General features: G+C 45.9%; 4 protein-coding genes and 4 pseudogenes across 5 annotated transcripts; 3 read left to right on the forward strand and 5 right to left on the reverse strand.

Annotated features, from left to right (window-relative positions):
- Window positions 1–9,768: 9,768 nt before the first annotated feature.
- On the forward strand, window positions 9,769–14,126 carry LOC146177366 (uncharacterized; annotated as a pseudogene).
- A 669-nt stretch (window positions 14,127–14,795) lies between these two features.
- On the reverse strand, window positions 14,796–18,028 carry LOC146177367 (uncharacterized; annotated as a pseudogene). The gene is made up of 6 exons (XR_014701024.1): window positions 17,830–18,028; window positions 17,652–17,768; window positions 16,887–16,970; window positions 16,628–16,708; window positions 16,351–16,431; window positions 14,796–16,004 (listed from the first exon to the last, which is right to left on the reverse strand). The product of XR_014701024.1 is annotated as an uncharacterized LOC146177367 (transcript).
- A 9,027-nt stretch (window positions 18,029–27,055) lies between these two features.
- On the forward strand, window positions 27,056–28,481 carry LOC146177368 (uncharacterized). Its single transcript, XM_084581535.1, has one exon. It carries the CDS (start codon window positions 27,056–27,058, stop codon window positions 28,130–28,132), a length of 1,077 nt encoding a protein of 358 aa, XP_084437661.1. The 3' UTR covers window positions 28,133–28,481.
- A 231-nt stretch (window positions 28,482–28,712) lies between these two features.
- Window positions 28,713–30,366, reverse strand: LOC146177369 (uncharacterized; annotated as a pseudogene).
- LOC146177370 (uncharacterized) lies at window positions 30,281–31,936 on the reverse strand (annotated as a pseudogene).
- Window positions 31,937–37,256: 5,320 nt separating this feature from the next.
- On the forward strand, window positions 37,257–38,872 carry LOC146177371 (uncharacterized). The gene is made up of 2 exons (XM_084581537.1): window positions 37,257–37,346; window positions 38,297–38,872. Exons 1-2 carry the CDS (start codon window positions 37,257–37,259, stop codon window positions 38,870–38,872), a joined length of 666 nt encoding a protein of 221 aa, XP_084437663.1.
- A 206-nt stretch (window positions 38,873–39,078) lies between these two features.
- Window positions 39,079–41,407, reverse strand: LOC146177372 (uncharacterized). Its single transcript, XM_084580434.1, has 2 exons — window positions 41,138–41,407; window positions 39,079–41,077 (listed from the first exon to the last, which is right to left on the reverse strand). The coding sequence occupies exons 1-2, from the start codon at window positions 41,350–41,352 to the stop codon at window positions 40,381–40,383; spliced, it is 912 nt and encodes a 303-aa protein (XP_084436560.1). The 5' UTR covers window positions 41,353–41,407; the 3' UTR covers window positions 39,079–40,380.
- A 531-nt stretch (window positions 41,408–41,938) lies between these two features.
- On the reverse strand, window positions 41,939–43,741 carry LOC146177373 (uncharacterized). The gene is made up of 3 exons (XM_084581538.1): window positions 43,510–43,741; window positions 42,805–42,904; window positions 41,939–42,119 (listed from the first exon to the last, which is right to left on the reverse strand). Exons 1-3 carry the CDS (start codon window positions 43,739–43,741, stop codon window positions 41,939–41,941), a joined length of 513 nt encoding a protein of 170 aa, XP_084437664.1.
- Between the last annotated feature and the right edge of the window lie 17,207 nt (window positions 43,742–60,948).

Consider the following 60,948-nt stretch of genomic DNA (forward strand, 5'->3'; position numbering starts at 1 on the left):
AAATTTAAGGCATTTGACAAGAGTCACTTATTACTGAATTCATTATTTAAAACTATTTGGTCAGTAGCATTTTTAACCTCAAAATAAAGAGCACAGTCATCAGCATGCATATTAACCTTAGCAGGAATGTGTTGTAGAATAACGTTAATATAGAAAAGAAATAAAAGGCGTCCAAGCACCGAGCCCCAAGAAAGCCGGAGTCAACCAAAACTTCATTGGACCCGAATACAGTAGCCGACGGGTAATTCGGACTCCAATAATTCGGACTTCAGTGAGGCACCGTCAGTCACCCCATAGAAGCGCATACATATTCGCGACGGATATAAGTCCGAAAGTTCGATTTTTCGGACTAATTTCAGTCCCCTGCAGGCCAAAATCTGCCATCTTATCGGCTTTTCGCTGGCGCAACAATCGCCATCTTGGATTGAGGTGGATTGGCTCTGCAGTTGGATTGGCTTGACATGGTTTCGGTGCACCATTTTTGCCAGGAGAGGCCCCTGCAATCTCTGCCACTTCGAGGTGGCAGTCGGATTGTCATCGCCGTCAACCTGCTTTTGTCGCCAACGCTGACGCGGGCAGCTATCTCTTTGTGCTTTGTCTCATACGTCCGCCGTGTTGTCACACGAGTTTCTCCGACCGCGTCAACCGAGTGGCGCGCCGTCAATCCTTTGGCCGTTTTGTGATTGCGTCCGGCGGTTCCACCGCTCTGAACGAAAAGTGCCTCATTTTTGCGTGTTTGACGAGCGGTGTGGTGCGCACTCGGGCTGTGGACATGGCCCCGCCGGTGCTGCCGGGTCTGTCAAAGAAGCGTGGGAGCTATTCTACCATGACCCTTGAGAAAAAGGCAGCGATCATAAAGCTAGTGCTGAGTGGGCGAACGCAAGCTGACGTGGCCAAGGAGTTCGCACTGTCGAAGCAAACTATTTCGGATTACGTGAAAAATAAGAAGATTTTCCTTCTTATTTTTCCTCTGGGATTTTCCAAATTGGAGAAGGCCTTGCTACTCTGGCTTAAAGCTGCTTTAGCGAAAAACCTTCCAGTGTCGGGCGACACGTTGAAGGAAAAGGCAGAGACCCTGGCTGTGAAAATGAGAATTGAAAAATTCAAGTTCACGGACGGATGGCTCCGCGGTTTCAAGAAGAGACACGGTGTGTCTTTTAAGAAGATGTGCGGGGAGAGCGGAGCCGCCAACCCAGCCACGGTAGCAGACTACCGTCAGACGAAGTTGAAGCCCTTGTTGAGCCAGTACAGCCCGGAGGACACCTTCAACTGTGACGAGACCGGCCTCTTCTTTAAGATGTTGCCTGACCGCCCCCTCTCTTTTTCGGGTGACTCCTGTTCAGGGGGCCGCCACAGCAAGGAAAGGATAACAGTAATGGTAGGTGCAAATGCCACTGGCACTGAGAAGCTGCCACTTCTTGTGATAGGCAAATCCAAAAATCCTAGGTGTTTTAAGGGCGCGAAGAACCTTCCCGTGTGGTACTGCAGCAACTCCAAGGCATGGATCACTCATGCTTTGTTTGAAGATTACGTGCGTCGACTCGACCGAAGTTTCGAGCGGCAGGGGCGACAAGTTATTATTTTTGTTGATAACTGCGCGGCTCACGGCACCTTCGATAACCTGAAAGCCATTCGGCTCGAATACCTGCCACCAAACACCACCAGCGTGCTCCAACCAATGGACCAGGGGGTGATCAAAAACCTTAGTGTGCATTATCGGACCCGTCTTCTGCGGCGCACAGTCCTTTGTTTTGACAACGGGAAAAAGTACGCCACGGATCTTTTTGCGGCGGTTAGCATGCTGGCTGACGCGTGGAAGGCAGTGAGAGCGGAAACAATTGCTAATTGCTTCAGGCACGCTGGATTCTCCGCCGATGAAGTCGATGACGTAGAAGACTGCAACGATTCTGAGGATTTGACTGCAGACAGTGGCGAAGACCTCATCGTTGACCTTCGCGGGAACGGAATGGACATTCCAACGGGCTCCACGTTCCGCGAGTTTGTTGAAGTGGACGACGGCCTCGATATGTGTGCGGACCTCACGGACGACGAACTTGTACACCAGGTTCTTCAACCTGAAGACGAGTCGGACTCTGACGACGACTTGGGCGGCCTACCACAGCCATCGCTTACACAAATTACGAACACTGTGAACTTGCTGTCTAGCGTGTACAGCGAAACGACAACTTTGGCGCAAATACAAGCGCACATCGTCGCCAGCAAAAGAAATTTGCCGCAAGGTGAAATCGGCGACTTTTTTAAGCCGATTTCCTCTGAATAAAGTGATTTTTTGTGCTTCACGGATTTTTCGGACTGTTCGATTATTCGGACCATTTTTCGGGTCCCTTCAAGTCCGAAAAAACGATCGGTGACTGTAGTAGAGGCAGAATTGAAGTAATGATATTATTGAAATTCACACAGGCAAACCAAACTCACCCACCTAACTGCATTGGTACACAGTATGTAATCACATAGAAAAGTGTTCTATAGCTGCACATAGTGCAACCTTTTCAGCATTCTTTATAAAAAGAAATGTATAGTTGGTGTAAGAAGTCTAAAGTCACACAACACTCAATGATGTCATATTTACCTCCACAGGTGACAGCCAGATGTCATTGCAGTTTGTATTTTACGTTGCCCAAAGCACCATTTCGGGCATAGTATTAGAGGTTTGCAAAGCCTTGTACCACGTTCTCGCACCAGAGGTCGTGAAGGTAAATAATTTTCACATTTATTTTCAGCTAAGGCTCTGATGTACAGCTGCTTGAGGTGCGCAAGTTCATCGCACAGCGTAAGGAATTGTAATGGCCCTGTAAGTTGTGCGATAGCCATACATACCTTTACAGGGCATGGTTTGCGTGATAAAGCAAACAGTAATTAAATCTCTGTTGCAGCTATGTGCGTCTGTGTCATTTCATAAACAGAACATAATTTAGGCAAGCGTCCTTTGCATGCTTATATTTTTGCCCATGACAGGCTACTTTATTGACAGATGTTAGGGTGGGCAGATAAAAAGATTAAGTGGCCAGCCCTACCATACTGAAAAGTGATCTTAAATTACCTGCACAAGTACGCACTGAGGTGAACGTAATGTGTGTACAGCATGGTAGGTCCACGGAATCTTCAGTGTGCAATGTGCACATTTTTTTCTGTCAGAGTACTGCTTGACTGATTTTTCTAAAAAATTACAAGTCTTCTTTTAGCCTCCCACAGTCGAAAAACACATAAGCATGCCGTATTTTGAACCTATGAATTGGCTGCACTCAAATTAGGTTGGACACCAAATTTGACCATATCTAATTCTACACAGTGCTGTTTAGTGTGTCCAGAGGGTAAGTTCCGGGCATGCAAACAGACGCTTTCTCCACACACTTTCTGCAGACACTTCTTCTGCACGTGAGGCTAATAACTGTTATACACTAATAAAGATATTTCTGTTCCAGACTCCGGAAACACACGAGGAATGGAAAAAAGTGGCTCGTGGCTTCGAAGACTTCTGGTAATTCCCAAATTGCATTGGTGCTCTGGATGGCAAGCATGTTGTCATACGACAACCACCTAAAAGTGGAGCTCAGTTCCGCAACTACAAGGGCACTTTCAGCATTGTGCTGATGGCCCTTGTTGATGCGGAGCTAAACTTCATCTTTGCAGATGTAGGCAAAAATGGATGGGTTAATGACAGCGGGGTATGGTTAGCTGCAGACCTTCGCAAGAAGATTGAACACAATGTGGAATTTCTACCACCACCCACAGTTCTCCCACACTCGTCTACTCCAGCACCATACGTGATTGTGGGAGATGAAGGCTTCGGCCTAAAGCCATATTTAATGAGGCCGTACCCTGCTGCACAGCTGCAGCATGAGAAGCTAATTTTCAACTACAGGTAGCAACCTTCTGTACTAAAGATCAGTTTTCATTTCTTGTATACATTTTTATTTTTCTTCTTCAGGGTGTGTTGAAGAATTTAATTGCAGCATGAAATTGCAAAGGCAGGAAGCTAACAACTATGTGAAGCTGCACTGTTATGGGGAAATTTCAGAAAACTATGACGCATTTTAGGCACATCAAGATCTATGTGCAGGTTTGATAAAATTTTTTCCACCCAAATGTACTTTTACCTTCCTACCGCAATGATATAAGATGGGGAAGTCTTAACAGCCCTTGCTCACTCATCTGTTAAGCACAGCTGTGCAGCCACATCTTTTGCTACCATGTTCTTGCTTCTATTAAAGGGTACACAGCAATCCCTTTCACAAGCTGAGATAAGTATTATGCTATTAATTTATTTTTTACAGACTGTCTAGAGCCAGACGTACAGCAGAGAATGCTTTTGGCACAATTGCCAACTCGTGGGAAATGTACAGGGCGCCATTACGGCACAGCCCCACAAGATCGAAGTACCTTGTACTAGCCACAATTGTCCTCCACAACTTCCTACGACTAAGGAGAGGAACTCGGCAGCTCTACATGCCTCCTGAGAGCTTAGATGTTGAAGACATATTGACTGGTAAGGCATTGTTTTTACTATTACAAACATGTTTGGTCAAGAGAAGCAGCATGCCCATTAAGTGCTACATGACGTCCTACTCTGTGCAGGGGGGGGGGGATTGGTAAATAAATATAGAAGAAGGGTTCGAAAAGATTGTTGTCATTGAATATGGTTGTAGCATTTAGCCCTTTATTGTAAATGTATCAAGCTGGCACTGAAACAGAGGTTATAGCAAATAAAAGCAACTGCAAATAAAAGAAAATTGGAAACTTCAGAGAAAATTTAAGGAAAGCGAATTAGCAGAAAAGGAAAACTATGGTACAACTGTCAGGGGGGGGGGGGTAAAGTGGTCTCTAGGGCGGAAATGACCCTCGACAAAATGACTCATTATAGAGACAAAAAAATAAACACAAGGCTGCATCCAGCGTGCCAGGAAACTTCCGGTGTGCTCGCAAGCTTCACACAGTGCACAAATTGTGTGTTAACCACTGCCACCAAAATTGACTTGCAAATTCTTTAAATACCAATGGATAGTCAAGATTTGGATGCTTATATCATGGTAATACGTTGGTTCACAGTATTCTAACATCTATCTTTTCTTTGTAATATCCAGAAACATGATTTGCCTTTATGAAGGCGACGCAGGCAACTTGATTGCTGCTGCATGTGCCATTATGTATATTCAAACAGTGGTAGAATGACAGAGCAATAAGGGCTGCTGCACTTGGCACATATATAAAGCGTGCTGTCAGCAGGTAGAGAAAATATTCAGGCTTTGCAATCAGCTGGAGCCTTTGCAATCAGCAATCAGCCTTTGTGCCTTTGATCTTTAGTGGTTGAAACATGCATTATAACGTAAAGCCACATAATCTGTTTGAATATTACTGTTACGCATGCCCATGCATCATAGACTACTAGTATGACTGCAACAAAAATGGAGTGTGCGTACTGGTTTTCACATTGTTTCAGTCATTTCCTTTCTCATGTTTGAATACTAATAAATTTTGCATTCTATATTTCATAATCAGTGCATTTCCAATCGCAGGTGTCTTTACACAGCTGCAAACCATGGAAAACATACTCTCATTATTTAAGGGTGCACATGTAGCCGTACGAAGAGGCAATAAGGAAATTATTGGCTTTTACCGTCTAGTGTAGAAAAGGTCATCAAAATAATTAATTTACAAGACCATGCTAATCGGTGCAGACAATAAAAGAGCCTATGTCATTAGAACACTCTTTGCTTATTTAAAAAGCCATAATAAACACACCTTTCCTGGGTGCATGGGAGCTTTAGTTGCCTGCAAGCAAAGAAGTAAATAAAACCTAACACGTGAAGCTTTGCAGAATTGTGCCTTGGCTGAGATTTGAAATTCACTGGCTACAGGTTCTATCTGAGCGGTTGCTCAAAGGTGGCTTCACAGGCTCCCCAGCAAGATCTACGAATGCAGGTAGTGATGCTGCTGCATTTAAAAATATGTAGTACTTCTGAGCAGGTGATGGGACGTGTGGAGACCTTATATGTGGTTCAGCAGGTTGAGTAGATGTTATTAATCTGCAAGAAACTTAGCATGCACTATTGAGCTCGAGTTATGAACTGATGTACTCCATAAATATCTGAAACCCAATCTCCATATTATTCCTCGTGAGACATTTCTGGTGCTGGTGAATACGTATTGTAACCCAGATGCATACAGAACAATAATATAAGTGACCATTCAGTAAAAGGCTTCACTGCTTTCTACAGGTGATGTTTGAAGGGGAACATGGCGAGAGACAGACAGCAGAGCAAGTGCCATGCAGCCACTTAAGAAGACTGGGAGCAATTCTTGCAAAACTGCTCAGAAAGTCAGAAAAGACTTCAAAGAATATTTTAACAAAGAGGGACAAGTCAGCTGGCAGTCGACTTGTGTGGCTAAGTATGTCTTGTATGTTTTCAAACATTTATTATAGATCAATGACACTCACGTCGATAGTGGTCCCATGAAGGGACATGCTGTACTTCACTAGCGACTGATACGTCTGAAGCATTACCAGCTGCCTTTGAGGCCCCGCTGGTATTTGTCGTAAGGTGTGGGCTAAGAGTGTGCCAAAAGCATGCACTCATCCCTTGCGGCCAGGCTCTGGCTCCTTTCAAGGACGCCCACAGCTGAATTTAGCAGCTGTTTCCGCTGCTCTGCCTCATTGTCTTCATTCTTTCTTTTTCCCCCAGCCCTCGATAGACTTGGAAGCCTGGTTGCTGTTTCCTCGTCTTGAGTGGCCTCTCCTTCTGAGGTGCCTCCATTTGGATCAGCGTGACGCCTTGGTGTGACAGCCTCATCGGTCTCCAAAGGGTGCTGTGGGCTCAGCTCTAGCTGGCTATCCACATGCTGAAATAAAAGCAAAGTTTTAAAACAGGGTCTTTCCTTCATGCATGTTTCCTGCCCACTTAAATATACAGCAGTTCAGGTTGCATATCATTCCTACTTAATGTTTACAGAGTAATGAGTGGCTTCCAGATTTACATTTAAGGAAACACAGGTCCAATGAAACGCTTAATATTTTGAACGTCGTATGGGTAAACATATCTACATTTATTTTAACCTCGCATCAGTAGGTGAAAAGAACATACAGTTGAACCTCGCTACAACGAAACTGACGGGGCGCGCGAAAAATTTCGTTAAAGCGAAATTTCGTTGAGGCGAAAACAGCCCAAAAACACTGTGAGGTTGGACCACAGAGTGCCAAAACATCATTTATTTCCAAAGAAGTCGGTCAGCTTCTTCTGCTTCTTTTTTTTTTGCCACGAGTGCAGTGGCGCGACTTTCGCACTCGGTGAACAGTTGCATCGCGACGTCGTCATCGTGAGCACCGAAAAACCTGCGGATCACATCAAAAGCGTCTGATGAGGCGGACTCGCCACACAGCACTTTAGCGACGATTTCATGCCTGGCCTTAAAACGGGTCAGCCACCCTGAGCTGGCTTTGAAATCATTGATGCCCAGCATACAGGCATAGCCAAGTGCCTTTTGCTGCAGCATGTTTCCGCTGACCGGCATCTTCTTTGCGCGCACGTCGAGGAACCACGTGTAGAGAGCCTTCTCAAGGTCCTCGTGAGCCGCTTGCGTCAGCTTTTTCCGCTTCGCGGATGTCCCCGAAGAAAGAGCTTGCGCTATCGCGTCTTTCGACTTCAAGATCGTTGACAGCGTGCTCTGTGAGATGCCGAAATCCGCTGCAACATTTCCCTTTTTCCTGCCGCTGGATGCCGCGCTGATAATCCGTGCCTTCTCTTCAAGCGAGAGGAACTTCCGCTTTCTAGATGAAGTCGCCATGCTCGCATTCATTACAGCGCACTAGCAGCACAAGCACCAGTGAAAAAAACTAGGGCAAACGCGCTGCTGTTGCCAGGCTGCTGCGTCCTTTGGCAACGGATTGGTTGCGGCTCTGGATTGGAAGAAAACGGGAGCTTGCCCCCGCGCCTTGTCGCAAGGCAGCCAGCCCGATTGTCATCAACACCAAGCTATGGCGGTGATCATGTGCGTTTCAGTGAGTGGATTAGTTGGGTCCAGCGAATGTTTAGCGAAACAAAGCAGCGTGGGCCTATGGAAGTACATAGATGGGCGGAGATATGCTTGTTTTATTGTAAGATATATTTTTAAATCGAGCTTCGCATAGCAAAAATTTCGTTGAAGCGGAAACGCGCCCCAAAAATGATTCGTTGTGATGAGAAATTTGTTCCATTACTTTGTATAGCAAGCTGACGGGGAATTGGAAATATTTCGTTGAAGCGAAAATTTCGTTGAAGCGACGTTCGTTGTAGCGGGGTTCGACTGTATCAGCATTCATTGAGGCCACGAACACCATGTAAAATTCTAGCAATATAATGGCCGTAATAAATGAAACTTGCATCTTAACCACAAACAGTCTGCTATACTGCATTCAAGTAAAGAAAAAAATGTGCTAAATGATTCAGCATTAAAGTATAATTATGAACAGTTTATGGATCTCTCTTTTATTCTTCATGTAAATAAAAACAGTTTGCGCGATGAAGGTTTGTGCAAAACATTTTTGCACAACTAGACAAAGAAGGTTAATAAAAAACATAGAAAGTTGAGAAAATATATGTGGTGTATCTTCATAAACCATGACTGGCAAGTGAGGCAACGCTTCATATATGCCTGTCTCCATCCTGTTTCTGCCCATATGTCTACATGCTTTTTTTTCGATTTTTGTTCACTGCCAGCAGCACTGCCCTGTACACAATGTATTAAAAATACTTCTCCCCAACAACCATAAAAATGTAAAAACTTGCCTCAATTTCCTCTTCCGTTTGCATAGTAGACGTGCTCGGTTGTGTCAGGCATCCACTTGTTAAAAACAAAAGCCGTCTAAAGTGTACCCAGCGCGGCTCGTACACGTCGTCAATGCCCGATCCTGAACGCATTTCAATTTTGCGCTTTTCACAAGTGAACATTGTTCGCATGTTAGCGAACTTTGTGCGTACTTGTGCAGCTGAAAAAGAAGTAAAAATAATGTAGCATAAATTCGGTGCAACGTACCTGGGCGACGAAAATGCTGAATCTGTTGGAATATTTCATTTTTCTAGTAGGACTCGATCGCTGGGCTAACTGCATATCATAATTAGGCTGAACAAAGTTGAAGACATGTATAACAGCGGTAACGTTATGCAAAGTGAATACATCAGCACTAGGAGCATACTCAACAGGACAGAAACGGCAACACCGTATGACAGGGTAGAAAAATACCTACCGGTAAACTTGTCTCCAAACGCTGCTGCTATCTCACTGTATGCAAGCTCTTCTAATTCTCTTCGGTGGTAGTGCCGGTGCCGTACATCCTAGATTATGCGGCGTTCTTCTATCAGCGATATTAGGTCGGCCTCTTCTTCCAGCGTGAAAAGCGCCGGCTGTGGCATCGTTGTGACAAAGCTCAGGAAACGAGATAGCCCTCGCCAAACGCACAGTGAAATTGCCTGCACGTTCGCACGTGCACAGGTACATGTGCACATGTACGGTAGTGTCGATGCCCATAGAGAACTGTATCTGTGTTTTACTTGCTGCTCGTGCATTTTTTAATACAATTTGGGCCGGAGCTTGGTTCGGTCGGCGGCTGCTTTCGCTCGGTCGCCGATTTGGCAAAGACGCGTCGGCCAACGGGTCTCATCGGTGTCCTCAGTCGGCGACACTGTCACACAATGACGATCTTCAATCGTCGGAGGCGTCGCCGTCGTCGTCGGTGTAATATGACTAGCTCGTCTGGCAACGACGCCGTCAGCCGATTCGTCGACCGATAATCGGCGTCGCTGTCGCGTCGGCCTAGTGTAAACGGGCCTTAAGTGTTCGCGAACCTATAGCAACAAACCGCGTGAAAATGGACCATTGCAGAAAGTGAGCGCCACCTGCCGGGAAAGCTGAAAAGCTTCGCCGGCAGTTTTGGTTGGAAAGCGCGTCTCAAACCAACATGTGCAAGACAGCGTTCAGCAGTTCGCATGCCTGTGTTTCATTGTTTTAGTGTTGTTTCTTGGCCGGAAACGTGGGCGTGCTGACGTAAGACGATGATTGAGGAGGACAACATTCCAATTCCTTTCTTGGAAACAGGGTGGAGCGAGGATTTTTCGTGTTGTAGTATAAACGACTGTTCGTGGCAATACTTGCACTCCACTACATCTACTGTTCGCCAAGCTCATCATGGCTGGTCTTTCAAGGAGGAAGGCCATGTAAGGAACTTGAAGATAAATCTTGAAACTGCCGACAAAGAACTGGGTTTGGTGAGAGCAGCGTGCGCACCGTCTATGAAGTCAGGTGTCTATGTGACAACGGCATGGTTCATCGTTGCCACGGGCCGCATCGTTGGAGAACACTGTGAATGTGTTGCTAGGCGAGACTTTTTAATATATATTTGTGTGTGTGTGTGTGTGTAGTGAAAAACACCAAATGAATGAATGAAATGAATGTTTTAGTGGATGTGCGCCTATGCGCGGGCAATGGAACAGTAATAAATCAGACGTTCATGTTTATACTTCGATAGGACTGTACTTTCCTCTGTCTATGCTCAACGCCTTGGGGCACAGTGCATACTTTACTGATTAGTAAATAACGAGCTGTACTATTTCAGCCACGGTTCGCCTAGGTATGGGAGAGCGTATCACGTACTAAAGGGCCGTTTCCTTGTGGCTTATTAGAATGCGCGGATACATGGGAAGCTGCGCTCTACCGTGCTCCAGCTGCTGAGATAGCGCACGGCTGTGTGCGCACATACGTGTGGTTTTCACTGAATATGTACGTGCATAGTCGGCAGAACTTTTTAGGACCCAACGGCGCCGTTCTGATGGCTGGACGCACATTACTGGCTGCATCAATGGGATCACATATTTTGCGTTATGCCATCGCGGCCCGTAGTTCGTAAAAATCTCGCAGTTGCTAGACGCGTGCATAGCTTGGCTAGAAAACACAGATATTTCAAACATAGTAGTGCAGTAATGAAAAATCTTTCAAATCTTTTTTTTTTGCTTTCTTTCAGACGCAGCGAAACCTGCCAGCATGTAGCTGAGCTGCTTTTCAGTGCTGCTGCGAAGGCAGAGGGTGCACCATCTTGCACGGATATACTCTGCAAGTGGATAGTCCCTCCTGAAGGTATATCCAGGGGTGTGAAACTCCCTATACCTCCCAGCGGCCACGAATTACAGACACTAGCGCCAAACTCCCCATTATAGGATTATAGCGGGAGGGGGCGCGTAAAAAATGGACTTAATGAGGGGAGGCCGTATAGCGGACTGGTCCAAAAAAACGGTGCGCTGAAGGGGGTGTCGGTAGGTTGCTTCCAGCAGCGCGGGTCGCGCGCTCGCGTGCGCCCGCGCCCGGGAAAACGCTCTTCCCGTGGATTTTCTACCGTATCATCGTTCTGCCGCGGCACGACCGGCTCGCGGCAGGAACAGTGTGATGGAAAGAAAAACCACAAGCATAGCGCTCTCGAGGGCGCAGGCGCTCGCGAGCGAGCGTACCCGACCGCAGTATAGAAATAGCACAGAGAACAGCAGATATCGTTTCCCATTTTTATTAAGTGCACGTGAAACAGAAAATGAAAAGATGTGACAAGGTATCCCTCACACACACGCACTTTACATAGCTAACGGTTTACAGTAGTGTTATGTGTTCTGCGCTAACATTGTAATCTTGCATGCTTGCATTATCACTACAAAAGAATTCAGTTTGCCAGCACTGCTTCTGTCAGCATGTGTACAGTTGATATGAAATTAAATAAATGATGCACATATTCATCCTACGCATTCCATACCATCAAAGCAATGTAGAAACATGAGCAAATACCTGCGTTCTAGTTACCTAGTTTGGTATTTGATGCAAGTAATCACATGTCACTTTGCTATACATAACCAAAATGCATGATTAAAAATTTACACTACCCTTCCTGGAAGAACCGTCTTCTTCGAAACGCACGTCTCTCCACAGTACATGAAGGTAACAAGTTCAACAACACCAAACACAGCGGATATCGCCGACTGCAATGGCCAGCACAATCAGCAGACGAGATGGGTCCACGGAACTGGAGGTGCACGCAGACAAGTCTCTCGTCTCACGAAGGGGCGAAGAGCCAGCAGGAATGAGATGCACAGAGTAAAAGAACCGCGACGAAAAATCGCGACTTTGGCCGATAAGCCAACACGCAGAGAATTCACAGCGCTAGGCTACGCCGACGACCGACGCAGACGACTGTTCTAATTCAAAACGAGCGGAGTCGTAACGGCTACAGCGGTTCACGCGAGGACGGAGCAAGCCACGCAGCGCAGTCGGCGGCGCTGTCAGTGCGAGGGGAAAATTTAGGCGCGAGGGAGAAGTCCTCCTCCCAGCTTTTCTTTCCTCCTTTCGCCCCCGCTTGGGAGAATTAGACGGGACGGAAGTGGCCCTGACTTTCCGCGGCCTGGTATATCACCCACTTTAACTCGCCTTACTGCACACTAAAAGCCAGGTGTTTCAACAAGGTGCATACTTATAAAATGCATAATGCATTCATGTTATGGTGAAGGTATATTTTACTGGCAGATGGGCAGCCAGACCAAAGAGTAGCTCAGCAGAATGTGTTCTTGTTGGCATAATGTGGGGTTGAAGACCGGTTTAAGTTTCCTACAATAGACAGAAGGGGGGGGGGGGCTCATGCCCATTCAAAAATCAATGGGTGACAGTATTGAATATCGAATCCCGGGCCATATTTAAAAAGGTGAATGCTCAAATCCATAGACCATTGCTACGGTACACACTGTTTCGCAAGTTTATATGTTCTGTGTCCTTCACAAAATGTACAGCCAAAAAGAGCCCCACACAGTTGGTCACATATTTGCTTACCCAGTCATGCCATTTATTTATTACACATTCACACACTACAGCTGATAATAGTACACACAAAATACACTCAGTTTCTCATATGTTGAACAGCCATGCTTGTGCGAGTTTATTCGATTCCACAACTGATGTAGACTATTCTTCGTTTACTTTCAGCAAAAAAGCCAGTCCAAAGGAAGCCTTTGGATGAAGTGAAATTCCAGAAATACTGCATCAATAAGCCTACCCGTGAGAAGCGGAGACATGATTACAATCCCTGCTCCAGTACACCACTTCCTGGTGCCGAGGAGACTGAGTCACTCACAGAAAAACTTGCAACCTCCTGTCCAGACCTGCAAGCACTTCGATATGTGTGCCGCACAAATCAAGGCAACAAAAAGGCACCATGTAAGAAAAAGCCTGTAGAAGACAGCGACGACCTCTGGAGTGAGCCTGCAACAACTGAGGTGCAGCAGTACATGCAGAAACTTAATCCGCTAAGCCAAAAAGAGAGGGATCAGATTTGCAGCAAAACAGTCGGCCAAGCAGCCAACAAGAAGTAGCATGCAGCACGGGTTGGTCGGTTAACGGCATCACTGTTTAAAAGGATCTGCTGTTATACCAAGCCCGACAGCTTGCTAAAAACAATACTGTACTCTTGTAACAGGGCCATGTCTAAAGCAATCTGATATGGTAGACAGCACGAAGCAGATGCCGTAGAGGCTTATGTAAAGCTGCTGCGTGCTGCAGATTTGAGTGTAGCAGTCCAAGAAACTGGCCTTCATGTTCATAGTCAGTACCCTTTCCTAGCTGCTTGGCCTGACAGGATAGTTGTAATAGATGGAGAAGAAGACCTACTTGAGGTTAAGTGCCCCTTCTCCAAAATAGGGATGACGTGTGAGGACGCCTGCCAAGACAGAACCTTTTGCTACAGGCTGACTGAAGAAGGTGCGGTGCTGAAGCAGAATCATGCTTATTTTTACCAAATTCAAGGCCAGATGGCAATCCCAGGCCATAAATGGTGCGACTTAGTCATTTGGACTGAGGGAAACGCACCAGCAGATCTTTCACACCTCCATGTAGAGAGGATAAATTTCAACAAAAAATTCTGGACAGAGGAAGTGCTGCCGGGACTCCTGCACTTCTGCAAGCACACACTTATACCGGAGATCCTGACAAGGAGAGTTAAAAGGCTTGGGAAGCTTTACACGACCGGCACATATGTCTTGCATAGCAAGTTCAGAGAGGGGTTTTATGTGTGCACGTCCCTTGAAGGACTGCGTATGAAAATAAAGCTGGTGTAAGATGCTCTATCATCACCTGCAGTCAATTTCATCCAAGGCAGAAGAATCTACCAGAAACTATCAGTTTTGTCAGTCCTCCACTCCAAAAAATTGTAGCGATGCCTGTATTCTTTGCTATTTTGTTTTTATTTTCACTACTGAATTCATGCTTTCATTTTTCGTGGTGTCTGCAATCGTGAAAGATACCTCATACTGGCATGATTGCTGGTACGAATGATGCTCATGTGTTGTTTCCCAACTGCCAGTTGTTCATGTTATCTATTGCTAATCTGTGAACATATAGTTGCACAGTATTTATTTTATTTCACTTTATATCAATCTGCTTGTGATGGATCATACTTTTCACATATTATGCTATCAAAGGAGACTTGCTCTATTGTAAATGAACCGGCCATTTGTGTTCTGCTGAAAAGAGTGAAATAGCTTGTAACTTTTTAAGGCCTTCTTGCCTTGTGAGGGCCATGACCAGGATATGTCACCGTACAGTGTGCACCGAACTGATTATAGAATAAAAAAAAAATGGCACTCTAACTTGAGCCACTGGCTTGCAAGACAGACACACTTCCATTTCAATACAACACTGACATTTGCAGCTGTGTAAAGGTTGCACAGTTGTACTGAAAACACATGATACAATTGATTCAAAGTTGGGGCAAAGGCCCATTCACAAATCCAAGCAGCCATAGGGCACTAAACAATCAAACCTAGGCATAAATACTTTAATATAATCGCATGTAAGGATGCAAAATTTGCTTCAAACACAGGAATTGTAGAAAGAACATAAAAAATTCTAAACTGCTCTCTTTTTAGCAAACAGACTACAAACCCTGCACATGTCACTCGACATCTTTAATCAGAGGCAACCAAAAGTTGCTCAAGAGGCAGCAAACTTCAAAAACTTGCTCAGCAATATCTATCATTGAGATTGGAAATAGCCTGTCCAATATATGAAAGCTTTTGACTTTTGAAATGGCTCTTTCCACAAGCACCCTTGCAGAAGCAATGCGCCCCGTTTCGTCAACTGATTTTGTGTGCAGCTCCCAAAATGGAGGCCGATAAACTGTAATGCCTGGTGGCAAGTAAGGGAAAGTGAAGCCTTTATCCAACATTATGGCATCACCTATCTCCAGCTGGTCGAGAAGACCACTGTTTTCTAGTATGTATTTGTCCGAGCTTGAACCACCCCAGAGGCGAGACACATGTATGATGTATCCATCCGGTGTGCAGCTAATCAGCACCTTGTAGGTGTTATAGTGCTTGTATGGAGAGAAAGTTTGGCGTTGCACATTCATTGCTGAAGGCCACTGAATTCTGACCTCTGTGACATCAAGAATGACATGAGTGTCAGGAAAATCATAGAAGGACTTAGGTAGGTGTGGCCTTATGTCATCTAGAGTTGGGAAAGTTAAGTGTCGCAGCTCTCGCTTCAAAAAGTTTATCCATGTAGCAAAGTGCGGCTGATTACACTTTCAGACATGAAGAAATTACGGGCCAATTCGTGGCCTTGCATGTCTGTTTCTCAGCCGAACCAGCACCATAAAAAACTCATTAGCGATTCCCACGGGGATCAAAATTCTGTTTCTTATCTGAGCCCCAGTACACCATTTCTGTAGCACGCGGTGCAAAATACTCCAACAAGTTGTTGAACACGCCAGCATTGGGCAACCCAGTGTATTACATACTCTTTTGGCGTGTCAAGGGCACTCAAAGTGAGGAACGTTGACACAGCTGCATCAAGTCGAATCTCAAGCTTTGCATTTTGTTTCTGCAGCCGAAGAATGATCTTCTGGGAATTTCCTAGAGCTTGTTCGACCTCTGTGACCCTTCTCAGGACGCAGGCTTGACAACAGCAGTCTGGCCATGTGTGCTGCTTAATACCTGCAAGTAACACAGAAAAAAAAAAGTGGACGCTGACCACTTTAGGACTCCCTCTGCAAGTATACTTTGATAACTAATGATTAGAAACAGAGCATTTATAATAAATACCTAGCTAAGGATAGGTTTTTCACTTCAGGAACAGACCAACTGCAACCAGTAGGCATAGCGTTCACATTATAGTATGGGAAAGAGCTAGAACAGCATTACATTCTGCAAAGCACTAAGCTGAGATTGAGGTTCTCACTTCAGAAGCACCCTGGTTGCAGCAAGCAGCTGCAACGTTCACATTATATGATGGGAAAAAGCTAGAAGTGCATTACACTCTGCAAAGCGGGCACGAACTTACCATTTTCAGGCTGGTGCAGCTCCAAGTCCTCTTGGTGTGTTTTGTCATTCTGTGTAGGACTTGTGTCCATGTCAGGATTCTCTGCAAGCAACATAATAGATGTCTGATGTGAAAAAACTGCTTATTCTACACTCTCAGTAAGGGAACAGTATGACATCTCATTGCCCAGTGCGAGCTTGATGCTGCAGGAGCCAGATGCAACAAGCTATCAAAGCATTGACATCATGGTATCGGAAAAGCTCAAAGAGCATTAAGTCGAAAGCAAATGCATACTCACCATTTTCAGTCTGCTGCAGCTCCACTGAGTCCTCCTGAAGTGCTGTGTCCTGTGCAGTACCAGTGTCCATGTTATAATTCTCTGCAAGCGACATAACAGCTGACGCTCAGGATTTAAAAAGAATTAGTGAGGGCACTGCATGACATCTAACTGCCCTATGTGACTATGCTGCTGCAGGTGCAACATGTAATCACAAAGTTCAGGTCATGGTACAGGTGAAAGATTGGAAGAGCATTACAATCTGAAAAGCGTGTCTCACCATTGGCAGGGTGCTGCAACTCCGGCATGTCATTAGGAGCAGCTGAACACCTCTTTGCTGCATGTGCTGTCGTTTTAAGTTACCCTGTAACCATGCCAAAGTGGTTATGCCATGAACCTACTGCTCAATGCAAGCAAGCAGGGTGGGATATGTACAGCAGCCACATATTTCATGTCTCAGAAACACAGTGAAACCTAATATTTTCATTGACAGCATTGCATTCAAGCATTTTGTAAACGCGGGAAGCATTATTGTAGACTGGGCAATAAATCTACATGGAGAAGTTGCTCATGCCCATACACTCAAGGCACGGCTTTCTCCGCGCAGGAACCTCAAACCATGCAACCATTGCCAGCCGCCCTACGATAGCCACTGCAAATCACGACATGCGTTTGTTTTTTGGCTGACCTCACTAACGATAAAAGCGAACACCGAATATCAAACGTGAAAAAAAAAATCCAGGAGGTGCAATGCAGTGCACTCAGACGACGCACCGACGAGCAACTTGCATCATTTGGGAAGGGCACAGTACTTGAAAAAAAAATGACGTTATTGCACACGCACATTCCCATTCATCATGTTTAAGTCCACCTGTCTTTAAAAGCTACATTGGGCCCGTCGAGCAGAAGCAACTGCTCTAAATGCTCAAGAGCGCGTGCGTTCGAGCACCCTAGGAAGGTGCGACCGACTGTATACATACGTGCGCTCAACTTTGCATCAGCACTTCTCATACCTTAAAGAAATCAATAAAAAAGAAACTCTTACCTTTTTGTCATTTCAATCATCTGCTATGTCGATGCACAGCAGCATCGCCAGGACTCCTCAAGTACCCGAACGCACTAGGCACAAAGTCCGAATGGCTCTCGAATTTTGAAGGCCGTCCTGCATTAAACGTGCTTTCTGATCGTATAAACTGCGACATAAGCGTTTAAAAGTGATGTACCTGTTATAAAGTGCGCGCTGCAGATCCTAGAAAGTTTGTTCGGTACCCACAATGAGCCTTCTTCATTCTTTCTTCATACAGCCGCTATCCAAGCAGCTCTCTTTTCGGCACGCAACCTCGCGGACGGGAACCTGAAGTTCGTGTTTCCTCTGCCAGTAAAATAATTCGTGCAGCCGTAAGCTATGCAGTGGGCTGGCATTATAGTGCACACGAAAAAGCACACCAAAGAGCTCGCCTCACCATCCACTCAATAGCTCGCGACGCGCGGACGGCTCGTGTTTTCCAACCAAAACCAAACCGCCAATAGAGGGTGCTGGCTGTACCTTTGCTACCTTGCTTTTCAATGGACACATTTAGCCTACTGACGGATTCCAGGACCGGAACGGGGAGTTGCTGATGCGATGTGCCCATGAGCTCACTCGAAATCGTCAACCTTCGGGCCGACTGCGAGGGTGAATTCACATGGTGCGCTCGCAGTAGCCGTTCCACTATAGACTATGCACTGGTGTCCTCAAAATTAGTGGCCCATATCACAAAAGTGCATATAGATGAGGATGGACGCTTCAGCTTGGGGAGCGACCACAACCGCCTCCTGTTGTCTTTCTCGTCTTCCACATGGCGCCACGTGTGTCTCGTGGCGACACGAGCAAGCCCGCCGGTACCTACCTACTAGACCTACCAAGCTGTGGCGATGCAGTTCGAGCGGAGTAACGTGCGGATGCATGCAGCAACCTATGACGCATACGTCGATGAGCTCAGACGCATCATCCGCCAACACGAGGTGCGCTCCAGCATGAGGGGCAACACACAGCGGAAGTCTTGGTGGGATCAGGAAGTGAGGCAAGCCCTAGAAGCAAGGAGAGAAGCAAACCGTGTACACCGTAGAGCTATCAAGCTATCTCCTGCTGAAGACTGTCGCCCAGCATGGGAAGAGTACCTCCGGTGCAAGAACCACATGCAAGAGGTGGTACGAAGGAAGATAGCCCTTTGCAATCATCGGCAATCGCAGGAGATTGTGACTGCCGGTCGCGACGGAGGCTGACGGTTTTGGTCGTATGTGCGGACACTGGATCGAAAACCACCCAAGCAAGACCTAAGGGATGAAACGATGGGATTACCGATCACTGACCTCCCCCGCCATCTGACGCGACATATGCAAAGAGTGTATGACCAACCACACTGCGAACCATGTGGAAATGATGCAGAAAGCCGCCCTGAACTGAACAGTTCCGAAATAGATATTTCATGGCAGGTGACGCCACGAGCATTGGAGCAGGCCATTGCACACATCGGGGCGCAAACCGCACGAGGCCTTGACGGCATTCCAGCAGGCTTGGTCAAATGTCTAGACACGCAGGCACGAGAACAACTGGCCGCAATATACACAGGCATCATATCGGATGACCCTGTGCCCAGCGATTGGTTTAAGGGGTGCGTGTGCCTTGTCCCTAGAGAGGAGGTGACCGAGGCCTTCTCAGAGACTACACGCCAATCACAGTGACCAGCGTGCTGTACCGGGGTTTTGCACACATTATCAAGAAATGGATGGTCTCCTGGGCTGAAGCACATGGTAACCTCACGGAACTGCAGGCTGGTTTCCGACAGGGCCGATGGCTAGAGGACAACATCTTCACCGTGACCCATTGCATTGAGATCGCACGTCAACTTCGGGGTCTCGTCGGCTGCTTCTTGGACGTCGCAAAGGCGTATGATAGCATCCACATGAGCCCCTGCTACGCCGCATGAGGACGATCGACATGCCACGGGAGTGGACTGATTTGCTGAGCCGCCTATACGCCTTTTCACGGGCTCATAGCCGCCAGGGGGAGCCACAGCGCCGCAAACCGGATGGACACCCAGGAAACTTCCGGTCTCCCCGCGAAGCGAGCGAGCGAGCCGCAGGGTCGAGGCGAGTTTTTCTTTTGTGTTTGTAGCACGGCCAAAGTACGGCGTGGTCGCCCTGTTGCATTATGTTTTCGGGTGGAAAAACATCTTTCGTGACCCCATCACGACGTGGACCGTGCTGTTGTGTGCCAGGTTGCAGCTTGCGACCTGGAACCAACCTCCTGTCGCAGGTGCGCACTTTCAGGTTTCCGGCAGACGCCGAGCGTAGAAACGCTTGGATAGCAGCAGTTCGGCGGAACCGATGGATGCCTACGAAAAGCTCCCATGTTTGTTCTGCTCATTTAGTTCAAGGTGAGAACAGATTTATGATGTCTGCTTGTGCCGCAGCTAATTCCTGCACGTCTTATGTGCGCTTTGAGATTGAACGTTGACTCGATTGAACGTTGCGGGTTGGCAATCGTCGCGACCGCACTCGCCTAATCAGCGGCTGCATCTCTAGCAGTAAAAATTGCCCCGTGAAGTAAGGAAACACTGTTTTGCGGTTAGTTGTGCGTGCAAGGCGTCGCTTAGCCATTTCCAGGGCAATTAGCCAGCTTGTGACGCTTGCAGTGCAGTTTCGATCATGCAGCAATGCGAGTGTGTGCGATTTACGGGAATATGATGATGATGATGAATTTTAATGGCGCAAGGGCGACTCAGGCCAAAGAGCGCCAAACTCAAGGTTAATGGTGCACTCAAGTTTATATGATGGAATAGTTGTGATTTTTCATGAAGGGATAAAAAACTGGTGTATAGGGCCTAAAAATGTGCTCGCTCTGTAATATCGCTAAAAACAATGGTGTATAGGGCCTAAAATTCATTTGTGATATATAATGGATGCGCAATGTATAAGTAGATGTATTAAAAGATCTCATCCGTCCTCTCAAGGAGGAGCGGGCTGAGACCCACGTCGATAAAAAATTTCATGTAAAAAGCCTACTTGTGATAAAAATTTAAGCACCTGTTTTAAAGGAAACATTGGGTTGTCGCCAATAAAAATGGATGGGTGTGCAGGTATTTGATGAGTGAACAAGGAGGGAAAATGACGTCTTCTTTCTGGTTCCAGTTGTGCACATATGATTAAAACATGTATGACAGTGAGTCGATCACCACATCTCGAGCAGTGTGGTGCAGGAGAGTTGGTTAAAAGATATGTATGGGTTATGTATGTGTGGCCAATTCTCAGCCTGCACAGGGCTACTTCTTTAAATCTGTGTTGTTTTTCTGTGGTGTACCTGCCTATTTTTGCCTTTATTGTGTGTAGTTTATTTTCTGATGCTGCGTCCCATTCCTCTTGCCATTGTTGTTGAATCATGTTTTTTATGTGTGGTTTGAGGTCATGATAAGTTATCTTATCAATGTCTGTGTCATTTCTAAGGGCAGCTGAAGCAGCTAGCCTATCAGCTGCCTCATTACCAGGTATACAGCGGTGGCCTGGCACCCAACACAGTGTAATTTTAATTTCTTGTTCATGGGCAAACATAAGGGTGTTATAAAGAGAGTTCAGTACTGGGTTCTTATTTTGCCATTTCCAAAAGGATAGGGACTTTAAAACACTGAGGGAGTCTGTGTAGATGATCGACGTCTGTATTTTATTTTCTATAATGTGTCTCACAGCTAAAAGGATACCATTGCATTCAGCGGTAAATATACTAGTATTTCTGTTCAGGGTTTTTGACTGTGAAAACTGTGGTCCATGTGCTGCACAGGAGACTTGAGCAGACTTCGAAGCATCTGTGTAATATTCATCACAAGTGTACTTCTCCTGAAGTGACATGAAATGCTGCTGTATGGCAATAGGGGATGCATGTTTGCCCACTTCAAGAAACGACAGGTCGCAATTAACACCGTGCATTTCCCAAGGAGCAATTAGGTCTTTTATGGAAGTTGTATGAAGACTGGTAACCAAAACATTCAGGTATTCAATGTGCGTGGCAACTCTGATTGGATATGGTGGTGTTAGAGATGGTTTTTTTGAGAAAAGTGCTGTGCCAGTTTTGTCAAGCAGGAGCCGACGACATGGATGGTCCAGTTGGCATAGTACCTTCATAGCATAAGTTAGAGAAGTAAATTGTCTCCTTCGTTGCAGTGACCATCGGTTCGCCTCGACATAGAGGCTAGCAATTGGGCTAGTTCGGAAAGCGCCTGTAGCGAGGCGAAGGCCGAGGTGGTGCACGGGATCGAGCAATTTTAGCGCAGAGGATGATGCTGACCCATAAACCATCGAGCAATAGTCAATGCGTGATAGAACTACACTATTCAGAAGGTTCAGAAGGCAGTCGCGGTCTGTGCCCCATGACCGGTGAGAGAGAATTTTTAGCAAATTCATCGCTTTGAGACACTTCAGTCGCAACTGTTTTATGTGGGGAATGAAGGAAAGTTTTTCGTCAACAACTACGCCAAGAAATTTATGTTCTTTTTTAAAGGCAAGGCTCTGGCCATTCAGTGTAATGTTGGGGTCAGGCCTGATGCCACGCTGCTTAGAGAAAAGTACACAAACACTCTTTCCAGAGTTAAATTTAAACCCATTGTCATCAGCCCACCTGGACAATTTGTTTACACCTAGCTGAATTTGTCGTTCACAGATGGCCAAGTTGCAAGATTTGAAGCTTATCTGGACGTCATCAACATATACAGAACAAGAAATAGTTTTTGGCAGCACGCTTTTTAAAGAGTTCATTTTGACTACAAAAAGTGTGCAACTGAGAACACCACCTTGAGGGACACCATTTTCTTGAATGTACTGCTTTGAATACGCATTGCCAACACGAACTTTGAAGGTCCGTTCAGACAAGTAACTTCGAATTGTGCTCAACATGTTTCCTGTGATGCCAAGAGAGAAGAGGTCGCGGATGATACCATAGCGCCAAGTGGTATCATATGCTTTTTCAAGATCGAAAAAGACAGATAAACAATGTTGTTTATGTGCAAAAGCATCCCTTGCATAAGACTCAAAGGCAATGAGCTGATCAGCTGTTGATCGCCCAGCTCTAAAACCAGCTTGGTTTTGATAAAGAAGACCATTGTATTCAAGGAAATGGAGAAGGAGACGATTTACCATTTTCTCAAAAAGCTTGCAAAGACAGCTGGTTAGTGCGATAGGCCGATAACTAGCAGCAAGTGTGGGTTCTTTTCCTGGTTTTAATATTGGGATGATGATCGCTTCCTTCCATGCTTTAGGAAAGCGTCCTGTGGCCCATACTTTATTATACAGGTAGAGTAGGGTTTCAACAGTGTTCACATGCAGATGCCTGAGCATTCCATATGTGATCCTGTCAGGACCTGGAGCTGTGTTACCACATGTGTCTAGTGCAATCTTCAGCTCCTGCATGGTGAATGGGCTATTGTATCCTCCTGAGGATGGCCTTTTATCATGTATGTGCTTCCTCTCCTCTCTTGCCTTGTGCCGCAAAAAGGAATCTGTATAGTGTGCTGAGCTGAATATGTATTCAAAGTGTTGCCCTAGTGTGTCTGCTTGATGTTCAAGAGAGTCACCACTGGTGCTGACAAGGGGCGTTGGGACTGTGCTATATCCTTTAAGTGCTCTTATCCTGTTGTGAACTTTGTGTGCGTCAGAATAGGAGTTCACTGAAGACAGGAATGATGACCAGCTTTCTCGCTTGGAGATGCGTCGAATACGCCTGCCATTTGCCTTTGCACGCTTAAAGGCTATTAGGTTTTCGGCTTTGGGGTATCGGCGTAGTTTCGACCATGCCCTGTTTTGAGTTTCACGAGCAGTCTTACATTCTGCATTCCACCAGGGTCTTCGTTTATTTCGTGGCTTACTTGACGTCTGTGGAATGTATTTTTCTGCTGCCTCTATGATGTGCAGCGTGATTAAGCGTTGAGTTTCATCAACGCCTAAGTCAGTAACTGATGAACTGGCCAATGATGACTGTTCCCTGAACATCTTCCAGTTGACTGCATTTTCTTTGAATTTTCTGGGATTCGACACATTTTCATTTCCGTTCCCAGTATATTTTATTAAGATCGGAAAATGGTCACTTCTGTATAGATTGTTAATGACAGTCCACTCTGTAGCTGCCAGGAACATCGAGGAGCCAATGGCTAGGTCTATGGATGTGTAAGAGTTATAAGCTATATTGTAGTAAGTTGGCTGTTTCGTGTTTAGTAAGCATGATCCCGAGGACAATAAGAATTTTTCGATTAGAACACCTCGGGAGTCCGTTCTTGTACATCCCCATAATGGGTGGTGAGCATTAAAGTCTCCGACCAGCAACCAAGGTTCCGGAAGTTGATCAATCAATTTTTCAAAACTTTCGCTACTTAGCTTATAAGTTGGAGCAATATACAGGGAACATACGGTTGTTATTTTGCCATAAACTAAGCTTCTGATTGCCACTGCCTCTAAGTCTGTGTTGAGTGAGATGTTTCGAGAGGGGATTGATTTTTGTGTTACAATGGCAACGCCACCAGAGGAGTGAGAGCTGCCTTGCCTGTCGTTCCTGAATACATTATATTGCTTAAGGAAATTTGAGTCTGCTGGTTTTAAATGGGTTTCTTGCAGACAAAGTATGTTTGGCTGATAGTCCGCAAGAATTTCATATATATCATCTAAATTTTTAAAGAGTCCTCGGCAGTTCCAATAAATGAGGAGCGCCATAATTAAAAGTTATTTAAGGGACAAGTTTAAATTTAGGTTTGTAGGTCCTTGGGACCTGTTATTGGGACTTTTCCCTTTCTTTTTCGCTCCAGTGAGCTTTGCCGCCTAGGCAGCTGGGGTGAAGAAGTTGTGTCCATCGCATCTTCAGATGCGGTGGACGACTGTGCAGAAAGCACAGGATTGTCAGTTTTAGGCCTCGACTCATGGGTCGAGGCCTTTGGGCCGGCTGACCTGGGGGTCCGCGCAGCCAGCTTTGCGGGTGGTGGTGGAGTAGCGCTAGCTGACTCCACCGAGGGCGCAGGTGGCGCTGCCCTGGAAGAACTGTGTGCTTCCTGGGCAGGTGCCAACGACCGCTGTGATGCCGCGCCCTGCTGCGTCACAACGGAGTATTGTGGCTTTTGAGGAAGAGAAAGCCGCTTTCGTGCCTCTCCGTAAGATATGTTTTCGGTGACTTTCAGTGTAATTATTTCTTTTTCTTTTTTCCAGTATGGGCATGAGCGTGAATAAGCTGGGTGGTTACCTTCACAGTTTGAGCAGAGAAGCAGCTGTTCTTCGCAGTTGTCTGTAGGGTGTTCGTGCGAGGCACACTTTGCACATGTGAGTTGGCCACGGCAACTCTGAGAGCCATGGCCATATTTCTGACATTTGAAGCAGCGGCGTGGGTTAGGGATGTAGGGCCTCAGTTTTATCTTTGTGTAGCCTACTTCGACTGATTCTGGGAGAGTGCTTGCAGCAAAGGTGAGTACAATGTGCTTTGTTTCTATCTCTTTGTTATCTCGTCTGATCTTTATCCGGTAAACATCTGTGACATTTTGTTCCTTCAGGCCTTCAAGAAGTTCTTGTTCACTGACGTACCTAAGGTCATCATCAGAGATGACTCCTCGGGCAGTGTTTAGTGATCGGTGCGGGCTAATCTGTACCGGTATTTCTCCAAATGGTTCGACTGCACTTAGCTTCTGATACTGATGGTTGTATATTAATTCTAGTAGCAGGTCACCGTTTCCAAGTTTCTTTATCTTATAGCCCTGGCCAATGGCCTCAGTCAACGTTCGAGAAACAACAAATGGGGACACAAGTCGTGCAGTGATTTCCTCGTGGTCACTGTGGACCACGTGGAAACGAGGAAAGTTGTTTATGTTCTTTGAGAAGAACATGGTGGTCTCGGTGCGCCCCCTTTTAGAAGGAAGACGATCGGGGTTAAGGTGTTTAGATGCCATAAAAAGTGTATTTTTCGGCTGCAGTGCCAGCCACCCACCATGGAGCCCAACGAGGGGACGGGACAGAAATTGTCTATTCCTGCCCACGCCAGCTGTACACCGCAACTATAACCCAATATGGCGTAACTCAGGGTAGCTAGCCACACAAGGTTAACCCTCGCCGCCTGGAAGTAGGAAGAAATGAAGAAGGTAAGAGAGGACAGGACAGTTCTAAGAAAGAAAATAGGAAAGTGAAAGATGGAGGGGAGAACAGGAAAAGGCGACTGCCGATTTCCCCCGGGTGGGTCAGCCCGGAGGTGCCGTCTATGGGAAGCGTGGGCCAAAGTGGTGTGTTGCCTCCGCCGAGGGGCCTTAAAGGTCCAAACACTCGGCATCGGCTCAACCACCAGGATCCCCTTTTCCCCAGACACGACGATGCCACGCACGGCTAAGCGTGGGTGCTCGGGGTCCGTGGTGTCGCACAAAACACACAAACACCTGCTTTAACAGGTGCCCCCTGCGGGGGATTTACGGGCATATAAAGTCCCAAAGTAACTCAGCTTATGATAAACGGCGTAGTTGAGTGCTCCAGAATAATTTAGACCACCTGAGGGTTTTGAATGTGTACTGAATTTGCACAGCACACGGTCGCTTTCTAGACGCGTGTCGCGTCAATCAAAACTCTGCCGCTATGGCCGGGATCGAACCCAGGTATCCCGGCTTAGTAATCGAGCGCTTAGTTGATGCTTAGTTTATGAGCGGCAGTTTTTGCTGCGATGCGGGCCCAGGCATCTTATTGTTGTAATGCCTAACTCGGTTGGTGTTCTTTTATGCGCATATCTGGCGCGATTGCTCAGGCGTCTGTTGCTAACCTTCTGGTCGTGTGTTCGATCCCGTTCGCTGCATCAACTTTTCTACAGGGACGAAATCCAAAAACGCTGGAGTATCATTCGATGCACTTTTTGTTCTACTATTCTCAGCGGCTGGAGAAATTAATTCGATCACCTGCAAGTGCTGGTAAAAAGAGTGAAATGCTTCCAACTTGCTTGATTCAATATTTTTGTGCAGTTTCTTACTTACAAATGGAGAACGTAAAGTATGTAATCATACCAAGGAACCCTTAGTGTTTCTTCCTTTTCCTAGAGAAGTCCTGGGCAATATTGCTTTGGTGCATTTCAGCCAGTTTTTTTTTTGTTTTTTTTTGCATTTGGGAGTGCCCATGTGGCTACTAATTTTCAAACATTCTTGTCTTTCTTTAGGTAAAGCATCATCTGACCCCACACATCCCGACTATGTCCCCTCCATATTTCCTTATCGTGCCTCGGGAAATGTGGCCCAGAAAATTTCTAGGTTCCAACGCGCTGCTCGAAAGGATGGATTGAAGGAAGCATCCAGACCTGCTGCATGTAATCCTGGGCCAAGTGTGCTTGACTGTGGGCTCAACACGACTGGCGCAGGACAAGACGCGGATGATACTGCACTATCTGCGACTGCAACTGTTTCCGTGGTAGAGAATTGCCACATGGAAACAGAAACTGATCTCAGCATGCAGAATATATCCCATCTTATTGAAGAGAATGGCAGGCTTAAGCAGCGTTTGGCCTCTCTGGAGGAAGAGTGTTCAGCAGCTAAGCAAAAGGCTGGTGAACTTGAAAACAAGCATACAAACCATGCTATTATAACCAAAGAAGTGGTAATGCAGTCAGCCAAAACAGTAAAGTTTTACACAGGGTTTGTATCTACAGCCATGTTCACTGCTTTCCTGCAGTTTGTGCTGTCAGCATGGAAGCCGTCATGTGCCACATGGCTTGATGCAGAAACACAACTCATCATGCTACTCATGAGACTTCGTTTCGGTCTCCTCACCCAAGATTTGTCATGCAGATTTGGCATCTCAAATGCCACTGTCAGTTCAATTTTTCATGCATGGCTTGATGTTCTTGCTGCAAACATGACAAAGTTGATAATCTGGCCTTCCCGACAGACACTTCAAGCTAATCGGCCAGCGGCGTTTCAGGACCCTTTTTTTGATGGTGTAACTGGCATCATTGATTGTACTGAAGTATTCATAGAAAGGCCGATATTAATGACAGCAAGGAGCCAGACATATTCTCATTACAAACACCATAATACAGTAAAAATACTAGTTGTAATATCACCTTCAGGAGCAATAACTTTCGTATCAAAAGCATGGGGAGGCAGGACGCCTGACAAGGAGATTACTCTACGCAGTGGTCTCCTAGACAAGGTCAAGGAAGGGGATGTTTTTCTTGTTGACCGAGGATTTAGATGCGGTGAGATGTTTGCTGCACGAGGTGCAACACTTCTCATGCCATCACTGACTAAGAATCGTGCCCAGCTACCTGGTGCTGAGGTCACAACGTCTAGGAAAGTCTCTAGCGTGCGCATCTATGTTGAAAGGGCCATACAAAGATTGAAAGTTTTCAGAATTTTCCAGACTGTGCTGCCTTTGAATTTCGTGAAGAGGACTGGCGACAAGAACCTCGCAACCATAGATAAAGTGGTGGTGGTGTGCTCTGCTTTAGTTAATCTGCAAACCCCTATCATTAAGAATTCTCAGCGCAGAAGTGCTTCATAACTCTCTTCCACGAAAGTGCGGTGCTGTGAGGAAACATGAATACAGACATGCTGTGATGGGACAGCAAATGCTCATGTGTGTGTGACCATACTGACAATCATTGCATATAGTTTCATAGTGTGTACTTATGTTTTCGACTACTTCCAGTCTGTCTGCACTACGTGTACACACACTGTGATAGAACAGCAAGTGCTCATGTGTGTGTGACCATGCTTTTCATTGCATGTATTTATCTTTTCTACTACATCCAATGTGTCTGCACTGTGTGTACACAATAATTCATGTTGTTGACGTTGCCCACATTGATCTTTTCACATTTGTTTATTCTATTTTCTTGCACTCTCTTCAGTCAATTACTGCATATTGTTTGACTCAGTTTTTAAGTATTTCCTGTTGCTTGTTCTCACATGTTGAGAATTGGGCTTTTTGTTTTCTGCTTGTATAGTTATTCTGTCCTCAGAGCAGGTGTTCAAATTTTTACTTGCTGTTTGCTTCTGTATCAGTTTTTTTTATATGTTCCCTGCTTGGGACGTGAAGGCGTACTGTATTTAAAATCTATTATATTTGAGTTTGCACATCGGACAAATGCATCCGACATTAGTCCTTGAAGTGAACATATTTTGTCAAACAAGCAGTGTTTATCTGCCTTTCGAATGTGATAAAATATAACACTTGGAGTGTTCAGTAAAAAAAAAAGCTTGTGCTTAAGTTGAGATGCTGTAAGCTACAGGGTTACCCTTGAGGTTTCTGCCTACAATTGCTCCAACGTAGCGGCACCTACAGTAACTAAATTACATAATCGAGCGCGAGCGCGACCTGTATGCGAGGCCACCCATTGAACATTGGAAGCGTATAGATAAGCCTCTGCTGCTCAGATTATGCAACAAACTTAGACCGCTAAGACACAAAGCATCAGGAGGGAACCCACACTCTAACCTTTGAAGGGCAGATTTTTATTCATCCGACAGGATAACAACAGGTTGAGCCGTACAAGACCCTAGCTTCTCGAGAGCTGCCTGAATGGCAACGCTTTCAGCTGTTGTGGAGAACACGACTTCAGTAAAGCGAACAGACCCTGTACACTTCAAAGAGGGAATGTGAAAAGCAGCAGCACTAGCTCCTCTGGCCTTGTCCTTACTCATCAGCAGTCTACCCATTATGTTGACATGCAGTGCAAATCCATTGTCGAGGTGTGCGTCTGTTTTACACACTTGAGGTGAAACGCTGCCTCACAGAGTGAGCATTCCACAATGTGGCCCAACTTGGTGCCTCGGCAGTGACATGTCTTCTTTGCACGTTCGATTTGACTGAAGATGTGCATTGACTGTAGTTCCGGGAATATGTAGGTGAAAAAAAAGTTTGCTGCCTTGAGTTTAGTAGCTGCCCAAAATGTCTCGTCAAAGCTTATGATTTCTTTTGTTAGAGAGGAACCTGTAAATACCACAAAATATGCCTGACACAGCCCAGTTAGAGCCATTTGAGCCTGAATTTGTGTGTAATAGGCATGGTTATGCTTGAGCTGCAAGTCTTCATTCAGATATGCCAGTTTAGTTAAGCCCTTCGTCAGTGAAGCATCTTTCATAGTTGCAGGGCATTTCACTTCTAGTACTGATTTTGGACAGCATGAACAAGACACTAGTGCATCTGGAGATGATCCAATAAAAGGCATGCTCCTTGCAATAAAAAGACCACAGTCTCAAAGACTGAAGTCCACATGTTTTTGAGACTCCGTTTCTATAAATGCCTGCACAGCTTTCTTCTCTGTTTCGGAGCCCCACCGCAGGTTGGAAACTTGAGGCGTCTTCACGTATCCCATAATCTCCGCAACAAGGCCTGCTGCACCTGTGCTGCATGCTGCGACACGGTGCATTACAGAGGCAGTGATCCTCCCTCGACGTTCTTGTAACCATCTTGGTGACCTTGCTTAGCCTCGAGTAGCTTCCTCAATTTCACTACAGCATGCAGCTGTCAGTTCCACTTTTTTTCCCTCGTCTATGTCGAGGTCTTGGTATATTTCAGCAAGGGGCGGTTTCGCAGAGAGTTGCTTGCATCTGCCCACTCGTACAGGTTCCAGGGCAGCTGTCTCAGGGGCAGAATCTGTGTCCTCGCTGTCAGAGATTGAAGTCAGGATCAAAGTGTTTGGTGCAATTTCCTGAAAAAACAGTATTGGAATTAGTGCCCTATTTGCAATGTCAGTGGATCTGGTTCTTTACAGTTGCACAAACAGTGAGCATTTTTTGTGTGTGTCCTTTCTCTACGTATGTATCAAAATTTATTTAATGAGAAGTCCTTACCTTCACTTGAAGAAACCTTGACACTTGCTCATCCGTGAGCACTGGTACTGAGTAGTCTGGTGCCTCGCTGACTTGGGGTGGTGCACGGCCTATTTTGGGCTTAAAAAATTCAATCTCTGAGACTGGTGCTGCCTGTGGAAAGTTCAGTGTCAATTACAATTTTGCTCACAACTCTGTTCATGGCAGAATGAAAACAAAGACTTACTGTGCTTCCCTTTGATGCCTCAATCCATTTACATGCAACATCAGTTGGGGACGGGTCATTCAGGCCATACTGCACAGTTGCCTCAACTCTAAACAAGAGTGCAGCCACGTGTGTGCAGCATTCCCCAAGGCTGAAAAATAAGCAGGAAACATGAGAAATAAAAAGTTCACAAACAACTGTAATTATTGGTGAAAACTATGGCCCTTGAAAAAGTTTAAATGCCTTGTACAAAAGAATGCTGGAGGGTGAGATTTGACGACTTTTGTCATCCACAAGGCAACTCGATTAGGATGAATGCAACATCATGCAGTCAAGCGTCGACAAATGATCTGGCTAACTATGACATGAATATTGTCGCAAAGTAGTGGCTTTAATAAAGCAGACTTGCATGGAGACCAATAACAGCTGCCTGAACAAACGGATTATTGGGCTGAGTTGCGCCCCACGAATGAATGTGCGTCGGTGATCACAAGCGCTCTCGGAGATCCTCGAAATAGACAGTATGGAAAGTTACAGATAACATGTTACAAATGACAAGTACAATCTAGAACAGCCCAGATGCGGCAGCGTGTCACAAACAACACGAGATAATTCTGGACAAATCTGCATGCGGCGAGCAAAGCGATAAAGCCGCGCTCGGGCGGCTGTTAGCACAGGAAACAAAGTTTACAATGACGAATTACGGCAGTATGGCAAACATTTCATTACACGCGCATAGTTAGGCGAACAGTAGCGCTTTTCTGCACTGTAACGCAACTAGTACAGAATTTTCGAAAACGGGAAAGTCCATTCTTTGTGGTTTGATTCATAAAAATGAAAAATGAGCCAAGGTAAAGGCTCATGGCATTGTAGCTCTTATTATGATTCGCCTACTTACCCGGCCATGCAAGTGCAATGCGCACTTTCGATGGTTCCATCCTCCTTCACGATGCACCACGCCTAGTAAGACTTCGAAAGCGTTTGGCTGGCTTCTACAGTCGCCACAATAACAACAACGCCGTCTCCGTGCACTCCCGCCTTGAAAGATTTCACTTGCTTCACCTTCCCGCATATGAATGCGTTGTACGCATCTTCAAGTTTGTAAGACTTAAACTGTTCGTTCGTGTAAAAACACACGCCTTCCACAAGATACAAATAAATATCTGCTACTGTCACAGGCGGCAGATTTCGTGGGCCCGATGTAAAGGCGAACCGGACAACGTCGTCGTCGAGAGCGTCAGGCAGCTCCTCACCTCTGAACAAAAGATTCGCGCGGTACCGCACTTGCGCCTCGGTGTCCAGCTTCTTAAAATAATCACTTGACATTATTTTTGTACAAGCGACGCATAATGAACGTAAGCACAGCCTCAAAACACGCACGGATAGTCGGGGTCTCCGTATCGCGCCACCTGAAAAACACTGCCGGAAGTTCTTCGCCGGAAGTTTAGTGGGAGCAGCCAATGAGCGCCAGAGGCGCGTGTTTGTAAACAGTGAAAAGGCGTATACACCGACAATACCGTGGTGGCCAGCCTCAACGACAGCAGCTCAGAGCCAGTCGTCGTCCGAAGAGGCCTGAAGCAAGGATGTCCCCTGTCCCCACTCCTGTACATGCTGTACACTTCCGAGATGGAACGGCTGCTTATCGCGTCGGGCACAGGCTTTCGGATCTCCTTCTCATGGGCAGGTCTCCCAGAGACATGGACGCTGCCAGGGCTAGCATATGCGAACGACCTCGTGCTACTAGCCGAGAACGAGGCGCAACTGCAGACCCTGGTGACCTTTGTGCTGACCACCTATCTACACTGGGGCTGAATATCAATCCTCTCAAGTCAGCTGTGCTGCGTTTTTCGGGCTCGCCGGAAGACACTCCTGCAGTGCTGCTGCCCTGTGGAGACCCCATACCGCGCACCGTGGAGTACCGTTACCTTGGAGTGCTCCTCAACACACAAGGTGCCCTATACGCGGCGCAGGAAAAATGTTTGAAAATGACCTCAACCCGTGCGTGCCATATCCTCAGACAACAATGCCTTTGGGGGTGCAATCGATATATGATGGTGTGCGATTTGTGGAAGGCTGTACATGTGCCGGGGCTGACCTTCGCAAACGCCACTTTGTGCATATCTACCCAACTGAAGGAATGGCTAGAACGCGGACAGCGCGAGGTGGGACGACTGGCACTCGGTTGCCACGGTCGCGTTGCTGTGGAGGCCATCCAGGGGGACATGGGCTGGTCAACGTTCGAGGCCCGCGAAGCCCAAAGCAAAATTGGGTACGAGACCAGACTCCGCGCCATGGACAATAACAGATGGGCGAGGAGGCTGTTCTGATATATACACATTGCTGGTATTTGGACAAAATGGTGTGCTCGTGTGCAGACTCTACGACGGAAATACGGCGCGCAGATGGACACCCAGGACCAGACCGTCTTGCCCAAGACCACTATACGCAACCTTATACAGCAGGCGGAGAACGCGCAGTGGAGTGCTGCTGTCCAAAAAAAGACGACTCTGGCTCTATACAGCGCACACAAAAGAGCGATCTCCGCTGAAACGCTGTACAACAACAGCATCAGTAGCGCGCTCCTGTTTGAAGCACGAGCGGGAGCGCTTCGCACACTGGTGTACCGCCGCTACTTCGACACCGCCCCCGAAGTTTGCTTTAGACATCCTCAAGAAGGTCACCTCGCCAATATATGTGAAATCGTTTCATCTTAAGACCGTTGATGACTTTGCCCCGGGGCAAGTCTACGTTTATTGGGATGGCAACAAAGAGAAAAGCAGCTGACTAAGACGCCGAAATACTTCATATGGGAGGTGAATACCCGCATTACTATCGAAGTATATAGTGTTGAAATTGGCACTTAGCTTTGGGTGTAGCCACCGAGGTTTTGCATGTGTATACTACGTAAAGTGCAGGTGTGAACAGGCTTGTCTAGCACTGGGGTAATGAACTGCAGCACAAGGTGGGATGTTTGCTCAGCTGCTATTTTGGAGGAGGAGGAAGATGACCGGTTTGCTACCCTGCACTGGGGGAAGGGGATGAGTGGATATAAAAGTTGTGAGAGAGGGATAGTTGAAGTTAATACAGTCACATAACAGACACGCCACATCACATCACGTTACAGTCATGTTATAGCAAACTCAGTCTTTCGATTAGGCCTGTGCTTCTCATAAAGCGGAGCAGTGCCTGGGAGGCCTTTGCCGCAGACGCTTTTGGAGAAAATACAACAGATTCCGTGCAGCTAAAGCAGCTGAGAAATGAAAATGCCCGGCTCCGTTGGCTCAGTATGCAGCACCAGGAACAGCTGTTCAGCATTCTTTCACCGAAAGGCAACCTCCTTGTGACAAGTCTCTTCAGTTTACTGTACATTTTTGAGCCGCATGAACAGGGAAAAATTCAGTAGCCTTAAAAGTGGAAACAGCGAGAAATGTACAAGCCTTATTACCATTCTGCATATTTGCTAAGAAGGGATAAGGTAGGAGGAGAAACTGCAGGGGACTCTGAAGAGAAGTGGCTGCGGAAGCTTTATATATATAGCATATAAAGGAGCGAACAGTCTGGCAATTTATATATATATATATAGATATATATATATGTATGTATGTATGTATGTATTGTAGGGTTCGTGGCGCGCCGCGCACTCGAAGGCCGCGCCACTTTCCAATGCTCCCTGCGCGGTGCCCGTTTCCCTCTCCCCGCTCGCTCGGGGATAACCGGTCCCGCGCGAGGGGGCTATAAAAGAAGGCACGCGCCGCCATCTCGCCTCTTCTTGGTCCCTGCCTACTCGTTCCTGCTTCGCTCCTGCTTCGCGCCTGGAGCTTCTGCACGGAAGACGACCCGCAGGCTGCAGCCCCCCGGACGACGACCTAGCACCGACTTCGACGATCCCTGTGAGATTAAAGATGTTTGTCATACGGCCCACTGTGTGTTTGTCGTAAGCATCCCTCGGGCAGAGAGGGATGCACACGAGAGAGGGCCACCCAAGATAGACAGGTAACGGCAGAGAGTTCTGACAAAATGTGATTCACTGGAGAAGGTAATGGCAACCCACTCCAGTGTAATTCCTGCCAAGAAAACAATATGGCCAGTCACAATACCATTAATGATATGGCGCCAGAAGATGAGCCCCCAGGTTGGAAGGCGTCGCACATGTTACTGGGGATGAACAAAGGGCGATTCCTAGCAGCTCCAGGACGAATGAAGCGGCCGGGCTAAAGCCAAAAGGATGCTCAGTTGTGGATGTGTCGGGAAGCGACCGGACAGTCCGATGTTGCAAGGAGATATATCACATAGCAACATAGAATGTAAGATCTATGACGCAAGGTAAACTGGATGTCGTCAAAGCGAGAAATGGACAGATTGAATATTGATATCTTGGGTATCAGCGAGCTCAAGTGGACCGGAATGGGAGAATTTAACTCCGGCGACCATTATGTCTTTTATTGTGGGCACGAATCCAAGAGAAGGAATGGGGTCACTCTCAAGTAAACAGAAGAATAGGCAAAGCAGTGCTAGGGTACAACCCCAAAAACGACCGAATGATTTCACTTCGGATCCAAGGTCACCCTTTCAACATAACAGTTATCCATGTCTATGCACCGACCACTACTGCTGAAGAAGCTGACGTTGACAGATTTTAAACGGACCTACAATGCCTTTTAGACCGCACCCCATCATGAGACGTTTTTCTCATAGGAGACTGGAATGCTAAGGTCGAGAGTGAAGAAATATCCGGAATTATAGGCAAGTTCGGTCTTGGCGAGCCAAATGAAGCTAGGCAGAGGCTAGTAGAGTTCTGTCAAGAAAACAACCTGACCATAGCGAATACTCATTTTCAACAGCACGAGAGGCGCCTGTACACATGGACTTCACCGGACGGTCTGTACAGGAATCAGATCGATTATATTCTTTGCCGGCAGAGACGGAGAAGTGCTCTACAAGCAGTAAAAACAAGGCCTGGAGCTGATTGTGGCACCAATCATCAGCTTCTTGTTGCCAAAATTAAGCTTCAGTTGAGGAAAATGCAGAAAACTAGAAGGCCTTTCAGGTATGATCTGGATCAAATTCCATTAGAATATGCTGTGGAAGTGAGGAATCGATTTCAAGAATTTGATCTAGAAGACAGAGCCCGAAGAGATGTGGACTGATGTTCGTGATATAATACAAGAAGTTGCTACTAAGGTAGTTCCAAAGCAAAAGAAATGCAAGAAAGCAAACTGGTTATCTGAAGAGGCTTTCCAAATAGCTTAGGAAAGGAGGATGGGAAAAGTTATGGGGGAAAGAGAAAGATACAAGGTTCTCAATGTGGATTTTCAGAAAATAGCAGAGAGATAAGAATGCCTTCCTGAACATACAGTGCCAAGCAGTTGAGGACAACCGCCAATTAAGGAACACAAGAGCTCTGTATAAGAAAATCAAAGATATCAAAGGAAGCTTCTGTGCTAAGCTGGGCGTGATAAAGGACAAACGAGGCAAGGACCTCACTGAAGCCTCAGAGATAAAGAAGAGGTGGCAGTAATACACAGAACTGTGCAAGAAGGACCCGAATGTGCAAACCTAACATAAGACGGTTGTGATAACTGATCTTGAGCCGGGCGTCCTGAAGAGTGAAGTTGAATGGGCCTTAGCCAGCCTTGCTAAGAACAAAGCTAGCGGAATTGATGGCATTCCAGCTGAGTTGCTTCAAATCCTCAACCATGACGCTGTTAACATTCTGCATACATTATGTCAGATTTGGACAACCCTGCAGTGGTCACAGGATTGGAGGAGGTCAATTTACATCCCCATTCCAAAGAAAGGCAGTGCCAAAGATTGTTCCAACTACCGCACGATCGCGCTTATTTCGCATGCTAGCAAGGTGATGTTGAAAATCCTCCAAGGTAGGCTGCAGCAGTATGTGGATCGGGAGCTTCCGGACGTGCAAGCTGGGTTTCGCAAGGGCAGAGGAACTAGAGACCAAATTGCCAACTTTCGCTGGATCATGGAAGAAGCAAGAGAGTTCCAGAAACCCATCTACTTCTGCTTTATTGATTATGCGAAAGCATTTGACTGCGTAGATCACAGCAGATTGTGGCAAGCTCTCCAAGAGATGGGAGTTCCGATTTACCTCATCTGTCTCCTCAGGAACCTGTATGAAGGACAAGAGGCCACAGTCAGAACTGGGCATGGTCTTACTGATTGGTTTCCGATTGAGAAAGGAGTGAAGCAAGGCTGCATACTGTCGCCCTGCCTATTTAACCTATAGGGGCTATGCACATGACGTCAGACACAAGGGGCGCTAGTGTCGGTGGCAACTGCGGCCATTTTTGCGGTCGTGACGTGGTGGCGCAGTGCTGCTTGCAGTGAGACGCGCGCAGACGCGACGCTTGTGCCTTCGTCCCGCGCTTGTTACCCTCCGTGAGTGGAATTGTGGATTTTGCACAAAATGCGCTTAAGTGCCTACGCACGGAAGCTGTGTGATGCAGAAAAAACTCGCTACTTGCAAAAGGTGCGTCTTTGTGACGGCGTCGATCCGCTGGACCTTCGAGGCGAAGAACTTTGTCGCGATGTCGCTCTCTACCCGCGCGTCGATTTCACCGATATCAAAGACTACCTTGTTCACACCACAAGCTTTGTGACGCGAGAGGAATTCAAAGCTTACAAGGCAATGGAGGGTCATAACTTCCTGACCAGCGGTTGGGTCCAGCAGCCGTGCCTGAAGGTGCTGTCTGACGGCCGCGTCGTCATCGTTTGTCAGGTAAGCGGATTGCCTTTCTTAGTCCCGACGCCTGCAAAATGCTTGTACGATGCGCGTTTTCCGCTGTGAAGCTTACACGTGGCGAGAGCGGGTAGAACAGCAAAGCTTAAATCTAAGAGGCATTATGACTGATTTCACAGTTTGCTAATGCAGCGCACGTAGAGCACAACCTGTTATCACACGCCTGGCCGTCACACGGCTCGGCTTTTTGCGATTTTTGCTATTTACCCCGTTTTACCTCATTGTTTTCGTCATGCATACTTTGCTTTTGGCTTTTCTTGCTTTCTCGTTAGGATCACGGCATCGTTACTGCAGTACACGTTTCAGTGATAGAAAAGCCAAAAGTGTGTAAAAGAGTTCATGTATCGTTCCTAGTTCGCTTTGCTTGTCTGTCTAAACGTTCAGGTGCACAATGGATAAAAAATTTTCAAGGGTGTATGTAGTCTCACGCGCGGAGACTGCGTAAGCTTGCGAAATTTATGACTGGCCCACCTGAATTTTGAAGGCACAACTAAGATGATCATAGTGAAATTAAGTTGAACACCAGTAAGGTAATATGTCAAATTTTGGACGTCGGTTGGGTCAAATTTTGGGATTGGCTCCCTTCAGTTGTGAAGGACACCATTGAGTTTGCCATACTTGAATTAGTTTGCACGCCAAATTTCATCAAATCAAATTGCGGGGTTCGGAGAGCCAATTCTGGGGGTGCGAGCATTTAGCACCATGAGCCTGTTAATCAAAAGCCCTCTGCAAATTACAGTTGGTTAAAACAGCAAAGGAAACATTGAATAAGGAGGTTTCACTAACGCTGCGATTTTAGAGAAAAGGTTAAAAATATGCAATAACGTTTCGGACATTTTTTTTTTTTTTAATTTCAGTCTCTATTGTAACTGGTGTTTCTAGGAGTAGTTTGTTCTGTGGCATTCAGCACATTTCCATCCTTTACGCAGGTCCGGCATTCCCAGTCAGTCAGTGATAAGCCATTGACACCTTGGCTTATCATCAAGGAAGACGGTGAAGTGCAAGCTGCGCATTGTACATGCAAGGCAGGCCTCGGAGAAGCCTGCTCTCATGTTGCAGCAGTACTTTTTTACATTGATGCTGTTGTCAAGAGACGGGACAGGCAAGTATGTACGGATAAGGAAAACTCATGGCTGCCTCCAACAGTGCGACCCGTAGAGCCAAAAAAGGTTTCGAATGTAAATTTTTCGTCATTAACAATGAGGAAAAGGCTAATGGATGGGGAAGAGCCTTTTCGCAAGAAGAAGCAAAGAAGAGCTGTCAAGGAGACCACAGATGCAGAATGGGCAGAGTTTCTTCAAGCCTGTCATAGCAGCGGAAGACGGCCGGCACTTCTCTCATTGGAACCCAATTACGCACATCATTATATTCCTGTAGCAGTGAGGTTTCCCCAAGTCATCCTTACAAATTTACAGGAAGAGGACGTTCCGGGCACGTGGAGTGAGACAAGAGAGAAATTCTTTTCCCTGGCTGAAGGCCTGTCAATTGAGCATGAGGTACAGTAGCTCCAGTCAGCATGTTTCTTACTCTTAGTGTAGCTGTTTTCTTGCAGCTGTACTACCCTGCAATATCAAAAATTACTGGGGACGCTTAAGTCTCCTTATGTACTGTGAATGCGTGTATTGTCATTTAAAAACATTGCTGCTTATCTTCACTGTCTTTCAGGTTGCTGAGTTGACTGAAAAAGAAACCAGAGAGCAGGCAAGGAGCTCCAAGTGGTTTGCCTTTAGAGCTGGCCGTATCACAGCTTCAAATGCCAAGGCTGTGTGCAGGACTTCAACAACAAACCCCTCGTTGTCTCTACTAAAGAGGCTGTGCTATCCCGAAGATGCTCAATTTTCAAGCCCACAAACAGCATGGGGAAAGGAACACGAACAAAAGGCCACACAAGCTTATGTTGCTGCATCAAAGAATATTCATGTCAACTTTAAGTTCAGCCAGTCAGGTCTGCATATCTGCAAAGAAAGACCATTTCTTGCTGCAACGCCCGATGGCATGGTCAGCTGTGACTGTTGTGGCCAGGGAGTGCTTGAGGTGAAATGCCCATATAACAGTAGAGAAGAGTCAGGCAGGAGTTATGCAATGTCTGACTCATCATGTCTTTCTATTGAAAATGACAAAGTGATGCTGAAAACAGACCACAGTTACTTCTACCAGGTTCAAATGCAGATTTTTGTATGCAAGGTGAGATACTGCGATTTTGTTGTTTGGACACTGAAGGATTATATTCTTCGAATCTATGAAGACACACAGTTTTGCAGTAGAATGCTGCAACGTTGTGCGCTTTACTTTAAGCTGGTCATTTTGCCAGAATTATGCTACCGCTATTGGACTGAAAAAATTTGTATACAGCCACAAGAGGTTAGTGATGAAGACTCGGCACCACAGGATGAGGTGTACTGTGTATGTAGCGGTCCCGAATCAGGCAGAATGGTCATGTGTGACAGCAAGACGTGCAAACGTGTTTGGTTCCACTATCAATGTGTTGGTCTGAACAGGGCACCTAAGGGGAAAAAATGGTACTGCCCCGAGTGCACACAGCAAAGTAAGAAGGCCTAATTTGTTTGTAGCAACTGATAAACTTTCATCTTTCTGTAAAAGTGAGATGCACGTGGAGAACATGTGAAGGAAATAAACAGTTTGGTATCTGCAGTGTGCATCAGTTTCACTGCCGAGTGCGATTCCCTCTGCCTTTTCACAGGAAAAGTAACAAAAAAAATTGAGAACACCTTTATTTACAGCCATTTTCTAAGTGTACTTGCATCACTTAAGAAATAAATGTCCCACCATTGCTTGGTGGGACATTGTCATACATAATACAAACAATGGCACATAGCAAGGCCGTAAATTCTTCGAACTTGTAATCTGTGTCGCACAGATTAAATCAATCAGAATCCATGCAGAGAGAATGATGGGACACATTTTATCCTAGCTCACTCTTAGGAGAAATGCACTGTTTCGTGTGCTTTTTGTCCTTCAAATGACTGCTTATGTGAAACAATGGTGTGTGATTTCACCCAAATGGCACAGTTGAGTTGTTCATATTGCACAGTGCTGCACAAACAAAAACAATCTTGTCGAGTACTGTTGGCCCATTTCCTTCCGCAGCGAGTACTTCTACAGAGAGTGTGTGCTTTAAGATTTTATACTTGTTACGCACAAGTCCAATCACTCTTTCGACATGGATCCTCACGTTTGCTATTTTTCGAGTCTTTTCTACATCAACAGCAGATAGTTGCTGCTTACCTCTAGTGAAAGCAGGCATGGCCAGCTTTGCACAATGTAAACCTACACTGTCGGCAATTGTGAATCCCCGATCAGCTAGAACTATATCCCCTGGTAAAAGGTTGTTGAGAACACCACATGTCTCTGCAATAACTTTATCGCTAGTCCGGCCGCACCATCCTCTAGATATAAATGTGACAACACCTTGTGGTGCGATACCAATGAGATATTTTACAGTATTGTGGCTTTTGTAGTGTGAATAAGTATGCGATGGGGGTAACATAGATGAAGGCCGCTCAATGAATATCTCAAAGCAGTCGAGGACAACAGCCACTTCCACACCAAATGACTTGCGAAATGTCATGGGCATGGTTGTCCGAAGTGTCTCGCGTTCAGGCCATTGCGCAGTACGGGAAAGCCGCACGTAGGCCATGTCCAGCCACTTGTTGAAAATCCTTGATACTGTGGATTGTGACACATGGAACCTGAAAATATAAAGGCTGTCAGCAACTTGCATCACAAGAAAGCAAATAACAAGGTTATACCTGTAGGCCAAATCTTGAAGAGGAGTGTTGAGCCGAAGGCGGATTAGAAAAATGAAAAATTCTTGGAATGCCGTTAAACTGTTCCGGCTTGAGTGCATCACACCTTCCTTTAGTACGTTGAAGAAGGCAAGCAGTATTGTAAAGTCGGGCAGTCCAGTGTAAAACTGGACCATGTCCTCTCTTGTTTCTAGGATGTCTTCTGATAAAATGTGCATGCCAAGCTTCTCTTTTGTGGATGCAAGCTCTGAGAGGAGATGCCTGTTTTCTTCCTCGAGCTGTTCTAGGTTAGCCATCGTTAACTCGGTGACTTGACTGAAGTCAGCCTTCCCTGAAAAAATGCAGATAAGCATGATCATAGTACCAGGAGTTTCTTCCAAACAGAATACATTTCATGCCATTACTTGAACAACAGATTCAGAGTTTGCCAAAATACAGTGCTACTATAAACATGTTTGTATTTGTTGCTGCAATAGGATCTTGTTGAAACCTTTATTCCTGTTGACGTAATTCTATATTATTTGAATGTGTACACATTGTTCACTATTGCCCGTTTTTTTTTCATTGCTCACATATCAGGATGCATTAATCAACTGACTTATTTTTATGGTACTTATCTTTATGCTTGTAAAAGGCTACACAATTTTTCGTTATTGACACATGGGTACGCAATTCTGTGCATTTATTGCATGGTCCCAAACTAGCAGCTTGCTAAGGTAGCAGGGGCTTTTGTCACCCGTTCTTGTACCACTATTTCCAAACGGAATAGTGTGAATTGAATTGATATACAGAATAAAACTTGTATTACTTATTACCTGTACATTCACAGACTTCCATAGAAACCGGCGGCTGAGCCGATTCTTCATCCTCGGCAGATGAAACTGTGTCCTCGGAAAGAACATTATCCGTCATTGTGTTCGGGCTCACTTGACATTCTCTGAGGGGACTGGATCTTCTTTCTGAGCGTCTTTGCTTTCTCTTGTACCTGGAAATATTAACGCATAAGCATGAACAGACTCATGGTGACTGAAAACAGTGCTGCTACACAAGCCCTTCCTCTTGATGAACCAACTAGCGCAACATTTTTTTTTTTTTTTTTGAAAGTGAAAGTTAATGACCTTGAACATATTTACACAGTGCATAAAAATAGGCAAGGGTCCCATAGCCAGAAGACTGCACTGGAGCCCTCGGCAAAGAAGAGTGCAGGAAATGTCTCGCCGCAACCGCAAAACTGGCCTTCAGGACACACAAAATTTGATTTGATCAAATTAGGTGTCCAACCTAATTTTAGTATTAGTGATAATCTCAAAATTTGGGTGGTCTGACCCCACCCGCAGAATTTGCCCCCTGGACAGCCAAAATTTCTCCTCGTCATATGACTAGGTATTGAAGTGTTGGTCATATTATGACCAACACTGATGTCTAACCTAAATCAAGTAAGTCCACTGACTTCCATATTTAGGTGGGCCACCCCCAGAACTTGGCCTGCTTACACATTCTTTGTGCAAAGGAGGCTACATACAACCCTAGAATTCTTATCGTCAGTGAAACATGCATGAGCCACCAAAATTAGTGAAGTCCTCAATAATTTTGTGCTGAAGGCATAAACTACTTGAACATAGGAATATTTTTGTAGGGTAACTGGCACCTGGAGAAATAAGAACACCTACCTGGAAGCCAAACTTCCAGAGTCCACATGTTTGCCATGCCCTAAGTGAAGAGATGGTGCCCAGTCTGGGTCTGCCTCGGCCATTGCATATGCTGGTCGGCCTGCAAAAAATAAACTGTCAACCTTTAAACAACTGCATTCATCAGAGTGTTCCATGTATGCTGGAATTTTACATACGAAAACTACAATAAAGTAGAGAGGTCTAGCTTATTCTACTGCTCTAGGTCTCTTTATCGAGTTCTGCACTTTTTCGAGTTGTGCTCATACGTGTTCGCGGAAGTGCAGTTGGGGAAAACGCGAGACGCACGGGTCATCAGTAGAACCGACAAATCTACAGCGCTGGTTCAGAAGGACGCAGTCCGATCTCCTGCCAAAATTAATCGAAACGCGTTTCTCCTTCTACCGTGCATATGTGTACACGTCCGCACAGCGCTACTCAATTGAGGCATAATAACAACGTTTGCTACATTTGGCACAGAGCTTATTCCTTTTTGAAACAATGTACAAAACACAGCAATCATTCAAGCGCTAACATCAATAAATTGGACGAAAGTGCCGTGTCGCGGTCGTCGCGCGGATGCTAGGTTTTAGTAGCGACTGTCGCTGACCCTTGCCACCTACGAGACGGTACTGCTGAGCTGCGCTGGTCATCGTTAAATGTACATTGAACTGGCAATAACTCATCTAGGCATCTTAATTCGCTCACCTGAGATGAAGTGCTTGCCGCAGACTCGGTAGTGATTTGCTGAGTGGTTCAAGTCCTTGCGGTTGATCTGGCGCAACCACTCTGCCCTCCTACGAGCAGTCGTCTCTTCGGTCTTCCGGCACTGGTTTTTTACAACCTTAGGTATGGAAAAGAAGCCCACCTGTGCGACATTTTGGTCGCCGGGCTTCTTTTTTGTGTGGTTGCTGCAGCCAAACACAACGCAGTTAACCATTCTCGCGTCTGCAACACGCCGGCACCGCAGGTACTCGTGAACATGCAATGATAGTTTTGACACTCGTAACAACCAAAGACGGCAGCACTGCGAACACGTTGCTCACATTGACGGATGCGTGCACGCTAAGACAGGTTGAATGATGAATCCGCGGGCTCCAAAAACACAGCTAACTTATCCGGACGGCCATCTTGCCGGATAACTGGAACGGAATGACCGTAAGCATGGCGCGCAAGCCGGAATGACGGTGGCGCCATCTCGAGGATCAGGCCCCAGTGCATACCCCCTATATGCAGAGTGCATCATGAGGAAGGCCGGTCTGGACGAGTCTTCAGCTGGAGGGAAGATTGCTGGAAAACTTATCAGCAACCTTAGATATGCGGATGATACCACTTTAATGGCAGAAAGTGAAGTGGAACTCAAGAGACTTCTGATGCGCGTACAAGAAGAAAGTGAGAAGTTTGGGCTTAAACTGAACGTTAAAAAGACAAAGAGAGTCTTGCCCTATCAAGTCCTGGAGCATCAATGGACAAGAAGTGGAAGCTGTGACAGATTTTCTCTTCTTGGGCTCCAAGATTACCTCGGAAGGAGACTGCAGCCATGAAATTAGGAGAAGCCTGCTTCTGGGAAAGAGAGCAATGGTTAGCCTTAACCGCCTAGTAAATAGCAGACATTAGTCTGCCAACCAAGATCCGTATAACTCGTGCTATGGTCTTTCCATTTGTGATGTATGGATGCGAGAGTCGGACTGTGAAAAAGGCTGACCGCCGAAGAATTGACGCGTTTCAATTGTGGTGCTGGCGAAGACTCTTGAGAGTTCCTTGGACTGCCAGAAGATCAAATCAGTCGATATTGTCGACCATAAACACTGACTGTTCATTGGAGGGTCAAATTCTAAAGTTAAAGCTCAGCTACTTTGGTCATCTGATGAGAAGAGAGGAGTCGCTGGAGAAAGATTTGATGTTGGGAAAGGTTGAGGGTCGCCGGAGAAGGGGTAGGCAGCGAACGCGATGGTTAGATGGCATCCTCGAGGCACTGCATATGAAGTTATGTGATGTTAGGAAGATAGTGAGAGACCGGAAAGCGTGGCGTGACATGGTCTATAGGGTCACGAAGAGTCGGACACGACTGAACGACTGAACTGATGTATGTATGTATGTATGTATGTATGTATGTATGTATGTATGTATGTATGTATGTATGTATGTATGTATGTATGTATGTATGTATGTATGTATGTATGTATGTATGTATGTATGTATGTATGTATGTATGTATGTATGTATGTATGTATGTATGTATGTATGCATGCATGCATGCATGTACGTATGAAGCATGATCAAAAGGTGTGAAACTGCCGTACCTAAGGTCAAACAAGCAACGGCGAGGCTGCGGAAGCAAGGAGACAAAAGGAATAAAAATAGTGGCTTCAGGTTATTAAAAGAGCTCCCTTCAACCCGAAGGGTACATGTGACCTATCCTGCGATCACACAATCAAGAGAAGGGTGCTGTGCACAACCATGTTTTTGGAAAAACCACGCAAAGAGGGGGACAAATATGCAAGTGAAAAAAAACCAAGGCAAAGATGTCGCATCTGTTGATCGAAACAAGTCCGGGAATCAAATCGACCACTCTTTGAGACTAGCTGCTGCAAGTGGGCCACGTCAAGCATGCACAACTTCCATTTGGCAGACATGATGTCGTGCATTGCAATCATACTTTTTTTTTATCCTGTCCAACTGGCCGTTCTTGCTGAGCATGGCCTTATTTTGAATTGCCATTTGCACAAATTGCGTTTTCAACCCCAACCTGGGTGCTATCAGTTCCCATTTGCTGCAGCCTGGGTCTTTTGTATTGTGCCATTATCTCCTTGGCTCTTTATCATTCTTTTGCTCCACAAATGGCCATTTTACAGATGGCTGTAATGATGTGTTTGAGGATGACAAAGTTATTTTTTCTGCAAAAGTGTAGGTTCCATTCAATGTGTGAACAGGGGTAGAATGCCATTTAAAAAATGCTGTCAGGGTGAAAAAAATTTTATGACAGTACTCAAGAGCTTTTGTTGGGTAGTGTTCATAATGGACAAGGACTGAACAGTGTACTTGAGTCAAATAAACCATGGTCCGCATGGAATGCACTTGTTCATACCTGAAGCTCGTCGTTAGTTAAAATTGTCTTGTTTATCCACGAGATAGCATTAAAGGCTCCGTTACTAGAAAATCCACCTTCAGTGTTGTCGGCATCACTGTTATGAAGGACAAATCATGAGCAGGGCACGGGCAGATGGCATGGCCGGACACAAATTCTTAGACGGTTTGTATTTTATCTGTTTTCTAGCCCTCATCACCTTGCACAACCTCAACTGGCTCTGTAATGAAAACATTTGGAGACCTGTTGTATAGAGGCCGAGAGAGGATTAAAAATTTGGGCTGATACTATGGCTGCAGCTGATTCAGGATAGCAATTTAAATATAAATAAGCGCTTATTCCTGTAGTCGGCATAACTTGACTGGTTTAATAGTGTTTTGTAACTACAGTCGCCGACCGATAAATCGGACGCTCATAATTCGGACATGCTCGTTTATTCGGACAGGTCTGCGGCACCGCCACTGGCCCCATAAACATGATGTGTAAGGACGACCGATATTTCGGATAGCCTCCGGCTCTATATTCGATAATCCGGACTCTAAACAGGGTGCCTCGATGCGCGCGCTTCCCCCGCCGCCGTTCCTAGTTAAAAAAAAAAAAAAAGAAAGAAAGGAGACGAGCGCCTTCCTTTGGCGCCTACTCGCAATAAGCGACTGTGGCCTCCGTGATCGGCGAACGGTGTGCCGTCGGCATTGCTGGAGCTGATCACGGAGGCGGCGGTGCGACAGGACAGTTGCGACGGGAGAACAGCAGGCAGCGCTCCACTCCGCATGACTGGCCCTCGGGCATGTTTGGCCTCCCCGCGTCTTCGCCATCGGCCACCAGTTTGTGCTCGTTTGTTCAGTGCCTCGTGCGTGAGTAGCGTTAGGCTAGGTTCTTTCAAGTGACCATACGACAACGTTTCTCGAGTTTGACAACGACAGGCCACGGCAAATGGCGCCAACGGTGCCTTCGCGGTCCGTGCCGACGGCGGCGAAACGTGGGAAATACACGACGCTGACAATGGCGAAGAAAGCAGGCATAATACAGCAAGTGCTGAGCGGCCGTTCTCAAGTCGAAGTTGCCCGTGAGTTCAACATCTCTAAGCAAACGATATCGGACTATATGAAGAATAGGTCCAAGATTCTTGAGGCCACGGAGAAGACAACAACAGCTGAACAGAAAAGGCTGCGACAAGGCCTTTACCCGAAGTTGGAAGAAGCGTTGAACATCTCGCTTAACGCTACTGTCGCCCAGCGTGTTCCTGTTTCTGGCCACCTTTTGAAGCATAAGGCTAAGACACTCGCACTGCGGCTTGGCATCGAAGGATTTCAGTTCAGCGACGGTTGGCTCAGGAATTTTAAAAAGCGGTTCGACCTCGCCTTCAAAAAAATGTGCGGTGAAAGTGGTGCAGTGAGTAGCACACTGGTCGCAAACTACCGCAGTGAAAAACTTGAAGCGCTGCTTAGTCGTTACTCGCCAGACAACACTTTTAACGTCGATGAGACTGGTGACGAAACAGACCAGACGAAATAGGCACCCTAAAATGTAAATAAACAGGTATTTTTTGCTTCATTCATTTTTTCGGACATTCGATATTTCGGACTGGTTTACATTCCCCGTAGAGTCCGAATTATCGGTCGTTGACTGTAAATGAATGTCTTGAATGTTTGGTAAACAATGGCATTACAGCTTGTGTTTTTTTTCCTGGCATTTCTGCCTCTTCGCAGTAGTTCGTGTTGTGCCCACAGCTGTCTCAACTAATTACACTTGAACCAGCTGTAGTTATCCTACCTAAGTCATCTGCCTGTGTGCTTACAAGCACTGAGCCTGCAGCACTTGACCCACCTACATCATCTCTTGCCTGTGTGCCCATAGTGTGCAACGAGTGTGCAACATTCCCCATGACTGGGTCCCCATCCACAACTCTTATAGAGTTGGTGCCAGATGTTCTTGGCAATGAGGGCAATGCTGCTGCGGGTTGCGAAGTATCTTGTGGAAAAGTTGCAGTGGTAGCACATTTTATTTGAATTACTGCCCGACCACCAGAGTCATTACAGCAACGCTAGCATTGCGAACACTAACCAAGTGTGTTCATGAACTGTGATCAAATACTGCAATTGACCCTTTAGAAAATTCAGTCTGGCAACTCGGCAGGTATCATCATCAGCAATTCCCATCGGGGCCGTACGCCATATTTTGGGCGCACACCTGGAGTCGCGCAGCTATGGTAGCGCAGCTGCAGTGGATTGCACAGCCTTTGCACCAGTTTTTCACCTTTGGCATTTTGCAATACTTTTGTGAGAACGATGGCGAAAAATTTGCAGTAGTCGAGGGACCTGACTATCATCCCGGACGGATTTTCACAAAGGCTTTTGGATGCATACTGTGATGCCCATGGCGTGCGCGGTCCATCCGGCTGCACCTCTCAGCGAAGCTACAAGCTGGTATGCGAGGCTTACTGCGATCCGTTGACACTGCATGTTGTTATGTCATCCTGCAGGAACAGTACGAGTGCCACCCTTCCGCATTTCCGTGCATCCCAAAGAAACACTCATGCTGCACGTCAGCGGCGGAAAACGAGTTTATGTCTAGCTGCTAACCGCATCATATTTACCTTCTAGTTAGAAAAAAAAAGTGTGTAACAAGCTTGAACTGCGGCATCATGTTGTGCGAAAGTGTGATACGAACACGCATGCCTGTACTTCATGTGAGTGTGTGACTGAAAGCGTGCAGAGGAAACAACGGGGGTGGGCGAGGGGGGGTTTGTTCGGAAACTCGACTCCTTGCACTTCTGCACCGCTCGACTGTCATGGGAGACACGCTGCACCATCAACAAACCTCTAGCCACTTTGCCCCATATACCGTATACACGCGTGTAATGGCCGCACTTTTTTTCCGAGATTGGGGTGAAAACCAGGGGGTGCGGTGATTGCATGAGAAAAAAGACAGCGAAAAAAATTATTTGCGGTGGTACCTGCCTTTATTATTGTCAAAAAACTCCTCGTCCTCCTCCGCTAAACTCGTCGGGATTTCAGGCTTGTCCCGTGTCCAAAACATCACTCCTCGTCGTCCTCCTCCTCCGAACTCATCGGGACTTCAGACTTCAGGGCATCTTCTTGGGAGCACCATCGCCGTACACATTTTTCGTCAACGCACAACTTTCGTCCAGCTGATCTTTTTCCTTCTTCTTTCGCGTGGTGAATCACTTTCAGCTTAAAGTGAGCGGTATAACTAAAGTATTTTCCCATCGAGGAAAAAGAAAATCTTCAGCTCATGAGCGCAGAACAAATCAGGGCAGCGATGCGTTCCGATTGTGAGATCGCACATGATATGCTTCGGGCGATCGAGGAAATGGCTGTAAAACCATGGAGGAAGAAAAAAACTAGGAGGGAGCACACACAGCCTCCACAAGCCAATCTCCTCTGATGCCACTCCCTTCTCTCTCTTGCGCGCAATGATTCTTGGGAATTTAGCCAACGTAGTTGCCAGACTCAAGAGCAGCAGGGTACATGGCAATTTTTAATGACTTTGGATGTCCCCGCGGAAAGCCTGCTGGAGTGGGATGCCGAAAGTTGTGAGTCTCGCCGTAACGCATAAGTTACTTTGTTTACAGTTGTTGCATTGTACTCCGTGTTTATAGGCACACTGGTGAGAACTGCAGGTGGCTTTTTCATATTTGGTTTTGTCAGGGAGACTACGAATTCGACATAACGTTGCATGCCTGGGGAACTGGCTTCAGCATAACAGTGTGTGTATGTAAGGTCCGCATTTCCTAAATAAATCAAACGATTTTCTTCTCCAACAATACATGCACATGCCCTTACAAACAAACGTTTCGTTTCTCGAGGAGTGCGCATAACAGGATACTCATCGAATTGGAGCGACAGCCCTGAGAGGTATATCCGTGTAGTTCTAGCATCCCGGCACGTAGCATTTCATATGGCAGTACATGTTGGACTAGTTGGTTTGATTCCATGCTTGCGGGACTCAGCGCACAGACAGAGCACAAGAACACAACGGACAACAGGACGAAGCGATGATCAGTGCTTCGTCCCCTCGTCCTTCCTGTTCTCGCGTGCTTCGTATTTGTGCGCAGAGCCTCGCAAGCATTTCATATGGCGCAGCTGAGGGGACCCAGCCATACTTCGCGAAATACACGGGTGCACTGCGCGGCGGCGGCAGCAGCCCCTGCGGGACCGGCCCATCTAAAAGTCCAAAGTTCCATCCATCGCCTGCTCGCAGCGCGCGCCTCAGGTTTCTAGTGGAGGCGTCGCGTAGCGAAGGCCACGCGAAGGCATTCCTTTAGAGTGAAGCGTGCGAAACCGCAACTGAAACCAGCTATTGGCTACCGCTTGCCGTATCACGTGACGGCTAATTTCCCATGATGCTTTCCATTATATTTTTTATGACCAGGCTTCACTCTTCTGCCGCGGCGCTCCCTACTAGTTTTCTTCTTCCTCCATGTGTAAAACGGAGGAGCGAACAGACTTGGATTGGATTAGATTTGCTGGCCTCAGCCTTTGTAACGGGTGGGCATCGCTGCAGCTAGGAGCGCACCCTTTGTAACGAAGGTGGTGGCCGCTGCCCCCATGCTAGACTTTTTTTTTCCTCAAATATTTTGTACTTAATTCTTATTGGCAATTCTACTTCTAACCTTACGCTTCATTTGGCTTTCAGTTTATTTTTGGGCCCCACCTGGCGGCAGTAACCCCAAAACGTTCTGTATTTCTTGCACCGCACAGTAGACGGCACTGCCCAACTTCCTGAAACTCATGGTGTGTTTTTACTCGGGAAATTTTAAAAGTTTTTCTTTTTCAATTTTCTTTCTAAAGTTTGGGGTGCGGCCAATAAATTGCGTGTGGCCATTGCACGCGTGTATACGGTATATTCTTTAACTCCGCTCATTGCTATCAAGAATAAACGGTTTGCAGTTTAACCTTTAAACTCATAGCAGGTAGTTCTCATTCTGTGTCTGCGGAAGAGGCTCTCACTTAGAACATATATTGATAATTTTGCCATAAAAGTGCAGCAAAAGCACCATAGGATACTAGTACCGAAAAAAAATGATAATACATTCTGAGCTCCACTTATCATAATGCAGCTTCAAGCAAACATCATTGTTTGGCATATCTCTAAATACTATAGTTCACCAAATAGGCTGCATGCAGCCTATAATGGAAAGTTCAAAAATGCTTCAAAGTGGTTGACATGAAATTCTTTTTTTTTTTCAGGCCTGATGAGATGCATGTGAAGTGCACTTGTTTTCGGAGCCAAAGGAAGCCATCGAAGCCCTATGTTTAGATGTGGGTCAGTAGCATCCGCAAGATGCGGTTGTTCAGTTGGTGCCAGTGGAGTGTGTAGCCACAGTATAGCCGCATTAAAGCTGGTGTTGATACTAAAAAGCAGTGGATACAAGGAACCACCCCCAGAGGTGGCATGCACCAAGCTGCCACAGCAGTGAAAATGCCCTCGTAGCAGCCCACTTGCACCGCTACCTTTGCAGTTTGTGGACTGCAGGAGTGTGCAACAAGGTGGCCTCTCAAAGCCTATAGACAGTAGGTTTTATGATGCAAGGCAGAACGCCCAACAATTTCAAGAACTTTCTTTGAGGATAAGGACACTCGGGGCAAATTTTGGTGAGCTGTCTCCGTCATTTTCAAGACACCTGGAAAGTGTTGAGCTTGTTGAAGCATCGTCAAGACTAGGACCGACATCAACTGGCAGTCCTCTGCAGTATCTGATGCCTCTCGTGCCACATGGATTTCAAGTCCACGTGGCATCAAAAATAGTGTTCACAAATACAAGGACAGCAGAAATGCCAACACCACCACTACTGTTTCAGTCGTGTCACCAGTGGCACGTGCAAGATGAGTACTTCCTTGCCGCTGAAGCAGTCATCCTTACCATTTTTATCCATTTTCACCTTTTACCTGGAGGCTGGAGATAACCAAGTAAATGACCTCCTGCTCTATTTCGTGCATTGCTCAATGACACCGAGGATGCACTGCAGTACAGTTGGATACCACTCAAGAAAAAGTTCCATACGCCCTTCAAATGACCCTGTGGTTAACCCCAGGGAGTATCATTATGTGAGGTGGCAGATGCAAGGCAGTTAACGACAGCTTAATCGAATTGAATGTGGCACTATGAAAATATGTCGACACATTTTTCTGGTGGGAGTCATTTGATGGGCAATGCCACTTTTTTCTTTAGTTGTATCCAACCATAATGTGGCTTCCGTGTTGTGCTGTTTCCATCACACCTTTTGCATTGAGAACCTAGCTTCACCAAGTCACACAGCAGTCTGAGCAGTCTGTTTTGTAAGAAGAAATAAAAATAAATGTTGACATATTATTCACCAAAAAAAAACGAAGCAACAACTAGCACGCGGTAAGTTTAAGTAGCAGCTGTCCATGATAACGATTTCATTATTTCAGTTGCAGACCAGCACCTTTCACTTCAAGCATTATTACACTTGCTTAGATTTTGAACTAATTATTCATGCAAGCATCGGGGGAAACAAAAAGTTTGATGTGTGATTGCTAGACCACTTTGCATAATAGCGGCCTGAAAATGTCCCCTTTTCTGGAGAAAAATATTTAAGCCATCTACGTAAAATTGTAGAATCACATCAAAGAGCACGGCCAATGTAAGTAAGTCTGAGGTGACAAACTGTCTAACCAATTTTTTGATTTCCAGGGATTACAAGTATCCAGCCAGGAGGCCATCGATCTCGAAAAAAACACGAGGCAACAGTCTGGCAGCGAGGTGTGGAAGAGAGCTCGCATCTATCGATTGACTGCGTCATTTGGGGGTTGTCGTCAAGCGCCAGACATGGACAGAAAAAGACCTGCAAAACCTGACTGCAGACAAAGACCTGTCCCGTGTCAGGGCTGTTCAGTAAGTGAGATCTCATTTTACTAAGTACAGGAAATGAATTTCAAACAACACATGGCATCATGGGTAGTGCTGTGAAACCTATGTGCATGTTGAATAGCCCAACCGCCGACTATAGACCTTTTCAAAATTTGCCTCCGCGCGGCGCCATGTTAGCACTTCGGCGCCGCCTAACGGCGCAAAGAATGAGCGCCATACTGGGCTGAGACAACCAATTTGCGCCTAGTAGTACCTTGCTTCGCTTGTACAACAGAAATTCGTGTGAATGCTGAACGCCCCTGGAGTTTCGTTGTTTGTTTTTGCTGCCGTGTTGTCTCCTTTCATTGCCTTTCGCGGGGCATAAATAGTAGCTAGGTGGCATCTAGTTACACGATCGCGATGAGCGACGAGAAGGAAGCCCGCGGTGCCTGCACCTCGTCGAAGTCGTCGTCGACTGCATTGAGTTCGTCGCGAAATGTGCTGATCAATGGTGAGTGTGTTTACTGGGAACCGATTCCTTTGTAGGCAGCAGTGTTAGTGTGCAACAACGCTCCATCAAGTTGCGGAGCTGCGCATTTTCCGGGGCAACTTAACACTTTCCTGTCCGCGCCTATTCCCATCGATAGCCCGCGATCAATGGTTTCACGATCCGCATTTTCACCGCTTTAGTAGCGCTCGTTGACAAGTTGAGTCATCCAATGGGAAATAAAAGAACCCCTCTTTCAGTTTTGCTTTTGGTTTAATTTTTCCATCGTGCTGCGCCCGTCCAGATGGTCTCCGGAGTCAGGTGATCAGCGCTCCTTGTTTATATCATGGCTGCTGCGCGGAAATGGGCATTTTTGCGGAAATTTACGCATCGGAGAGCTAATTTTTGGATGCGAACAGCAGCAGTGATGACTCGGAAGATGAATTCAGCTCTTCAGACTTTAACACCGACAGCTAAACTACGTCAAATAGACCTGGAACGTTGACAGTTGGCCTCAACAAGTTTCATGTTCGCTCCCCAAAACTTTCCGGTTTTGCTGCGCGCTGATCGGAAGAGATCACTGTTCTGAAGGTCACAACTGTTATCTGCAGGGTGACAGCGTCTTATGGTTAATATTACTTGCCGCCGGCAGCGCAGGGAGTCGTGTTTTCCGCAGACGACAGCCAGGGGTCGACCTCGACTACTGTTTTCTTTTCTAACTCAGCGAATACTGTACATAGAAAGCTAGAATTTGCTGCAATATTGCATTGGTCCCTGTTGTAAAAAACGTATATGTTGAAAAAGATCTATGTTTATTTGTATTAAGAAACTTTGATGCTTTTTTTACAATCTTTTGCTGATAGTTTGTGTTTTTTTTCGTCACTTATTCAATAAATATGTTGATTGTCACACCATTGTTAAGAGGAATTCCTCCTCTACATTTTGATACTAGACAATCCTGTACCAAGCAAGTTTTGTTAAAAAAAGAAATATTAAAGACACCACCCAAAAACCACCGCTTTTCCCGCGGACAGGAAAGTTAATCCGCGGTGCTCATTCAGTAACAGCAGGTAGTGATAGACTCGGTGCAGGTTCAGCATGTGGTAACAATGATAATGCTTATTATGACATGAGAGCGTGTTTACATTTACTTCCATTCTTCGCGTTCCATGGCCCATGCGACTGAAGGAGCGAAAGTGCGTACGTGAAGGAATTGCATCGCGTGAGTGAGACTTCCTTGAAAAACGGCTTTAAATAAGTTTCTTGACTGCAAAGGTTACTAGTAGCTAGTGCACTGATACATAGCTCCATTTCATTCAATTTTCAGATTACTGCACTGGGCATTTTTACCAACATCCAGGCAGCAATATGGATTGGCTGTATGCATTTTTCATTCAAGGAGTGTGCCATAAGGCATGCTGAGAAATCGGCAGTAGTTTAACTGTTGTCTCCCTTAGACGGATTTTTGCACTGCTTAGTCAAAATGGGTTTTTGGATTCAGGATCTGTAAATTATATTATGCAAGAGAAATGTGGCAATAATTAAATGCTGTTTTTGTTTTCAGAGACCATGATGTACAACCACCCAGATGACATCCAAGACTGGTCGGAAGACGTGCGATTGGCCAGAGATAAGGGGGCCAGATATTGTCTACTATTTGGTGCAGACAAAAGCATGTGACCTACGTGAAGTAAGGGCATATAAATCATTAGAATCATATAATTACCTGCAGTCAGGGTGGGTGGGGAAAGTACTTTCACACAAATTGAACGATGACATCGTATTACTGAAATCTGAAGTGACGCCCTCACAGGCTGTAAGTAGCAGGCCGCATCAAGTATGGGTGTCGGCACAAAGTAGGGGTGAAGTGCTGCGTGCTGGTTGCACCTGCATGGCTGGACAGGCCAGGGTATGCAGCCATGTGGGAGCTGTACTCTGGAAAGTGGACTGTGCTGTGTCTCGTGGTTTCACTGGAAGAGCCTGCACAGATGCTGCCGCAATGTGGAATAGAGGGACGAAGAGCAACGTTGAGCCCACAAGAGAAGGACAGTCAAACTTGAAGTCCAGGCTAAGATCGGGCCCATTCAACCACCACTATCGGTGGAAGAAATAAAAAAAATGCGTCAGGAATCAGGATATCCTGAGCTGTTCACTAGTTCAGGTATTATACATTTTGTTATTGTGCGCACAACTGCTCAGCTGTTTCTAACTTCTGTCTTTACTTGGCTGCCTGCTGTGGAAACGGCTTATGATAAATGTTCCCTCGCAGTTTTGTGAAAAGATTTCTTGAGAAGATGCTTGATTTCGAACTGCTCTCTCAAGTTTACTCTCATTTCTACAATTTCTCTGATATTTAAAAAGTTTGTCAGCACAGGCTGCAAAGTCTAACTTGCTACCACAAGCATTTGGGGGGGAGGGTTGGAGCTCACGGCACAAGTGTAGGATATGCGCTAACTTGGCCTTTTTGGCACTGCAAAGCATGCATTTGAGGGTGTACAGGGACGTCGGGGGAAAAAGCATTATCCTTTATAGACCTTTTCAAAAAGAGGTCAAAGGGTGTGGCCACGTTGCACATTGGGCTATGCTCGTAGAATGGGAAAGAGCTGATGATTCAGCTCCCCTGTGCTCTCCCACAAACAAAAAATTGTTTGCTCAGTTAAGTTGTGAAAATGTATATTTGCGGTTAATCCCGATTGCTAGCACACTGCATTCTCGTGATAGTGGATTGTAATGATGTAATGCAAGTCAGTAGATTCCATCAGTTGGAGGGCTTCCTTCTGAAAGCATTTGATTCTTTGCTGTGGAATTATATCCATATATATGTACCAAGTCAGATTCAGAACAGCAAAAGACATAAATCAGTCCACTAAAGCTGCACTGCGTCAGTGTTTTGTAATTATGTAACCCGATGGTATCTTCTACAGTTATAAACTTCTCTTATTTTCATTCATGGCTTGTGTTATAATTTCACACTTTAAGCGTTGTTAAAGTATGCACTATCCAGTCATTGTTTTTTCAGTGATTCTGTGAATATATCTTGCTAGTTTGCTTTGATTGCAGAACTGATATTTAGATGCTCTTGTGATGTACCTATGTTTCCATTGCATTACTTACATTAGTGATCCGGTTAGCTGCATTTAAGACATGAAAAAAAATGTATTTGCTTCTTGACATGTATGTATATTTTATTGTAAGCTGGCCTGCCTTATAACGGCTGCATGGGTCTCATCAAGCTGTTCACTCGCAGCTTTTAGCCCAGGCAGCCGACCAGAACATTCTGAGAAATAAAATTGAAATTGAATTGAATTTGACTAGCAACGCGTGTGTCGATGGGGCGACAAGGTGCAGGAGGCAAGTGGGAATACAGCCTCCCGAAGGGAGAGGGTTCTATACCTCACCGGAGAAAGTGCTGCTGTATTTGTTTTTGATGAAGTTCATATAGCAGGGCCCTAGGTAGGGCCAGACTAGCAATATGAATTGATTTGTAGGCCTGGCCACTGGAAATTACTGCCCTTATTTCTTTGTTAACCAATTGGTTGAAGAAAGGGCAATTCAGTCCATTCTGAGCTTGGACTCCATGCTTAGTCATGTAAAATGGTTAGGTTGTAACCATTTAGGTGCTTAGGACCTAACCACGTAAGTAGCAGAAAGTAGTTGTTTTTGTAATTCATTTTGGTCCTTCCAGTTTTACTCTGAATATATATTAAGCTCTAAATATATGGTCTGCTACCATCATCTTCAAGCATGCCTCCTGGTCTTCCATGTCGAACTACACGACTGATATGTATTCTGGTGTTTGTTGAAGATAACATTGACGCTGAATGGCCCTGTGCTCCTTGCTGAAAGTGGAGACAGGGCCACTTTACGTATTTGTCATAGCTGTTCAAAGATTAGGACACAAAAGAACAGTGCAACTGTCATGGAGAAAACTAGTTTATCATTCCCTGGTTTGTAACAAAAATATTTCATGCATAATGTCTAAGTGTGCATTTTCATGAGAAAACAACATAGTTCCTGCTCACTGCAAGCTGATCGCAGCAATAACAGAGTTGTAGCAGGAAAACACTGCTCTAAAAATTAAACATTGATAGATAATACTCATGTGCCAACCCCAAGTGAAAGCATGAAGTGTGGCTTCAGTGACAGTGGAAACACTATGTTCCAGCCAAAGGCTGGCCTGATTATGTTGTCTATATGTGGTAAGTAGTTTTGCCTTTCATGTAAGCTGCACGGTAGAGCAACTAATAATGTGTACTTATGCTTTATGGTACATAGCTGCCGTATCTCATGTTCTTTACCTGATGCTTATTTAGAGTTTCACAACTCGAACAATGCCACGCTTGCTGCTGTTGCCTACATAGCTTCAAAAGACGTAAACTGGAAAAGTGAGAATGGTGCAGAAAGCAATATGTTTCAAGAGAACTATATGTCAGGCGCAGATACAGTCATGTACAGTATGTTGCTACTGTTTAGACATTGATGCAATAGCGCTTTGTTAACACAAGTGTGCAAGTTTACTGAAAGCAGTTTGTGACACCTTTCAGAGCTAACTTTTTGTCGAGACTGTGTGGCTTATTTAGCGCTTAGTAGGATGCAGTAGATTGTTTGGCTGTGTTTAAATGTTGAAAATGATTTGCTGTAAAGAGAACAAGCAATCTGATATCAGGTATCTGATATCTGATATCAGGAGAAACGGCAATTACTGCTTGTGCTAGATGTTGTGCCTTTAACCTTGTATTTAGCAGTGAGAAAATAGAGCATTAGAAAAGTGACAAAAGGGAGCGTTGGACATCTAATATCAAAGAAAAACAAGATTTGAGGGGAAGCTTCAGTTCGCAAGCAAACATTTCAACAAGAGGACTTCTCTTCGTCCAGGTGAAGACTGCTCCTCTTGTTAAAATATTTGCTTGTAAACTGAGGCTCATGCTCAACCCTTGTTTGGTTTTCTTTGATACTGTGTATACATCTTCCCCTCATTCTGGTGAGTGCTTATACACACTTGCAATACTCTTGTGCACTGCATATGCAGAAAAACGTTCAAGCTGTGGAATTAAGTAAATACTAGCAGCTGTCGAGAAAGCCATCTCCTTTAATAGTGTGTCATAATACATGAAAAACAAATGAGTGTGTTGGCTTGCTCGTACAGCTGATAAAGCTCCTCTTGACCCCTGTTTTACGAGACAGCCTTTAGAGCAGCCGCAAATCATTTCTTGCAATTAATTTCCAGGTGCCCAAGAAAGCACACTATGTATATGCAAAGAAGGTTGTGTCCATCAGTTTTATATGGCCAATCTGCATTCACTACACTTATTCACGGGGGTTATTTATGCTGCAGTTGACGAGCTGATGTGTGGATATATCTACAAAACCATTCACTTGTTTTAATCATATCATTTTCTTAATGTTTACTTCACTTTTAGTTCAGCATATATCACATGTATGGAATATCCTGGAACTAAACTTGATTGTGGCAAGACGTATGAAGGGCCATCAGAAACTTAAGTTTAAAAGATGAGCTCATTTAGGTTGCATTTTGCGCACAGATAAGCTGTTGATTTCAATATCTTTTCAAGTTAATTCAATGACCCCTTGTATGATAATTACAGTAATTAAGCTAATTTTGGATCCAATGTGTGTATGTATACGTATGTAAACTACATTCACTGCTCCTTTGGTAATTGGCGAGGAGTGATACGCATGCGGGCACTTGACCAAATGAGCGCCCTGAAGCGGCCTTTGTCCCTGACAACTTACCGTTTATTTGAGAATACATAAAAAAAAAGAGGTGCCGCGGCTCGATCGGTTCACCACGTGTAGTTGTCACAGACCTGTCGCCGACAACAATATACCGATTTGGGGATCTTATCCAAGTGTGATAAGCTGCGACGCGGAAAGTGAGCGGCCACATATAGGCGAAGGATCACGCAATGGGACCAATTCTCGTAACGTGCACCGTCCAAGATCGAGCACAGTGTCACGCGCTGCGTGGCCTGCAGATCTCGAGACGCCTGGCAGGTAGCCCTGGTTTAGTCCGCAGGCGCACGACTCCTAGTCTTCCCCGGCACGCGTGCCGGAGGCGGTGAAGACGACGCCCATTTCCGATGGAAATAAAAGTTGTGCAACCAACAAAATCGAGATGCCTGCTTGACGCGGCGAAGAATTCAGCCGACTGTCGTAGACTGCTCCCTTACACGCATTTGGTACTTATCCGTAGGTGTTCCGTGTTTGTAGAAGGCAGTTGATACCAGAAAAGGATTCGTACAACAAAAACTGACGAGGATATATCTAAATTGTTGTCGCCACTTTCAGTGCGTTCCGCGGAGATTGGAAATGCATCGATTCTCTGGCGCCGATCGCTAGAGCACGAAGGAAATAGATAAAATTATGTGCCACTGTGCTGACACGCACTGCGGAATGCTGCTGAATTGGTTTTCTGTTGGTTTTTTCCTTTTTCGCGGTGCTACGAGCGCTGTGCTAGCGGGTTTCCATAGCGCGAGCAAGGGGCGTCTGCTACTGGACCTCTTTGGCATGTTGCATGGTTTCGCCACCAGGTGCCGCATGGATTGCTGGAATCGCAAATATGAGGCGTGATCATTTCATTTCAACCATAATCGCGAGACACATTTTGGTCAGTGTTCTGTCCCTTTAATGAATGCAAGGTAATCACAAATATCAAAGAATAAAAATGTGAACCATTTCTAAAATGTAAGCACCAGCCGATGCAGTACAACCAAATTGTAGTGCTGCAACGATTGCTCAACAGTGTCATAGGGTTACTTTTGCCAACGCCAACAGCGACGAGTAGCACTAGCTGTGTAGCAGCAAATGTGGATGCCTCGGGTATGGCACATGGCCTGAGGGAGGGAAGCAATGTGCTCTGCATGTGTGTACATTCAGGACAAATGAATGCAGGCTAATCAGCAACACTGAATCGCCGCCACTGAATGGACGCAGAGTAATCATAAATGTCAAAGAATAAAAATGCGGACCATTTCTAAAACGTAAGGCCTAGCTGATGCAGCACAACCAATCAGTAGTGCTACAACGAATATTCAAAAGTGTCACAGGGTTACTTCCTTTGCTTTTTTCCCGAAGCCGAAGCAGCAATAGCTGTGTAGCAGTAGACGCCGGTGCCTCAGGTGTGGCACATAGCCTGGGAGTTGGGGGGGGGGGGGGGAATGTGTGGTATAAAGTGCTCTGCATATGTGTGTATTCAGGACAAAACAATGCAGGCTAATCAGCATCACTCAATCGCCGCCGCTGAATGAACAAGCAGGGTAATCACAAATATCGAAGAATAAAATGTGAACCATTTCTAATGTAAGGGGGTTGTTCGGGAACCTCCGGAGAGAGCAGACGTGTTTTACCCGTCCTCCTGCGAAGCTCCGGCCCTTTCTCGCAGCGGTACTCCGCTTTCAGGCTTCGGTATGCTCGAACGCTGGCCGCGCTCACTCTGATGGGTACGCGCGGCGGCGCGAGTTATCTTGGGCTGCGCTCGCTCCGACGAGTATGCACGCGGCCACCCCCGCCACAGCTGATTTTGACTTGGCACCTCGCCTCTCCAAGCATAATCACGTCTGCACTCGCTCTCCCGCTTCAGTGGGAGCCACCCTCCGCTGCTTGTCGACGAAGGGGCACCCACGTGAGCTACCTGCGCTGAATGCAATCATTGTCCTGTGCCCCTCTATGACGCTCCCTGGTGTGATGCTTCCACTATGTTCGCCACTGCTGGCCA

The sequence above is a fragment of the Amblyomma maculatum genome, chromosome 10, assembly GCF_055883805.1.
Source record: "Amblyomma maculatum isolate TAMU_Amacu chromosome 10, ASM5588380v1, whole genome shotgun sequence".
NCBI classification, from domain to species: domain Eukaryota; kingdom Metazoa; phylum Arthropoda; class Arachnida; order Ixodida; family Ixodidae; genus Amblyomma; species Amblyomma maculatum.

Excerpts from the sequence above, each read along its gene's own strand:
- LOC146177368 (XM_084581535.1), top strand. The coding sequence starts at position 27,056 with ATGGAAACAGAAACTGATCTCAGCATGCAGAATATATCCCATCTTATT.
- LOC146177371 (XM_084581537.1), top strand. The coding sequence starts at position 37,257 with ATGGAGGGTCATAACTTCCTGACCAGCGGTTGGGTCCAGCAGCCGTGC. Across the intron at positions 37,347-38,296 it reads GCGTCGTCATCGTTTGTCAG|GTCCGGCATTCCCAGTCAGT; the intron begins GTAAGCGGATTG and ends TCCTTTACGCAG.
- LOC146177373 (XM_084581538.1), bottom strand. The coding sequence starts at position 43,741 with ATGGTTAACTGCGTTGTGTTTGGCTGCAGCAACCACACAAAAAAGAAG. Across the intron at positions 42,905-43,509 it reads CGGCAAGCACTTCATCTCAG|GCCGACCAGCATATGCAATG; the intron begins GTGAGCGAATTA and ends TATTTTTTGCAG. Across the intron at positions 42,120-42,804 it reads TCTGGAAGTTTGGCTTCCAG|GTACAAGAGAAAGCAAAGAC; the intron begins GTAGGTGTTCTT and ends TAATATTTCCAG.
- LOC146177372 (XM_084580434.1), bottom strand. The coding sequence starts at position 41,352 with ATGCACATTTTATCAGAAGACATCCTAGAAACAAGAGAGGACATGGTC. Across the intron at positions 41,078-41,137 it reads CTTCAAGATTTGGCCTACAG|GTTCCATGTGTCACAATCCA; the intron begins GTATAACCTTGT and ends TTATATTTTCAG.